The following is a 71,217-nucleotide window of genomic DNA, read 5'->3' as shown; positions in this document are numbered from 1 at the left end:
GCTACAGCACCCAACCAGCTGATTTTAATACCCAGCCTTCCCCAATGTCCAGGGTCATTTGATCTCTGCTACTATTTGGCAGAATGATTGAGAAGGAGAAAAAGGAAATTAACCTCAGCAATTCTTGAGACTGAGGTGAGGACAGAAGCAAAGCGTACTTCTGAATATTTGGGGAGTGCTTCTACATAGACTTTGCCCCTCCCCTGCCCCTCATTGCAGAGTTTCATAATGGGTGTGGCCTTAGAGTATGACCCTTGGGTCACATTTGCTCTGGGGTGGACACAGCTCAGACACCAGTCAGGGAACCAGTACCAGCAGTTGGTTGAATAAAGCAGGTGCTGGAGCAGCAGTCCCCAATGGAGCTGTATAGGTCACAGGACAGGTGGAAGAGGAGAGAGGTAAAGTCCTAACTAATGACTAGGATACCAAGAGAAGGTAAACTGGAAGCATAAATCCACTGCATACAGCCACAGGGGCCCCAGGGTCCACAATCCACAAGTCCACTGTTTTAACAGCAGTGTTAAGGCTGGTGGGGAAAGTGTGAGAGCCATTTTCTAGAGGTAATTCAAGCTCAAAGACAACAGGAATTAAAGAGAGAGAATGCACAATGAAAGCCAAGTAGGTACACAGTTGGTCCAAATGGATTCATTTAGATAAAACATGGGACTCTGGAGTAGCTCCAAGGTCATGATGCTCGGACATTGCTCTATAAATCTTAAAGAGGTAGCCTTCTAAGTTCAACATCTGATATCAACCAATAATATGTTCAAAAGCCTTAAGTCCTACTCTATTGGGGCCACATTTAGCCTGGTGTTGAAATAGTGTTTTTCAATGAATTGTTTATTAAACTTCTTTCTTGACTTACGACCAGTCAACAAAGTGGGTTGTTGCTCCTAAAATACGGATCCAGCTTTTCTAAGGCCCACACCTTGGCTGGGCACTCCTTTAGGAAAGGTTTCTCTTTTAATGGATATTTTTCTGCTGAAATAGATCTTCAGGTCTTTCAGTCTATGTTCTTGTCATGCCTGAAGTATTTATGCCTTACTTCAGCCTTTCATTATAATCAGCTGCCCTTAGTTTGCTATTCCCTGCATGGGCTCTGCCTCAATCACATATGCATTAGAACAATTGCCCTTTTAGCTGTGAATTAAGTTATCTTTGGGGTGCCCTGTGTAAATGAGAACACTTCAAAATGCTAATTTATAATGAGCCAAAAGTTGACTGACAGAGTAATACTACTACTACTATGAGTGGACTGTTGAGAAGGCCAAATGGATGACCAAGAAAGAACATAGCTGGGAAAAAGAAGTGAGCTGACCAGAAGCTTGGAGAGAAAAGAAAAGGAACAAAGAGAAACACAGGCAGGTAATGGCTGCCAATGGGGGCTGGAGGTGATATTAGGCTGGAAGTGAAAGGGAGAAAGGTTAATTATTTTGTTACTGTCATGACAGCTGCATAACAAAAAAAGAATGTAAGACTTGGAAGTCTCTAGGAGAAAAATAGTGAATTGGATAGAGTAACTGACAGGATTAAGCACTTGAAAAAATGGTGTATATGAGAAAGGCAAGTAGTACAAATACAAAGGGAAAAAAGTGGAGGGCGCCTGGGTGGCTCAGTTGGTTAAGCATCTGACTCTTGGTTTCAGCTCAGGTCATGATCTCAGGGTTGTGAGATTGAGCTCCAGGTCAGGCTCCCCGGAGTGAGGCTTCCCCATTGGGCTCCCTGCTCAGCGGGAGTCTGCTTTAGATTCCTTCCCTCCCCTTTGGCCCCTCCCCCTGCTCACACTCACTCTCTCTCTCTAAAATAAACAAATGTTTAAAAAAAAAAGGGCAATAAGAAAATTAAAAGAAATAAAATCAGAGCCTACCTTTTGGCTCTTTGGTGAACAATATTTGTTAGTGATAGAATTATAAACAGTGCTATCATTATACCAGAAGGATGAGAGATAGGGAGTACAAGAGAGCTAAATCCTCAACCATTATTTCAGGATGTCAATAGGTAATATCTAACGTTGATACATCAAGGAATAGGTAAAGGAGCTCATTACTTAGAAAATAGCTGAAAAAGTTAAAAATGGAACAGGAAAGGAGGGTGGAGCTGGAGACTGTTGCTTCTCATTACAAGCCCTTCAGTGCTATTTAATTATTTTTAGTTAGCACAAGACTTAGTGTCAGAAGTTTTCCTGAGCATGTGCTCCGTGTTAAGTATTTTACACACATTCAAACCTCATGCAAACCTCACAAGAACAAATACTTCTCTGGTGCTTACTCTATGCCAGGTATTAAGCACTTTACATTTATTAACGAATTCAGTCTTTGCAACAACTTTATGAAGTGGTTAATCTTATTTTCCTCCTTTAACAGAGGAGGAAACTGATGCACAGAGGGCAAGAAACTTGCCTGAGATCACACAGCTGAGAGTGGCGGTGCTGGGATCTGGGCCCAGGGAACCTAGCCCCTAACCTCTGCATCCTGCGTGCCTTCTCACAAAGCCAAGGCACAGATATCTCAACTTTGGAGATGAGGGAATGTGGGGAAGACAAAGCCACTTTTCTAAGATCACACAGACAGTATGATGTGGGACCTGGTTTGACCATGAGTTAGATTAACCTTAACACCTATGCTTGGTCTCTCTGTGGCATTGTGCAAACCTGTGTTTAAACAAATGCTATTGTTCACCACTGCTATTCGACATGGTGCTGGAAGTTGTAGCCAGTACGAGAAGGTAAGAAAAGAAAATTAAAAATATACTAATCAAACAAGAAATAAAATGGTCTATATTTGCAGATGACATGATGCTCTACACAGAAAATCCCAAGGAGTACACACACACACACACACACACACACACACACACACACACACACACACACACAAACCCAACAACTAGAACTAATAAATAAGTTCAGTAAGGTCAGAGGATACAAGACAAACATACAAAAATCAATTGTATTTCTAGGTACTCACAATGAACACACGGAAACCAAAATTTTTAAAAAATAGTATCATTTACAATTGCTCAAAAAATGAAATAGGTATAAATCTAAATCTAAAAATAGTATGTACAGAAATTATATGCTGAAAACCATGAAATCAAAGACCTAAGTAAACAGAGGGACACACCATGTACATGAATTAGAAGACTCAGTATAAAATAAAGATGTCAGTTCTTCCCAAAGTAATACACAAGTTTGACATAATTCCTGTTTGGTCTTTTGTGTTGTCTGTTTTGCTAAATCTGGCAACACTACCATGGTGCCTGCCCTCATGGAGTTTATAATCTAGTTGAAGGAGTAGACAAAAAGTCTTCAAGCAACAAAATAATAAATAAAGGAACAACGGTTCTATGATACAGAATATAGGAGACTGTAGACAAGGATAGTCAGAGAATGACTTTCTGCCACAGTGACATGCGGAGTCATGAAGCGTATGGAGTCTATAAAGTAAGGATGATCAAAGGAAAAGAACATACAGAGCAAGAGCTCTAATGTGGGGGATGAGTTTGGAGTGTTCCAAGAATTAAAAGAAGGGCAGTGCAGCCAGAAAAAGTGAGCAAGACAGAAGAATGACTGAAGGAAGAAGTCTGGAGGGAAAAGTAGGAGTCAAATCCCACAGGACCCTGAAGAGACACAATAAGGTACTTCACACTTGGAAAACAATTGAGGAGGAATAAAGTGATCTGATTCACATTTTTGAAAGATCACTCTGTGGAGAATGCTTTGGAGAGGAGCAAGGATGAAGGCAAACAAACAAACAACACAAAAAAACTGGGTTGAACACCACTGTAAGAAATAATACAGGGAAGAGAAAATGGTGGTGGCTTTGGCTAGGGTGGTGGTAATTAAAGAGAAAGGTATGGGTGGATTTTGGAAGTAGAGTCAACAGGGCCTACTAATGGACTGGGGAAAAAAAGAGGACAAGGGAAAGTGGGGGAATCAATCACTTGACCAGTTGGGAGAACAATGCTGCTGTTTGCTAAGATGTTAAGATCACAGGAGACATGGGTAAGCAGAGGAGAGAACGTGGGAAATCAAGCTTTCAGTGTTGGATATATTAAGACTGAAACTGCTGATGGACAACCAAGTAAAAATGCCAAGGAAGCTCTCTGTCCAAAGGAGAGGTGTGGGATAGAGGTTGAAAAAGTCATCTTTAGTATATACATCAGTGGCTCTTGACACTGGGTACTCAATAATTTGCCCATAGAGCTTTTTAAATGTACTGGGGCCCACACCCTACCACCAAATATATACATATAACTTTACACCCATCTGATTAGTTTTATACGTAAAAGTCAGAAAATTACAAGCACTGAAAAGACATAGGGAACACAACCCTCAGAAATCACTGGTGGGAGGTGAAGTTTCCTCAATGAATCCAGAAAGCAAGGCAATGGCATCTAGAAATCTTTAAAAAATGTTCATGTCCAGGAATTTCACTGCTAGGTATAGTCTGTAGAGAAACGTCTCTTGCTTGTGTACAAGGAGACATATACAAGGATTTCCCTTTGGTAATAGGAAAAAAAAGGGAGGGACTACTTAAATGTCTATTATCAGGGAATAGATAAATAAAAATGGTATAGTCATACTACAGAATACTGTCCAGCAGTTAAAATCAATAAACTAGATCAATGTATACTATCGTAAATAGATCTCAAATATACAGAGTCAACTGAAAAAAGTCAAATTTGCACAATGATACATAAAGTATGACGTCACTGACTGAGAGACATGATTTTTAGAAGTATGGGTTCTGGAACTAGCGCAGAAAGGAGAGGGGATATATTTGGGACCAGAGCAATCTTCCATCTTTTGTTCAAACTCAACATTTTGTTTAAACTCTCCCCACTTCTTTCTGATACCATTCTTACCACTGCCTTCCTATTTTCTCTCCCAATACCTTCTCTCTCTCTCTCTCTTCCTCCCTTTCTGTCCCTCCCTCCCTCTCTCCTAGAATCCTCTAATCTAGGGTCAATGAGTAGGTTTCAGAGAAACTATAAACCCCCTGACAGTCTAAGTAAAATTTTGCATTTATGAGTATTTTTCCTGGGGAATGGGTCCATAGCTTTCAACAGATGCTCAGAGAGGTCAGCATCTCATAAGAAGATGAAAATTCAAGAGAGAAAAATTTTCGTAGAATACATGTAGCTCCAATACAGTTTCCTTGGTCTATCTTGCTCTGCGAGTAAGAATTATTTCTCATCAGAAGAAAAAAAATAAAAGAGAGAAAATGTAAAGTGATTTGTTCTGACCCTTTTTCCACTAGCCCTGTGCCCTGGGAGAAAGTGCCCTGCCTTCGGAAACATAAACATCTCTATCCTTCCTGCATGCCAGGCCTCCCATCCATCATTCCAGTCAGTCTCTGGGCAGCAGAGGCCAGCTTCCTTTGCTGCCATTCATGACCCTCTCCATCAGATGTCAGGGTCTGGCTCTGGCCAGCTTGTTGACAACTGCAAAGATTTTTCTAACCCAAACAGCCACTGCACCATCGGAGCTTTCCAGAGCTGGAGAAACTACAAGAGACCAGGAAGGGACAACCATTTTTGTAGAGGATGCTCCCACATAGTGCCCAAACCCACAGGTCAAGGCACAGCTACAGGGGCTCCGCAAGGTCTGGAGACCCTGGGATGTAAGTGGGCTCCTCTGTAACCCAGCATTGTGGAGTCCCATAGTTCTATGCTCTAAACTCATAAAGCAACAGGGAAAACAAGTGAGATGGGAACAATTAACACACACACCTGGGGTCAGCAGAGGGGCAGCCAGGCAGTTCTGTGGATCTTGGCTTGGCTTGTTCACATGTCCGGGTGTCAGCTGGCTGTCAGCTGATCTGGACTGCCTCTGCCGGGTGAATGGGCTGATTCAGGTCTGCGCCAAGTGTCTCTCACTCTGAAGCACACTAGCCTAGGCATGGCAATCAGAAAGGTATGAGAGACAGCAAGCGCTGAGCCGATTTGAAGCCTTTGCTTACATCACATCTGCAAATACCCCATTGACTAAAGCAAGTCACAGGGCTGAGCCCAGAGTCAAGGGCAGCGCTGATCACCCTCCTCATAGTAGGGAGGCATTGCAAGCCAGGGAAGAGCCTGTATCTAGAGGTCAGGCTCTGCCTCTTACCAGGGATGTCTTTTAAATTCTCTGAGCAAATAATACACTACTTTCTCACCTATCTGGTTAATGAAATCTTTTTTCTTTTAATGTAATAATACAGTCCACAACAAGTTGGAGAAATAGGTACCTTAACATACTATTGGTGGGATGCTACCTTTTTAAAGGACAATTGTATCATATTTTTCATGGTAGATTGCAAAAAGGGCCTGAAATTCTTCTCCTCCCCTTTTTGATGTGATTTTGCAACTCCTCCCACCAAGAATGTGGGTTAGTCATATGACTTGCTTAGGCCAAAGGAATGATAGCAAATGTGACACACAGCAGTTTTAATAGCACTTGTACATTGGGAATTGCCAATTCCACTGTGCTTGGAAGCCACTATGCGATGAGCCCGAGCCAGCCTGCCTGCTATGGGATGAGAGGCCATGTGGAGGAAAATCAAGGTGCCTCAGTGGACTCATATGGACAGATACAAGTCCAGCCAAGATCAGCCATACCTGGCCTAGAACAGAAAAACCACCCAGCAGAGCCTAGCCCAAATGACCAAATCCCAGAATTCCAGAATGGGCAGATAAAAGATGCTAATTCATTTCATCACATTCTCCTAAGGGTGCCTTCTGGAAGTAGAGTCACCATGAAGCTTCATTCAACTTTCATTTCATTCAAGTGTAGGATTGTTCTAAGCACTGACGACATATCAATGAAAAGAAGATAAAAAATGTTCCTGTCCTCATGAAGCTTGCATTCCAGGGTTAATAATAATGAAGTACAATATGTTGTCTGAGCAAGAGTAATAAGCACTCTGGGGAGCAATAATAATAACATATGTCACCATGTTCCAGGCACCATTTAAATGAGGGGAGGGGGGACTGAGAGGGGATGGGCTATTACACGAGAAAGCCAGAGAAGGTGACGTTTGAATAACGATCTGAAGGAGGTGAGGGAATGAGCCTCCTTGATATCTACAGGAAAAGTCTTCTGGGGAGAGGGAACGGCAAGGGCAAATGTGGGCTTGCAAAAGTAGGCTAGAGTCAGGGCAGAGGGCAAGATTCGAGGTCAGAGATGTGAAAGGTGTGAGGCGGTGGCGGACTGTGTGGGCTTGATAGGTGCTATCAGGCGTCTTTTGTTAACTCCTGTACACTTATCAAGTTTTTAACCAAGTGTGTGTGTCTTCCTTTCAAAACAATAATTTTAAAGAAGTATATAGAGCAAAAACAAATAGTGATCCTGAGCTGCACTCCCAGATTCCAATATTAATGGACCCTACATGCATTTTATCATAATCCTTGGCCATGCATTCTTAGAACTCCAAGAAGTCTGCAGGAGTTCTGTCATTTTTGGGCACAGGCTGCCCTCTGCTGTTGGCTTTTGGACTGGCACCCACAAGAATCACCTCAAGGAGCAGGATCACTGTCCCAGTGGAAAAAAAACAACCCATTCACAGAAGCCCCCCAGCTTCCTTGCCAGTAAGCTTGATTATGTCAGGAAGCCTTTGAAAGACAGGCTAGGACTAAACAAGAAAAAAATGCAGCCAAGAATACTATATCCAGCGAGGCTCTCATTGAAAATTGAAGGAGAGATAAAAAGCTTCCAGGACAAACAAAAACTAAAGGAATTTTCAAACACGAAACCAGCCCTCCAAGAAATATTGAAAGGGGTCCTCTAAGCAAAGAGAGAGCCTAAAAACAGCACAGATCAGAAAGGAACAGAGAAAATATACAGTAAAAGTCACCTTACAGGCAATACAATGGCACTATATTCATATCTTTCAATAGTTACCCTGAATGTAAATGGGCTAAATGCCCCAATCAAAAGACACAGGCTATCAGATTGGATTAAAAAACAAGACCCATTGATATGCTGTTTGCAAGAGACTCATTTTAGACCCAAAGACACCCCCAGATTGAAAGTGAGGGGGTGGAAAACCACTTACCATGCTCATGGACACCAAAAGAAGGCTGGGCTGGCAATCCTTATATCAGACAAATTAGATTTTAAAACAAAGACTGTAATAAGAGATGAAGAAGGTCACTATATCCTACTTAAAGGGTCTATCCAACAAGAAGATCTAACAATTGTAAATATCTATGCCCCTAACATGGGAGCAGCCAATTATATAAGACAATAAATAACAAAAGCAAAGAAACACATTGACAACAATACAATAATAGTGGGGGACTTTAACACCCCCCTCACTGAAATGGACAGATCATCTAAGCAAAAGATCAACAAGGAAATAAAGACTTTAAATGACACACTGGACCAAATGGACTTCACAGATATATTCAAATATTCCATCCCAAAGCAACGGAATACACATTCTTCTCTAGTGCCCATGGAACAGTCTCCAGAATTGATCACATCCTAGGTCACAAATCAGGTCTCAACTGGTACCAAAATACTGGGATCATTCCCTGCTTTGTTCAGACCACAATGCTTTGAAACTTGAACTCAAACACAAGAGGAAAGTTGGAAAGAACTCAAATACATGGAGGCTAAAGAGCATCCTACTAAAGAATGAATGGGTCAACCAGGCAATTAAAGAAGAATTTAAAAAATTCATGGAAACCAATGAAAATGAAAACACAACTGTTTAAAATCTTTGGGATACAGCAAAGGCAGTCCTGAGAGGAAAGTATATAGCCAATACAAGCCTTTCTCAAGAAACAAGAAAGGTCTCAAATATACAACCTAACCCTACACTTAAAGGAGCTGGAGAAAGAACAGCAAATAAAGCCTAAACCCAGCAGGAGAAGAGAAATAATAAAGATTAGAGCAGAAATCAATGAAATAGAAACCAAAAGAATAGTAGAACAGATCAATGAAACTAGGAGCTGGTTCTTTGAAAGAATTAACAAGATTGATAAACCCCTGGCCAGACTTATCAAAAAGAAAAGAGAAATTACCCAAATCAACAAAATCATGAATGAAAGAGGAGAGATCACAACCAACACCAAAGAAATACAAACATTATAAGAACATATTATGAGCAACTCTATGCCAGCGAATTAGATAACCTGGGGAAATGGGTGCATTCCTAGAGATGTGTCAACTACCAAAATTGAACCAGGAAGAAATAGAAAACCTGAACAGACCTATAACCACTAAGGAAATTGAAGCAGTCATCAAAAATCTCGCAACAAACGCCCAGGGCCAGATGGCTTCCCAGGGGAATTCTATCAGACATTTAAAGAAGAATTAATACCTATTCTCCTGAAACTGTTCCAAAAAATAGAAATGGAAGGAAAACTTCCAAACTCATTTTATGAGGCCAGCATTACCTTGATCCCAAAACCAGACAAAGACCCCATCAAAAAGGAGAATTACAGACCAATATCCTTGATGAACATGGATGCAAAAATTCTCACCAAAATACTAGCCAATAGGATCCAAAAGTACATTAAAAGGATTATTCACCATGACCATGTGGGATTTATCCCTGGGCTGCAAGGCTGGTTCAACATCCGCAAATCAATCAACGTGATACAATACATTAACAAAAGAAAGAACAAGAATCATATGATCCTCTCAATAGGTGCAGAAAAAGCATCTGACAAAGTACAGCATCCTTTCTTGAACAAAACTCTTCAGAGTATAGGGGTAGAGGGTACATACCTCAACATCATAAAAGCCGTCTATGAAAAACCTACAGCGAATATCATTCTCCATGGGGAAAAGCTGAGCACTTTCCCCTTAAGGTCAGGAACGCGGCAGGGATGTCCTGCTATTCAACATAGTATTAGAAGTCCTAGCCACAACAATCAGACAACAAAAGAAATCAAAGGCATCCAAATCGGCAAAGAAGAAGTCAAACTCTCACTCTTTGCAGATGATAGGATACTGTATGTGGAAAACCCAAAAGACTCCACCCCAAAACTGCTAGAACTCATACAGGAATTCACTAAAGTGGCAGGATATAAAATCAATGCACAGAAATCAGGGCATTCCTATACACCAACAACAAGACAGAAGAGAGACAAATCAAGGAGTCAATCCCATTTACAATTGCACCCAAAGCCATAAGATACCTAGGAATAAATTTAACCAGAGAGCCAAAGGATCTGTACTCAGAAAATTATAAAATACTCATGAAAGAAATTGAAGAAGACACAAAGAAATGGAAAAACGTTCCATGCTCATGGATTGGAAGAACCAACATTGTGAAGATGTCAATGCTACCTAGAGCAATCTACACATTCAACGCAATCCCCATCAAAATACCATCCACTTTTTTCAAAGAAATGGAACAAATAATCCTAAAATTTGTATGGAACCAGAAGAGACCCCGAATAGCCAGAGGAATGTTGAAAAAGAAAAGCAAAGCTGGCGGCATCACAATTCCAGACTTCCAGCTCTATTACCAAGCTGTCATCATCAAGACAGTATGGTACTGGCACAAAAACAGACACATACATCACTGGAACAGAATCGAGAGCCCAGAAATGGACCCTCAACTCTATGGTCAACTCATCTTTGACAAAGCAGGAAAGAATGTCCAATGGCAAAAAGACAGTCTCTTCAACAAATGGTGCTGGGAAAATTGGACAGCCACATGCAGAAGAATGAAACTGGACCATTTCCTTACACCACACACAAAAATAGACTCCAAATGGTTGAAAGACCTAAATGGGATACAGGGGTCCATCAAAATCCTAAAGGAGAACACAGGTAGCAACCTCTTCGACCTCAGCTGCACCAACTTCTTCCTAGAAGCATCACCAAAGGCAAAGGAAGCAAGGGCAAAAATGAACTATTGGTATTTCATCAAGATAAAAAGCTTTTGCATAGCAAAAGAAACAGTCCACAAAACCAAAAGACAACTGACAGAATGGGAGACAATATTTGCAAATGACTTATCAGTTAAAGGGCTAGTATCCAAAATCTATAAAGAACTTATCAAACTCAACACCCAAAGAACAAATAATCCAATCAAGAAATGGGCAGAAGACATGAACAGACATTTTTCCAAAGACATCCAAATGGCCAACAGACACATGAAAAAGTGCTCCACAACGCTCAGCATCAGGGAAATCCAAATCAAAACCTCAATGAGATACCACCTCACACCAGTCAGAATGGCTAGAATTAACAAGTCAGGAAACGACAGATGTTGGTGGGGATGCGGAGAAAGGGGAACCCTCGTACACTCTTGATGGGAATGCAAGCTGGTGCAACCACTCTGGCAAACAGTATGGAGGTTCCTCAAACAGTTGAAATTAGAGCTACCATACGATCCAGCAATTGCACTACTGGGTATTTACCCCAAAGATACAAATGTAGTGATCCGAAGGGGTATGTGCACCCCAATGTTTATAGCAGCAATGTCCACAATAGCCAAACTGTGGAAAGAGCCAAGATGTCCATCGACAGATAAATGGATAGAGAAGATGTGGTATATATACACAATGGAATATTATGCAGCCTTCAAAAGGAATGAGATCTTGCCATTTGCAACAACGTGGATGGAACTGGAGGGTGTTATGCTGAGTGAAATAAGTCAATCAGAGAAAGACGTATCATATGACCTCACTAATATGAGGAATTCTTAATCTCGGGCAACAAACTGAGTGTTGTTGGAGTGGTGGGGGCTGGGAGGGATGGGGTGGCTGGGTGATAGACATTGGGGAGGGTATGTGCTATGATGAGCTCTGTGAATTGTGCAAGACTGTTGAATCACAGATCTGTACTTCTGAATCAAATAATGCAACATATGTTAAGAAAAAAGAAAAAGAAGAAGATAGCAGGAGGGGAAGAATGAAGGGGAGTAAATCAGAGGGGGAGACAAACCATGAGAGATGATGGACTCTGAAAAACAAACTGAGGGTTCTAGAGGGGAGGGGGTGGGGGGATGGGTTAGCCTGGTGACGGGTATTAAAGAGGGCACATTCTGTGTGGAGCACTGGGTGTTATGCACAAACAATGAATCATGGAACACTACATCAAAAACAAATGATGTAATGTATGGTGATTAACATAACAATAAAAAATTTAAAAAAAAAGAAAGGCTAGGAGAAGACATCTCCCAATCTTTACACATTCATTTTCCATCCATATATTTCACTTATTAAAGGATTCAAAATGTACCCACTTGTTCATTGAATCCTCTGTAAACCCCCATGGGGCAAGCTATGTTTTTGCAGGTGAGAGAATGGAGACTGGGGGGCTGTGACACATGCACTCCGACTCATTAGCCCATGCATGGTTAAAACCAGGTTGAAAGTCAGGGCCTCCCAAATGCTCTTCCAGTCTGGCTGAAATCCAACACAAGGTAGGTGGCTTGCTCAAAGTCACAAAGGTGAATCAGAGGGACACCTGGGTGGCTCTGTTGGTTTAGCGTCTGGCTCTTGATTTCAGCTCAGGTCATGAGGTCAGGGTCGTGAGATGGAGCCCCACATAGGGCTCCATGCTCAGCGGGGAAGTGTGCTTAAGATTCTCTCTCGCTCTCCCTCTGCCCCGCCCCCTCACTCATGCACGCTTTCTCTCTCAAATAAGTAAATAAATCTTTGAAAGAAAAACAAACAAATGTGAAGCAGCAAATCCAGGATAAAAAGCTGTGAGTTGTTATCACCACAACCAAGACTCCCCCTTATGGTCCCTCCTGCCCTGCTCTACGTCCCCATCTAATTCTCTCCCCTCCCAACCTCCACTCAGGAAGGATCTATGGATAGCTGAGGGATGGATGGTGGACTCGAGGCCAAGGATGACACAAAGGAAACGGGGAATAGATAAACATGAGCCATTCTCATGGATACCAGATGGGACAGATGAGAGTGGGTGGGTTCATCAATGCTGAGGAACTGTGTTAAGCCCCCATCAAACACAGACACCAGTGGGAGAAAGAAAATGAGGAACTGACTGAGAGTAATTGGAACTGACTGAGAAAAGCTAGAATTAAAAGAATTTAGTTCAAATTGACTAAGATTACTTTCTCACCTTCCACACAGTGGGACTCAGAATAGAAACCAAGCTGGGGTATCAAAATCAAAGGAGGTGACGTGTTTGCACACTGGAGGGTTGTAGCCTGAGAAATGTGTGCCCACTAAAGATAAGAGAAACAGCACTGAAGTTGAACTCAGAAGACCTACATTCCAGTCCTGCCACTGAGATGGGGGTGGTTTAAGACAAATCCCTTAACCTTGTAGTTTTGGCTTCTTTGACATTCAAGATAGCTCTCGAGGGGCTCTACTGAGGATCCAGGAAGGGCTCTGCTGAGGATCCATGAAGCAGGGAATGTAACCCTGCCTGGAAACACGATACATTGTGACAAGCCACCAAATGGCAAATACAACCCCTCTCAAAAAAGAAAAAAAAAATCACATGACACCACTCTAAAGTAGGTGGTAACCAAAGGACTTTTTTGTTTACTAAAAGCAAGCTATTTGTATCCTTCTAAACTGGTCTCTGGCAAATGTGAAAGCAGTAGTGATAAATGGCTGTGGTTTACAAGTTTGGATACAAAAGCTAGGAGGGATCTAACTTGTCAGATCTGAGATAGAGGAAGAGGACAATTCTCAAGGAAGGTGAAGGAGGGGGTGGCTGAAGCCTGATGCTCTTGCAGCTGAGGCCAAAGAGAAATAACTTGGAGACACGCTGCGGAAAGCATCTTTTGAAGTTGTGTGTGTATGCAAAACTCTCTGTTGCTTCCCTACGAAATCTTCAGTAAGATCTGCATTGCTTACTAATGCTTAGGGAAGTGCAATTTCTCTTTCAGGGGATGTAAAGAAACCTCAAGTCCTGCTTTAACTGTATCACAAGGTGAAAACTGAAGTGATCCATAAGAAGAAGCCAATATATAGACTGTGGGGACATCCTTGGCCTCAGGAAGTTCCAAAACTACAGAGAAAGGTACATCTTTATTGCAGAAATCATTAAAATTTAATCTAATAAATATGCTAAAGGCTATTCTAGAAATACACACAAAGTATTATATTACACACTGGAGGGATTAACTAGCTCTACCTGAGAAATCGAGGAACATTTCACAAGGTAAAATGTTAGTTGGACAGATGGAGAAGCAAAGAGGAAACCATCCTGTTAGAGCTAAGAGAATCTGCCTCGAAATGGTCATGTCTCTCTTGACTGCTCTGGATAACACAGAAAAAGAGGGCAGAATCTTAGGAAAGTGTATTGACTGAAATGAATGAATAGGCAATAAATTAGAGCACTAAAAAAGAAAATACAGATGAAAAAAGAAATCATGATCCGCATCATAACTGTAAGACTAGATTAACAACATGAAGAAAATTTTAACACGAAAAGGTTTATGTTGATAATAACAAAGTTACAACCCACATGAAGATTTAAACATCATAAATGTTTATTTACCAGGGGCACCTGGGTGGCACAGTTGGTTGAGCGTCCGAATCTTGATTTCGGCTCAGGTCATAATCTCAGGGTCGTGAGATTAAGCCCTGTCAGGCTCTGCACTCAGCGGGGCGTCTGCCTGAGATTCTCTCTCTCCCTCTCTCTGCCCTTCTCCCCCCAAATAAATTAATTTTTAAAAAACAAGCTTTGATTCTTTTGATTGGGAGAATGGTATTTAGACACCATGATATAGGCACTAGGTATGTTCATTGTTAGTTACTGGGGTGTCATTACTTCAGAGATAGAGACAGACAAACAGACATATACACAATACATCTATTTCTAGCATTTATCTACCAATATTTAAAACCATGACTTCACACTGATAGATCCAATCCCAATCCAACACCACTGGGTTTATTCTAGCCTTTCCTTCTTCCACATTTTCCCCCTTTTCTAGCAGTGAGAAACTTCTCTCTCATTATCTCTGGATCCATTTCTTTATTAAGATACACATAAAATAGTTTCAGAACTGTTAATATTTTAAAAACCAGAGATTCTGGGGTACGTGGGTGGCTCAGTCGGTTAAGTATCTGACTCTTGATTTCGGCTGAGGTCATGATCTCAGGGTCATGGGATAGAGCCCCACATGGGGCTACGTGCTGGGTGTGGAGCCTGCTTAAGATTCTTTCTCTCCCTCTTCTTCTGCCCCTCCCCCCCAGCTCATGTGCTCGTTCATGCTCTCTCTCAAAAATAAGTAAATAAATAATTTTTTAAAAACATATTTTGAGGAGTTCTGTTTCTGAAACATAAAAAGATTGTTTTTTTTTATTTAATAAAAAGAGAGGAAAAGGAGAGCCCAAAATACACACTGAAGAAAGGTCCCACAGGTATAAAAACAGATTTTTCCAGCAGACTGACAAGAAACCCCAAGTTCACAGATGAGAACTCTCATCCCTGTTCAAGCCGAAAGAGAATCTCACATTCAAATGCTGGTTTAGCAGATCCTAAAATTTTCAGTTCAAAATTATTTTGCCTCACGAATTTGAAACTACTGATCACATTGGGTCTTCCAGGGGTTTCCAGATTTATCTTCCTACCTCCTAACTTTTCTCTCATAATATCTTTTCTTTCCTTTTTGTTGTCTTTTTATGCAGCATGCTGGGACAAACCATCACAAATGTTATGTTCAATGGTGTCTTTTCAATGATTTAATGTATCTTGAATTTTTTATAGCAGTGTGCTCTTTTTAAGATCTTTAATGGTTGCTTCTCATGTCAGCCTGTAAAATGTTTTTTGAATGTTATTTCTTGTCTAATGACTATTAAAATATAAGTTTTGCTTATCTTAAGGTCTTTCTTTTCCATATTTCTTATTTTCCCATTTCCTTGTGTCTTGATTTTTCAGTTTACTCAAATTGCTCCCAACCTCTTAATAATGTTATTTCCCAAATATCTGGTGATTCCAAAGGTGTGTTTATCTTTCAGCTGACACAAAGAATAACCTAAAGCTCCAAGAAATTCTAAGAAATAAAAAATGTAAAACCAGTTACCCATAGAAGAAAAAAATATTCCTATCATCAGACTTTTTAACATTGAATATCAGAAGGCAGAAAAGCAATGTCTGTGAACTTCCAAAAGAAAATTATTTGGAATCTAGACTTCAAGCTCTAGTCCAGCCTAAGAAGAAAACCAGTGCCATGAAAGAAATAGCACCAATTTCATGAAAGACGAAAAAAAAAACCTAAAAAAAATTAGTTGAAGAAGCAAAAGAAAACATTAAAATCATTTAATTGATAGTTTCAGAAATATTCTATAAGAGTGGTGCCTGGGTGGCTCAGTCAGTTAAGTGACCGACTCTTGATTTTGGCTCAGGGGGTAATCTCAGCATAGTGAGAGGGAGCCCAGAGTCCAAGTCCAGCTCTATGCTCAACAGGGAGTCTGCAGTGCCCCTCTGCCATTCCCCCACACTCTCTCTCTCTCTCAAATAATAAATAAATCTTTAAAAAATATATACTCAACAAGAAATCACTTACGTTAAAAAGTCACGTTAAAAAAAATTAGTAATTTAGGGGCGCCTGGGTGGCTCAGTCGTTAAGTATCTCCCTTCGGCTCAGGTCGTGGTCCCAGGGTCCTGGGATCGAGCCCTGCATCGGGCTCCCTGCTCAGCAGGAAGCCTGCTTCTCCCTCTCCCTCTCCCCCTGCTTGTGTTCCCTCTCTTGCTGTGTCTCTCTCTGTCAAATAAATAAAATCTTTTTAAAAAATTAGTAATTTAATTACTTAGAAATTTTAAAAGACAGGACACCTGGGTGTCTCAGTCAGTTAAGCATCTGCCTTCGGCTCAGGTCATGATCCCAGGGCCCTGGGATCAAGTCCGATGTTGGGCTCCCTGCTCAGCAGGGAGCCTGCTTATCCCTCTGCCTGCAGCTTCCCCTGTTTATGCTCTTTCTCTCTCTCTCTCTGACAAATAAATAAACTTAAAAAAAAAAAAGAAAATTTAAAAACGGGGGCACCTGGCTGGCTCATTCAGAAGAGCATGGAGCTCTTGATGTCAGGGCCATGAGTTCAAAGCCCCACACATAGAGAGGACTTAAAAATAAATTAATTAACTTTAAAAAAAAAGATTTTAAAAACCATGCTTGCTATCATTTAGGATACCTCAATATAAGGACAGCATAACATCACGGAGTGAAGTCTGAATTTATGATCTCAGAGATCAAGCTGAGAGACTCCCAGAATGAATCACAAAAGGACCAAACAATTGAAAGTCTGAGGTAAACCCAGTTCAGAGAAATAGAGAATAAATATAGAGATTCCACCATTGGTCTATCAGTAGCTCGAGAAGGAAGGAACAGAGAGAACAGAGGGGATAAAATAAGAAAGGAAATAATGTGAGAAAATGTTCTGCCAGGTGGAAAAATATAAATCTATGAATAGCCAAACTATGCACAAAATGTGACAAAGTTATTTTTTCAGACATTTAAGAATTCAGAAAACTGACCTCTTATAAAGCGGGGTGGGGGGGAGGGTAGCAGTGGGGAGGGGCAGAAGGAAAGAGAGAAAGAATCTGAAACCGACTCCATGCTGAGCATGGAGGCCAATGTGGGGCTCAATCTCACAACCCTGAGATCACAACCTGAGCCAAAATCAAGAGTCAGACGCTTAACCGACTGAGCACCCAGGTGCCCCTCTCATACCCTCATTCTTAAAAAACAATAAATGGGCTCTAAGATAGAATGGATCTAACCTAAGAGTACAAGAAGGAGAAACTCCTGGCCATCTGTGCAGCACCTAGTTTATACCCAAGCTGGGCGTCCTAAGGGTTCTGGGGCAGATGTCTTTACATATAAAGAAAGCGGAGTTAGGAATCTGTCAGAAATACGATCAATCTTAGAGAAGTCACAAAGACATGCTTCTTGGGCTGTGGGCAGGGGAGGAGGTGGGGAAGGAAATTAGAAATTCCAGGACCAAAAAAAAAGCCATATAAGAAAGTCAGGATCAAATTTGAAGCCAACTAAAGTGTGAAGCAATTCTGAGCAACTGATTCTATGGATTCGAAGCGTCGGTTGCACCCTGATACCCTGGAACACTAAGCTTCGGGCCTGCGGTTTCACAACATAAGATCGTGTTTTCTCTTCTATTTGTCCTATCATACTACTTGGCTCTGCAATGAAAGATATTTATATTATAATATTATAAGTGGTGTTTAGTCATTTTCAATTTCTGTGCTAAACCTATTGGCAAAATGTAAATGTTATCAACATTGTGATGCACAGAATTTGGGAGGCAGACGAAGTAAAAAAATGTAAGAGCACTACATTTGCACAGCTTTGATCGTACCAAGAGATACTGTCTAAAGATAACAGAAGAAGAAATTAAATTTTAAAGATCATATTTATAGGAATGATCGCTACAAGAACTACAAATAAAAAGGTAGCTAGTTAGATTTGGGGGTGGGATTTTAAATAAGATCATTCCTTAACTTTCAAAATCGAGTATCAATAAATACTGCCTGTGTATGATAAATAAAAAAGTAAAAGTATAAAATTATTAAGTTAAGAAAGCAACAACCAGAATACTTAAAAAGGGAAATGGTTAAAAAATAGATTATTCTGGGAAGTGGAATGAGAGGTGGAAGTGAAAGACTTTCGCTTTTCATGTTATGCCTTTCTGTATTGCTCAGCTTTTTTTCTCATATTTGTGTTCTAATTTAGTAATGATTTTTTAATGTGTTAAAATATTAGGGCAACCACTGAAAAACAGAGTAAGATCTATAATTTCCAAACCCAATATGGAAAAAATGAACCAAAGAAACTCAATCAATGTAACAATATGCAGGAGAATTGGCTGGGGGTGGGGGGGCGGCAGGCAAAGCACAAGGAATTACAATAAACAGAAAATATAAAACCGGGGGACACCTGGGTGGCTCAGTTGGTTAAGCGACTGCCTTCAGCTCAGGTCATGATCCTGGAGTCCCGGGATCGAGTCCCGCATCGGGCTCCCTGCGAGTCTGCTTCTCCCTCTGACCCTCCCCTCTCGTGTGTGCTCTCTCTCACTCATTCTCTCTCCCTCAAATAAATAAATAAATAAATAATCTTAAAAAAAAAAAAGAAAATATAAAACCGGATGGAAAAAATGGAAGCAAAACTCTTAAAAGGTAAATTGATCAAAAGGTAAATCTATTGCACTAAAGGAGAGAAATATATTAATTTAAGAAATAAATTTACAAAGCATTTGGATATATTATGTATGCCATGTTAATAGCAATAAAAATTGGGAATTCAGGGAGGCCCTTAGGAGAAGAGGGAACAGGGGGTTGTATATTCTTGGGGCCACAGGAGTGAGGTGAGCAGAAATAACTGAGTCCAGCCAAGTAGACCAGGGAGTCTCCCTTGACTGAACGGGGCCAGCCCATGTCTGACCACTCCATTAGAGAGTGTTACAGGCTGAATTGTGTCCTCTCCCAAACCACATGTTCAAGCTCTAGCCCCCAGAACCTCAGTATTTGGCTGTAGTTGGAGATGGGGGCCTTTAAAGGGGTAAATAAGTTAAAATGAGGTCATTAAGGTAACCCTAATCCAATATGGCTGGTGTCCTTGTAAGAAAAGGAAGACCATGTGAAGATGCAGGGAGACAGGACTCTCAGAAGAACCACCTCTGCCAGCACCTTGATCTCACACTCCAGAACCGTGAAAACATAAATATCTGTTGTTTAAGCCCCTCAGTCTATGGTAGTTTGTTAGGCAGCCCTAGCAAACTGATACAGAGGGCCTCCTCTTCTTGTTAATGATACTACCATTACAGAAGTCACATGCCAATGAAGTGGAGAGATTAAACAGTGATTATAGGCAGAACTGTATATGGGTCTAGCAGATTCCACTTCAGCAGAGGGTCTGGGGCATAGTTTGAGAGGTTTTTGTGCTGTTAGCAAAGGATAGGAGTGGGAGATGGGCTTGGAATTGGGCTGAGGTTGTAGCCCTGTTTATCTTTCACTGACATGGTCATAACTTAGGTAGAAAATGTTGGTAAAGCCGAGTTGCCTAATTCTGTTACCTGATGGCCACTGATCAGTGGCAGGCAACACCAGCACAAGTAAAAATCTGGGCTCAGTCTCCTGATGTGTTTGTGAATTGGCTTTCTAGCAGTCAGACAGTTCTCTTATTTGCTTTTCTTATCCCTTGCTGTCACCAGGAAAGACTGGGCCTGATTTTAAAATTCGGACAATGGAAGGGAGTCAACAAACTACATCAGTAATCTCCAATTAAAAGACAAAGACTCAAAGTAAGGAAAGGCTAATCAATGGACCAGAATAGAGTCCAGCAAGACTTACACATATTCAATTCACTCATTTTCAACAAAGGTGCCAAGTCAATGCAAAAGAAAGAGAATTTTTAACAAATGATGCTGGAACAAATGAATAGCCATACAGGAAAAAAATATAAAAGAATCTCCACCTCTGCCTCACTGCATATGCAAAAATGAATTTGAAATGGACCATATGCCAAAATGCAAAAGACACAAAGCCCCACCTTTTTTTTTTTTTAAAGACTTTATTTATTTATTTGACAGAGAAAGACACAGCAAGAGAGGGAACACAAGCAGGGGGAGTGGGAGAAGGAGAAGCAGGCTTCCCACAGAGCGGGGAGCCCGATGTGGGGCTCAATCCCAGGACCCTGGGATCATGACCTGAGCCGAAGGCAGATGCTTAACTACTGAGCCACCCAGGCACCCCAAACCCCCAACTTTTTAAAGGGTGAAATACTTGAACAGAAACTTCACATGCCAATATGCACGTGAAAAGTGCCCACTGTCATTAGGGAAAAGGAAAAGACAGAGGCTCTTTAAGTCCTGCTACCCAGCTATGGGCTGTCCATTCCTAAAACAAAAATATCTCCCTTAAAAAACTGGGGAAAATAAAAGAGATGGAAAGCAAGCACGCTCATTCATCACTAAGAATGCTAACTGGCACAGTTTTTTGGAGAGCAATTAGGCAGAATTTAACATCATTTTTACCTACAAAGTAAAATGCATGCTTTGACCCAGTGCTATAGATTGTAGGGATAATCTAAAGAAAACTCCTCCAACACCCCACACACAAAGGCACATTTACAAAAGTGTTTGCTGCAGATTTTTATGGAAGAGTGAAAATTTGGAAACTCCCTAAAATGCCCACTAGTATGGGGAGCGGTTGAGTAATTCACAGTGCCTCCACTGTTCATATGATGGATGCAATCATTAAAATAACAAGGTAGACCTGTATTTACTGACATGGAGAGATCTCTGAGATATATAGACCTACTGCTAAGTGAAAAAAAAGAAGTCACCAAACAATGTAAATGGTTCTATTTACATCATTAGAGACTTACACAAAGGTGAATGTTTTTGTAAGTAAAGGCAAAGGTAAATTTTGGGAAGGATATACATGGGAACCTAAGAGTGTTTGCCTCTGTGCACATAAGGTGTAGGGATACTCGCCATCACTTTTTACTTGGTATGAATTGTTTATAACTGGGATGAGTTTACCTGTTCTCCATGTAATTAAAAAAAATAATAAAAGCTGCTTTTTAAAGTACTGAATATTAATTATCAATGAAACTAACATGTATAGTGTTTTGCCCCAAATTCTGCTAAAAACCTTACATACATTATCTACTAATCCTGCAAAATGGGCACTTGTGCTCATTACATAAAGAAGTGGAAACTTAGAAGGTTTTAAGGGCACTCAGTGGTACCTTAAAATCATCTGAGGAGCATTTCTGTTTTGTTTTGTTTTTAATTCTGGTGGTTGGACCTCATCTCGGATCCACAGGACCAGAATCTCTGTAGGAGGGGCCCAAGCATCTGCAGTTTGCAAAAGCTCCAAGAGGTGATTCTAATGTGCAGCCAGTGTGGAGAGCCAATGGTTGACATCATTCTCACTGCTGGGTCACATTGCTAGCAAATGATACAGCATGGTAACACTGCCCCTTCCAACACAGAAAATTGTAGGTATAGATAGAGGTAGACGTAGGCAGTATAGGCATAGCTACACCATAGGCGCAGGTCTAGGTGTAGGTGTAGATGATGAGATGTAGGCATACATATACGTATTGAATATATCTATTTTTTCAATTATGGATGAAGAGCACCTCGAGTATAAAATGGACTGTGCATTGTCCTCTGTTCCTGCTTCTTCCGGTTCGCCCATCCTCTGTGTCTGCCTTCTGCAGTGGTCACCAAAACTCCTGAGGGGTGATACATGAAATATTTAACAATCAGACAGCACAGGCACTGACCCATCAGAATGGACCTTGGACTTAAAACTAGAGCAGGATTCAGGCTTTCACCGTTCGGTCACTGGCTCCTGAAGAGGTGAAAGTTTTCCCCAGGGAAAGCAGCTGTGGAATGCCACTCGGCAGGCTCAAAACAGTAGCTGTTTACGAACCGGTACAGAAATAGTTCCCCATTTTAACAACCACTCCAGTAGTGCCAGCATCTAGCTGTGCACAGAACGAGGTCTGAATGGTGGTGGTGGTGCTGGTGGTGGTGGTGAGTGTTTTTCAAAGGTTGTTCTGAGACGGTCTGCCTGCCAGGCAACTATTTCAACTACTTCCACCCAAAGACTTGCTTCTTGAGCATTGGAAAGAAAAGAATGAGGCTGGCAAGCAGTCTGTGATCCACACCGGGCTGCCCCCACCAGCTGTTGTGTGCCTGGCAGCCCCCTGCTCCCAGCCCCTCTCATTCCCAGCTCCAAGGGGGTCTGTCACTTTGCTGATTATTGCCATGTTTCCCTCCTGAAGTGGCAGCTCCAGTTGTGTTTCCCAGATAATTTCCAAGATGCTAATTACCACCTGCTGATTTCCTGTAAACACTGTACTTTACACATGTGATTAATCAGAAAGCTGTGGACTGTTCTGAAGGAGCGTGTGTGCCTGCGTGTGTGTGCGCACCCGTTTCATTACTGTGGTGAATTTAAATCACAGGCGATGTTTGCTCACAAAGCCGTATTAGCAAAACGGCAGGGAAAACAAAATTACAAAACACCATAAACTGCAAGTTCACAGACTGTGTAAACAACAATTCGAGTCAGTCCGACAACTCGCTGAGTCAGTTCTGGAATGGAGCAGCAGGCACGGAGCATCTCCAAAGGAGATTTGGAATCATAGGTGCTTGTGTTTCTCGGGGAAACCAAAACTGAAAACATTTTCAAATCCTCGGTCTTCCACTGACTACTCATAAGATCTGTACAAAGTACCTGAACCTTCAAGCTGCCCTTCCCTCATCTGTCAATCAAATGGAGGTAACTTCTAAGTCATCCGAGATAACACAGAAAATACTTATTTTGCATATTAGTCAGAATTGTTTGGGTTGTTAGTGACAGAAATTAAATTCAAAGTGGCTTAAGCAAAGCAAGACATGGAGTGGCTCAAAAAATAAAGACCAGGGGCTCTGACTTCAGGTGCTGTTGGATCTAGATGCTCAAATAATGACTTCGGAACTCTATGACACCCTCCCCATTTGGGGCCCTGCTTTCCTCTGTGTGGGCCTCTTTCTCAAGCAGACTCTATTTATGGCAAGCTGCTACACTAACCAACAGCTCCACACATATATCTTATCTTCCCAACAACCACAGAGAACTGGTATGGACAGCACCTCCCTTGGAAAATGACCCAATAGCCCATTCTCAGATCACACAGTTTGGGTGTGGTCAAGTGCGTACTTAATTAGACCCTACTCAAACTCCAGAGACAGGCACAGAACCAGACACATACATGAAGACACAGCTGGACCTCTGGCCTCAAAACCAAACAAGACAGCTTGAAGGACAGCCAGTCCCACTTGACAGTATTTGTAAAGGGAAAAATCAGGGGTTCCAACATCAGGATCTGAGTTCCAGGATTGATACTCAGTCTTCCATCTCCTGGAAGGCTGTCATTCAGAATAGGATAGAGAGTCTCCAAGATAAACAAAAACTAAAGGAATTCGTGAACACTAAACCAGCCCTTCAAGAAATATTAAAGGGGACCCTTTGAGCAGAGCGAGACACCAAAAGTAACAAATACCAGAAAGGAACGGAGACAATCTACAGGAAGAGCGATTTTACAGGTAATACAATGGCACTAATTTCAAATCTTTCTATAATTACTCTGAATATAAATGGAGTAAATGCTCCACTCAAAAGACATAGGGTATCAGAATGGATAAAAAACAAGACCCATCAATATGCTGCTTACAAGAGACTCATTTTAGACCCAAAGACAACTCCAGATTGAAAGTGAAGGGGTGGAGAACCATTTATCACACTAATAAACATTAAAAGAAAGCTGGAGTAGCCATCCTTGTATCAGACAAACTAGATTTTCTTTTTATTCTATTTTTTTAGAGATTTTATTTATTTGAGAGAGAGATAATAGGGGGAGGGGCAGAGGGATAAGCAGACTCCCCACTGAGCAGGGAGCCCGATGTGGGGCTTGATCCCACAACCCTGGGCTCATGACCTGAGCTGAAGGCAGACACTTAACCAACTGAGCCACCGAGGCACCCCAAACTAGATTTTAAACTAAAGGAAGAGATGAAGGACACTATATCCAATATATGACAATTCTATGACTGATTTTTCCCATTTTATTCTTAATATTTTGAGTAAAAGGATTATGTCTTATACTTATCCCACTAGTGCCTAGCATGGTGCCTCATAGATATACAGAAAAAAATTGTTGACTACTAAATATTCATATATAGTTGAAATTTTTTCATTATTGTATTTCTCAGTGGAGTGAAAGGAACTGGGACATTTTAACAGTTGTTATTCTGTCAGCTATCTGACCATCATTAATTAACCAGTGGGAGAGGTGATTTTTAATTTGTGAAAAGGAAAACTATTTCACCTAGTTATGGCTTGGTTAATAAATCACATTTGAAAATACTGTGTCCACAATAGGCACACCAATATACTCAACCTTTTCATCTCCACTTTTCAATTTTTAAAGAAATGGATAAAATTTTCAGGGCATTAAAGAAATGAGAAATAACTGGCATTACTAGGAAATTCTCTAGCTCGGATTTTTTTTTAACTTAGCATAGGCACAGATAGCACTTCCTGGATCTAGTTAATGTATAGTTAATGTTTACTTTTGTAGTAACCTTACTTTTGGCCAGTGGGATTTAAAGCAAGCTATAACCCCTGTGGTTGCTGGCCAAAGGGCTTGTGGATCAGCACCATGGACAGAGGAATGGCGTGGAAAAGGTCACTCTAAGGCAGGTTGTACAACGATCAGATATTTCAGATATACTACCAAGGAAAGGCTGTGTGAATATTCCTCTGGGGATCATTTGAAGACAGTGGGTCTGGATTTGTGTCAACTCAGAGGACAGAGTCTTAAGGAAATAACCACGCCTCCAAGACGTCTCCAAGTAGTATGATCTGCTTCATACTTTGGATTTATTGACTTTATTGATTCACTATTTTTTCCACAATCTGATCTTCTTTTCTCAAGTCACCAACATTTTCACCCAAAAATAAATGTAAACACCTAATTAGAAAACGTGAAGGACATCTGTTCTTTTTACTATCCAGCATCTATGACCCTTTCTTCTTTGCAAACCACCTTTCAAAAAAATAACTGTTTTTAAAAGATGGTATTAAGGAATTCTTGATGCTAACAGGAAGCGTTTGATGGTCTTGAAGTTATGTTTAAAACAAGAGTCCCTGTCTTTTAGCAATACATTCTGATGGTTACAGATGAATAATGTGATGTCTGGGATTTGCTTCAAAATATCCAGCATTGGGGAGTGGGTAGAGATACAGGGAGGATAAAATTGGCCCTGAGTTGCTAATTGTTAAAACTGGAAGATGAGAACATGAGAGTTAATTCTACTTCTTTGTATTTGATGGGGCACCTGGGTGGCTCAGTCGGTTAAGCCTCGGACTCTTGATCTCAGCTCAGATCTTCATCTCACGGTGGTGAATTCAAGCCTCACATTGGGCTCCACACCGACAATAGAGCCTACTTAAAAAAAAAAAAAAAATACTGGTGTGTGTTACTGAGAGGCCACCAAACAAAAACAAAACAAAACACAACAAACTACTCCTAAAGATCTTATGATCCTACATCTGAGAGATAATGAACATGTCCCAGTACCCTCTGCTCCAAGAGGAACTTGAGGAGGTTAGGCTATAACTTTCCCATGCAGGTGAGATTTTGTCTTTTGGAAGTCCATGTGATGGAATAGGAAGTTCAGATGTCTACGGATGATCACTTTCTTGAGAAGCAAGATGTTTCAGGAAAGCAGTTTCTAAGAAATGAAACTTTTCATGCACCACCTGACAAGAAGTGGCTGGGGCAACCTAGAATTGCAGGAACTGAGGCTGAGTGTGGGAGGTGCTTGTGATGGTGGGCCCAAAGTCAATAGACTAAAGCTCTTAATCAGAACAAAAACAAAACAAAAAGACACTGTTTAAATATAAATGAGCTAGATAAGTAGAGGAAACCAAGATATAATGCCAAGCACATTAGGATGGAGAGGAGCTAAAATATGAAGAGGGTGGAGAGGTACAAAAGAAAGACACACCTAAATATTTGGGGGGGGGGGGCATTAAGAACTTTTCATTGCAACAGCCATGTCAGAAGCAAATAAGGAGCCAAAAGAGAGACTGAGGGATAAAATGAGAAAAGGAATGTAAAAGTGCTTCAAAATCTGTGAAACTGTGCACACATGGCAAGAACTGCTCAGAAGCCATGGGCAGCAGATGGGGTTGAGTGCCTACTCTGTGAAGTACGGCTCTAAGCACACGGCACATGTGGCTTAAAAAAAAAAAAAAAAAGAAAGTCCTGCTTCATTTAGCTAGTATTCTGGTGGGGGAAACAAATAAATGTATTTGCCAAGTGTGTGAATTCCACCTGGCTGTTTAATTTAGGCAGAAAATGTGGCCTCCAGCTTGCTGCAGTCCCCACCATTCCCTACTGTCTCATACTCTGCCTACTTCACTCATTTATGTTACCTGCCTGAGCTCTGCAGGCTTGTGAGTTTGTGACCTGTACTCTCCAATGTCCCTGAGCTGCTTGTGACACCTGCCTCTCCTAAAACCACCAAATGGCCCAATGAGCACATAAAAGACCCTTTTCTTATCTGAATCTGAATCCTGAGTTGCCATTAACCTGAGGTTACCCTGGGTGGTTACATCACCTCACTGAGATCTCAATGTTCTCAACTGTAAAGTGGAGGCAACCATATTTGCTTTATAGGACTTCTGTGAGGACTAGACATTGCCTAACCAGCTCTTACTCCTCCTTGGGATCTCATCCTTAGCAATACTTCTTAAAGAAACCTACCCAGACCTCCTGACTAGGTCAAATCCCTCTAATATAGGTAGATCCTCCCACCACGTTCCTCTTCTGGGGAGTACCTGTGGCAGTTACAATTGTACCTTAGCTTATTTGATTATTTGATTAATGCCTACCCCTCCCAGCAGACTTGGAAGTGCAACAGTGGCATGGATCCCGCTTTTGCTCACCACCTATCATCATGCCTGGCACAAAATAGATGCTCCAAAAATACTAAAGAGAAAGAAAAGTAAACGGTGCAAAGACAACCCCTGGCATACACTGGGTGCCCCATAGATTCTCTCTGACCCTCCCTCACCTAATGCCTGTCACATAAATGATACTCCTAGCTTCTGGGCTGCTAGAATTTGTAGATTGAGTTTTAACTAAGACTTCTGCTGAGAAAAAAAAAAGTCACTAAGCTTTCTTTTCTAATAGGCCACCTACTCCTAGAACGGGGATTTTGTTTTGCCCACTGATGTATGCTAAGTGCCTAAAACACTGCCTGGCACCTCATCAATAAAGGGATGGGTGGGCGGGCAAGCATCGCTCTGAGTTTCACAGAAGTTGGGAGGCAAGGACAGCTCCTCCAAGCAACCACAGTGGCGGGTGGGGAGGGAGGAGCGGGGACTCTGGGCCCAGACCCCCTTGGCTCACGTTCAGCCACATCAACTTCCCCAGAGCTAGGGCTGTAGGACCCCCCAGACGACGGGGCGTCCCCTTGCCCGCCCTGGGGTACGGGATGGAGCCAAACACAAGTGCTCCCACGGAGGAGGGTAGGGAACAGCTGGGACGCCCTCGCGCCGCCTCTGGGGACCTGGACCGGGCTGCCCCAGGTGCTCCCACATCGGGGGTCAGACGAGGCGCCCCCGCGCCGCCCCTGGGGGACGGAACGGGGCCACCCAGATGGAACGGGGCCACCCAGATGCCCCCGCGCCACCCTTGGGGGCCAAGGTGGGACCGCCCCAGGTGCTCCCCCGCAGGGGGAACCGACAGGGCACACCCGCGCCGCCCCAGGTGCTCTCACCTGAGGGACGGATGGGGCGGCCCCGCGCCCTCCTAGGGGACAGGACGGGGTCGCCCAGGTGCTCCCGCAGGAGAACAGCGGGGCCCGAGCCCCTCAGCGAGGGCAGCAATCCGCAACAGTCGCCACCGTCAGAGGATGCCCCGGAGATTTCCGTACCCTCTGCGACAGACCCCTCCGCCAGGCAAAGGAGTCCCCGCTCCCTCTCCCTTTTCCGCTGCAGAAAGGCCTTTGCGCCGCCTCCCCAGTAGTGTCCTTCACCTCAGAGACGTCTCCCCGCCTCCCAGACTCCACGGCTGAGGGAAGCCTCCCACTCTCCTTTTCCACACTGTTCCATCTTCTCCCTCAAAATGTCTGCTCGGCCTCCGACTGTGTCCCTCCGCCCCGCGAAGTTCTCCGCGCCCCACCTCACTCCTAAAGTCCCTCAGCGGCGAGTCGCTGCGCTGCGCGTCTCGCGAGAGTCCACCACGCAGCCCTCTTCCCCAGTCCCTCGCCCGCGAGGAAGCCTCCGCGGACCTCGCGGCGCGCAGTCGCGGGCGGCGCATGCGTGGCCGAGGCTCCCAGCGCCCCCCGCGCAGTCCGCGGACGGAGCGGAACAGGCCGCGCGCGCAGGGCCAACAGCCGCCTTGTGTGAGGTCCCGCTGGGTCCCCGCGGCTTCTCTCGTCTCAGGGGCGGAACCGCCTCGCGGCCTTTCCTCGGCGTGCGGAGGTTTCCTGAGGACGGCCGGGACCGCTTTGGGCCCAGAAGAGCCCGGCGCTGGCCTCGGACACCGCCGGCCCCACAGGCCACTCGCAGCGGCCTGGGCGCGCCGCCCAGGCCGAGCCTTGCACCCCGAACCCCGAATCCCCGGCCGGGCGGGGCCTGCACATCCGGCCCCACCCACCCGGGGCCTCGCCTCCCCGGAGCCCAGCCCCCTCCCGGCCCGCCGTCCGCCCCCGCCCACCCCTCCTTCCGTGCCCCGTGATTTTCTCCCGGTCCCCTCTTGCTCTTTCGGACATTGCACTAAAAGAGCTGCACCCTGAAAAACCACATCTTGTTTGGAGAAAAGGCCGGTTTGGAACCTTAGGGTACAAATTCTCCTTTTCAAGCGCCTAGGATAGATTCGATTAATGAGCCCGGAGTACCCTGTTCCTGCTGACACTGCCGTTTTTCACTTCCCTGCCTTCCCACACTTCCAAAATCATTAAGCAGGGAGCTCTCGGAGGTTTATGAGTCTACTTTGAGCTAGAGGTGAGTTTGACGCCGGGGTTGGAGCATGGCTGTATCCCTGGACCCTCTGATCGACGCGCCGCTGGAGCGGGAGGAATGCTTAATAATGAAGATGGAAAAGGACCCCGAGTGGGCAGCGGAACCCACTCTGGAAGGATCGGAGAGCTCTGAGTCCGAGACCTTTCGCAAATGCTTCAGGCATTTCTGTTACGAGGATGTGACTGGACCCCATGAAGCTTTCAGTAAACTCTGGGAACTTTGCTGCCGGTGGCTGAAGCCAGAAATGCGTTCCAAGGAGCAGATCCTTGAACTGCTGGTGATTGAACAGTTTCTCACCATTTTACCGAAGAAGATTCAGGCGTGGGCACGGAAGCAGTGTCCGGAAAGTGGAGAGGAGGCGGTGGCCCTGGTAATACATTTGGAGAAAGAGACTGGACGACTAAGACAGCAGGTGAGAGAGGATTTTCCAAATTGTTGTATTTAGAAAGAAGGAGATGGGTAAGGCGGGGGGGGGGGGGGGGGGGAAGCGGGGGGCATGCCTTGCACATAGGGCTTATTATGGAGGGAGAAATGGTACTAACGAGAGACCTTTAAAGTGAATCAACTTAAAAGAGGATCGGAATTTAATATTAAATAGGAAAAAAAACTTGCTTGAAATAGTATTTTGCAAATGAAGTTAAACATTATGCATCCAGGTATTTGTTCACATCTTTGGCATAATGCTTCCCAAAAATTATATGAGAGAACAATGCATTATGCTTTGCAGGGTTGGACTCTTGCAGCCTGATTCTAAAGAGGGCTATTTTTGCAAAGAAAGAAAGCACAAACTTCATCAGTTATCCCAGGGCCCTCTCTAGTCCTTTAGTATTTGAATGTGTGTCTTCTGAGGTGCCCTCGATGCCATCATCCTTGTCACTCTTCTCTAGTTTAACCACCAAATCTTCGTCCATCGGTGGCATTTCGTGGTCTTCTAGTTGTTTTCAACAGCCCTTTCATTAACCTTATGAAATCCTGCAAGATTTGCAAGATGTGCAGTTTCACCTTGCACGGGATTTGTATTCATATAAAGACCTGACTATCAGTAGGCTGCTGTGTTGGTCAGGGATAGACACTACATGTGGAAATTAATTTTATGTTTTCAGCTCACTAGTGAATTAATTTTGCTGCTTTCTGAACCTAATAGATGTGAGGACTCAGCATCTATTCTAATACTAAGGAGGCTGTGTATTTTACTCCTGATAGATTTTCTCCCCTCTGTGTACTAATAAAGAGCACTCTCCTGTTCCCTTATCCCTAGACTTCTGGACAATACTGTTCACCCAGTGCCCTTGGAGACTCCACTGGGCATGGAGTGAAATTTTCATTCCTTCTCACATCTCCTATCCTTCTTTGATATCTTTCTGGGGGAAGTTTGGTCTTCATCGGGCCCTGTTTTCCTCCCTCTTTCCATTATGGCATTGGCTTTATTTCCCAGGTTAGCAGTCCTGTGCACTCAGAGAAGCAGGTCCCACTGGGAGCAGCATGGGAGGTAACGGACTTTCAGCCAGAGCAGGTGGAGACTCAACCCAGGGTGGTGTCTTTGGAGGAAGCTGGAAGCCTCCACTCAGGACGTGAGGAGCAGCTGAACGGAAAGAGAGAGCATCGGCCCTTACCCAAGATTGGTAAGAAGAACTCAGAGCATTCCCAGTGCAGAGACCATTGCACATGTATTTTGTAACCCTAACTCCATGACTTGCTCACAGTAATATCCCCTCAATACGTATTTGAAAATAAATGGAATATTGGGGGAGCAAGGGTTCATTTGCTTCAAGAGTTGTGAGTATGTGCAGCATAAGTAAAAGGCATCTGGGAACATGGACTCTGGGAAAACTTAGTTTGCCCAGACTGGCCTCAAGGTCATGCCGTGAAATTTAAGAATCTCCCATTCCATAACCAGCTTGTGTTTTTTCAGTCCTGCCGTGTGTGTATGTGTCTGTTCTTGGCTGACTATAAACAACTTTAAAAACGGTTTGGAAAGAGAAACAAGATATTTACTTTATTTTTTTTAAGATTTTATTTATTGAGAGAAAGAGAGAGAAAACACGGAGAGTGAGAGGGAGAAGCAAACTCCTCGTTAAGCAGGGAGCCCAATGCGGGGCTCCATCCCAGGACCCTGGGATCATGACCTGAGCCAAAGGCAGACGCTCAACCAACTGAGCCACCCAGGCACCCCAAGATATTTACTTTATTTATTTTTTTAAAGATTTTATTTATTTATTTATTTATTTATTTGACAGAGAGAGACACAGCGAGAGAGGGAACACAAGCAGGGGGAGCGAGAGAGGGAGAAGCAGGCTTCCCGCTGAGCAGGGAGCCCGATGTGGGGCTCAATCCCAGGACCCTGGGGTCATGACCTGAGCCAAAGGCAGACACTTAATGACTGAGCCACCCAGGTGCCCCAAGATATTTACTTTTAAAAATTGGCTCACAAGTGAGCCATCACAGAAGTAGCATATGAAATTGGTAAACAATAAGATTTCATAGAGGAGGGAGCACAGGCTTCCTAGCTGCCCTGGACATTAGTAAGTCACGTAAGAGGAAGTCGAACACCCTGTCTTTCCCCGTCCACTGTGATCTCTGCATCCCCGCAGTCTGGTGTCAGGCTGAGAGAGAGGGATGGGATGATCACTGGACCTACAGCAGAAGGCTTGCGTTTACATCTACCTGTCTCTGTACCTCTGTCTGTCTGTCCTTAGGCAAATAATATGAAAAGGAGCATTAACGCACAGAGGTTAAGCGATTAGGCCTTAGAGGCAGACAACCCGTAGACAAAACCTAGCTCTGCCATCCATTATCTATGTGGCCTTGGTTAGGTTACTTCTCAAACTTTCCATTCTGTCATTTGTAAAAGGAAAATAATAAGGTTGTTAGTGTTGGTTAAAGGAGGCAGCGTAAAGGGACCAGCACATACGGTGGTCAATAAATGTTAGTTCCCTTTCTCCCATAATGGCACAATTATTTTTAAACTTCAAATCTCAGACAGATTTTACACAACCCCTCACCAAGTGGCAGGATTCACTACTATGTACCCAACCTCCTTATCTTTCCTGAAATTCATATTGTGATAGAATTCATTGCAAATATTAATGTTTTCTGGACTTCAAAGTTCCCCTGGATCATATGCTCTCAGTTACTTTGGCTAATAAGCTTAGTCCAATAAATGTATGGTGTTTCTGGATTTTGCCATCCAGGGTGACAAGGAATTCACAACGTGGAAAAGTGTGTTCTGTTGAGGTGCTCAGCAGGACAGCGCCACTGTGGTGTGCCTTTCCCCCTGCTTAGGGGCACACTGCTTCCATAACAGCTCGCTGAGAAACAGACACTGAACAGTATCTGTGCTTTTCACCATTTTTTGTAAACGTGAAAATCCTTTTTTTGGATTTCTTTTAGTTAGCAAAAATAGGTACTAATGTATGCCTTTTGTAAAAACAAAGTGGCGTAACAGGAACTTTCGAAAAGCAGGGGATATCTGTAGTATGTTGTCACGGAAGTGATTCAGGTTGCTTCTTTAGAAAGTAGTGGAACAACCTCTTGAATTCTTGATCACAGTAATATTCATTCTGGAAGTTTTCCCTAGATGGCAAGTTCCAGAGTAGAAGTTAAACCACAGACTGTGCCTTATATACATGGATATATCTTCCTCCTACCTTTTGAGGTAGTGTACTGTGTATTTGCCTTTCATGTCCAGGACTATGTATCTACATGTGCTAACTTTTTTAGCATGTTAAAGCGCTGATGAACTCATACTAGGGATTGCAAACTGATAACTTACATGCCAAGTCAGACTTGTGTCTTACCTACAAAGGGTTTTTGGTTTGGGAGTTTTATTCATTTGTTCGTTTTTAGTTCTCAAGGTTTAAGATTTTTGAGATTTTATGCAAAAGTCCAGATTTCTGGCTTCTCCTGAAAATATCAGAAGCTCTAATGATAGTAGGCCCATTGTCTCCCAATGAAGCATTAAGTGGAAGTGGGCATTGGCAATATACCCTTTCAGTGGTGTATGTGCTCTCCAGTTCCCCCATTCCTTACCTGGCCCCCTTCATGATGCACTTTGCCTGCTAACTCCCTGCAAGCATTCATGTTTGTGAGCCCTGCATCAAGGTACCATGGTTTCAGGCATTGTTCTGAAATCATTGATGAAATGATCAATTTATATTTGCTGGTTTTTTTTTAATACATGCTCATTTCTTAAAAGGAGAAGGTGCATGAATTAAAGAGCCAGAGCCCAGAACCCTGATTGTTTCTTTCTCTTCTTACAGCTCGGCCTTCTCCCTGGGTTCCTGCCCCTGCTAATGAATGGAACAGCGTGAATCAGGAAATAACCACCACACGACTACCTATTGTGTCTCAGGTACATTGTAAATCTTCTCTCTGCCTTCCTAGGGTATTCAGTCCCAAGGATTTCCTGTGCCTTCACTGTCCTCAAACTTTTATACTCCCTCCAAGAGACTGTTCCCCGCTGACTCCTTTTGCAGGGAAGACTGGACCCAGCCGTCTGACTAATGAGACTCCTTGCTGAATCACCTCTCTTATGATTCTTTATAATATCTTCCTCATTTGGCACATCATACACACTTGGCTCCCTAATTTTAATTCTTCTTTGGGGCCCTTCTGTGTTTCCTCCATGATCATTCATCCTTTGAAGACCCATGTGGTTATCTTGGTAGTCATTGCTGTTAGTGTTGTTACAGGGACCAGTGAAAGATGTCCACATGGCGAGAGGTTTTTCCTACAAAAAGAGCGTACATCAGATTCCCGCTCACAGAGACCTGTACCGGGATATTAGGAAAGAGAGTGTTGGGAACATGGTCTCCCTGGGTAAGGATTCTTTCCCTTTTCACATAAAAGATTTGGGGATTTTTGATATCTTTATTTCTACTGATGATACACTAGTTCTAAGTGTCAACACCTAAAGGACCTCGTGGGTTGTCTAGTCGTTTCTGTGGCCAGCTCACCAGACCTAGTAATCACTTGTCCATGCTCTCTTCCTCACTCCTTCGTCTCTTCCAGTTTAAAATATATATGTGTTCTTCTAACTTACGGATGAAAACATTGGTGAGGTGTTATATACGACTGTCATGGTCATACCACTTAAATATAAGCTTACACGTATGTACCTACTAGACTAAAAGCTCCATGAAGTCACAAGGTCTTTGTATGATTTGTTCTTATTTAACTGCAGTAACCCAACACTTTGCACACAGCTGGACCCATGGGTGGGTGGCCAGCAAATAATTGTTGGATGGATGGAAATCCTACAGATGGAAGGAAAAAGGTAATTTCAATACAATAACCTTGGTAGTGTGTTGTGAATGACTTAAATAGCAGAGATTCACGGGCACACATAACCACTGATGTATCACTTTACAAGCAAACTTCTGAAAGATTTGTCACCTACATTAGTAGTGGGCATAAGCACGGTTCATTCATACATAAGTTAAAAGTCGAAGACTAATTTTTAATAAAATTACAGGCCTAAAATGTGTACAAACCCACACTAGATAGGCTATAAACATGTGGTAATAGGGTAGCCACTAGTCACACAGGGCAATTTAAATTTATACAATTAAATAAAGTTAAAAATTCAGTTCCAGGCGCCTGGGTGGCTCAGTCATTAAGCATCTGCCTTCGGCTCAGGTCATGATCCCAGGCTCCTGGGATCAAGCCCCGCATCGGGCTCCCTGCTCAGTGGGAAGCCTGCGTCTCCCGCTCCCCCTGCTTGTGTTCCCTCTCTCGCTTTGTCTCTCTCTGTCAAGTAAACAAACAAAATCTTAAAAAAAAAAAAATTCAGTTCCTCGGTGACTGTAGCCACCATCAGGATATTTGATAGCTATATTGGACAGCACAATTATAGAACATTGCTGTCATCCCAGAAAGTTCTGTTGGACAACACTACATATAGATAGTAAAGTATAGAGATTATAAAATGGGCCATGCCAGACTCAGCGAATGAAGATACACCAACAATTATTTATAATTAGAAAGCAGTTAAAGCAACTGAAATCAGTGACCAATGTAGAGTGGCACTGATGACACGATGGTAGCAAGGCGGTCGTCCCAGAGCAGTGGGCATCCCAGCCATCTGCCTAGGTTTGCACATGCAGGTGCTTCCTAGTGCGACCTCAGCTCACATGGCGTCCGGACCCAAGAGTGTGCTGCATGAGAGTCCTGAGTCAAGTGTGCCACTAGTAGGATGGGGATCATCCCTGGAAAATTCAGATTTAGCCCAGCACCTTCATACGTACAGTCAACCCTTGAACAAGACGGTTTGAACTGCATAGGTCCACTTCTACATGGATTTTTTTTCAGTAAATACATACAGAAATGTGAATATATTTTCTCTTCCTTATGATTTTCTTACTTTTCTTTTCTCTAACTTATTTTATTATGGGCATACAGTATGTGATATATATAACACACAAAATACATGTTAATCGACTATGTTGTTGGTAAGGCTTCCGGTCAACAGTAGGCTATTAGTAGTTAAGTTTTGAGAGAGTCAGAAGTTATACACGGATCTTCAACTGTGCAGGGTTGGTTCCCCTGAGCCCCGCTTCATTCAAGAGTCGACTGTGATGACATGTAGAAAGACCCAGGTCCAGAGACACCTGCCCCAATCCTTTATCATAGGTTGTAAACTAATGGCTTATGGGCTGAATCTAGCCTATACACATACATTGGCCTTGCACAGCATTTTAATTTACTATTAGTTTGTAAATCTGGATATCCTGTATCTCTTGAAAAATCAAATGTCAGACACCATGGGCCCACCTCCTCACATAGCAGTGATTGGCTAGAGCTGAACGCAGGAGCTCATGCTGAACTGCCGTGTTTCTCACTCATTTGCACTGCCTGCCTGGTCCTTATAGGTATTCAAGCTTTCATTAACCCTACACTTACCTCTCTCATGTAAAAATAAAGAGCAAATCTCTATCCCCAGTGTTCTTTCAGAAAGGTTTTGATGTGATGTTCCTTCTCTCAACAATTCTGTGAAGTTTCTATGTATGTGTTATCTAGAGAAGAAAACTAAATTTTATTACATACCTGTTGGGCATTGGATACTTTACAGACAATCATTTATTTAATATTCCTGGCATTTCTGTGAATGGAGGCCAGCATTCCTTAGGCAACCAAAGCTCAGAGATTAAGAAACTTCCCCCTGGTCCAAAAGTAAAGCAGGGTTTAGTGGGTCAGAGTTCCCATGTAAGACATGTTGATCTCCACAGCGCTGTGAGGCAACAGACTCCGTGTGCTTCCCTGTCCTTCCATCTCTTTCCTATTAACCTTGCCACATGTATCCCCAAATTCTTGACGTATCTCTCCTAGCCCCAGTGTGCATGCGCATATGTGTTGGGGTGGGGGTGGGAATATGCGGGGAGCAAATACAAGCACACTTGGTTCTATAAGTAACAAATACTGGTTACAGCAGGTGCTGAACCCAATACAACATTAGACACTTGAGAGGGAATCAAAGGTAATAGAATGTATCTTACCCTTAAAGGTCTTCCCTTTAGAACTAGCCAGAGAAAGAAATGGTATATACCGGAGAACTAACATAACGTAAGTTTAGTAGATGATGGTGCCAAAGACGAGAGGTGTAAGGATAACTGTAACTATACCATAGGTAGTAAGAATGCCCGTGCTGTGCTCTGTCATGGTTGAGGAAGGCTCTAGAAGAGGGGGGGATTGGACAAGACCTTTCAAGGATAGGTGTGAACAAGTGTCTGGGAGGGCAGCAGATGAGGGCATGCAGCTCTGACCTCTGGTTTTGCATGAAATGTGTTTCTCTTCCCGTAGGAAGTACCGTGTCTGTGTCTAACAAGATTGCCCGGTTGGAGCAAAGAAAGGAGCCATGGACCTTAGGTTTACACTCTTCTAACAAAAGGAATATTATTCTACGAAGCAACCACGTCAAGGAGAAGCCGGTTGGTGCCACTCAGATCCCGGCGCGCAGTGTGGGGAGAATGTGGGGTGAGCAGCAGCACTGGGGTTTAGAAGATGAAAAGATAGCAGGCGTGCATTGGAGCTATGAGGAAACGAAGACTTTCCTCGCCATTCTCAAGGAGTCTCGCTTTTATGAGACGCTGCAGGCTTGTCCCCGAAACAGCCAGGTGTACGGGGCTGTGGCCGAGTGGCTGCGCGAGTGTGGCTTCCTCCGAACGCCAGAACAGTGTCGGACCAAGTTCAAAAGCCTCCAGAAGAGCTATCGGAAGGTGAGAAATGGCCACGTGCTGGAACCCTGTGCCTTCTTTGAGGACATGGACGCTCTGTTGAACCCTGCAGCCCATGCTTCATCTGCTGATAAGCCAAAGGAAATTCTCTCTCTCCCCAGACTAAAGAGAGTTGATATCAGTGCTAAAGAACAGATCAGTTTGGTGGAGGAAGAAGACGCCGCAGAAGAATCTGATGGTGATGAAATGGGCATTGAATTTATCCAGAAGTCTGAGATTCGTGGTGCCCCTGTCTTGTTTCAGAACCTGAGTGGTAAGAATTGTGCTCTTTTCTTCGGATATGAAAATGGATGATATGGGCTTGTGGTAAAAGGACTGAGTAGACCAGAGGCCGCCAAACCTTGGGAGTGCTGTCGTGAGCGCCTTGCCACTAACCACTGAACGTACTCTCGGGTGTTTGCTGCTGCCCCTGGTGCAGTCTGAGTAATGGCCGTGAAGGTTCTTTCTCAGGCTAGAGCACAGCATGGATTTGAATATTTGCAGCCTGTGGAAGGAAGGTAAATAGAGTCAGAGGACTCTGGAGAGCCCATATCTGAGGATTGGTATAAAGCAGCCCGTTGTGTCGGATTGTAATAAGGCAAAGATACATTGTTATACTATCTAGGATAACTAGTAAAAGAATATATAACTTACGAAAGTAAAATATCGTAGGGGCACCTGGGTGGCTCGGATCATTAAGCGTCCGCCTTCGACTCAGGTCACCATCTCCAGGTCCTGGGATGGAGTCCCACATTGGACTCCCAGCTCAGCAGGGAGTCTGCTTCTTCTCCCTCTGTCTCTCCCCCTGCTTGTACTCTGTCTCTTTCTCTCTTAAACAAATAAATCTTTTTTAAAAAATTGTAATTGTATAAGAAGACAAGAAAGGAGAGAAAAAGGAACACAAAGTAGATGAGTCCAATGGAAAACACACTAAGATGGTAGACATACGTCCAAATATGTCATTAGTTACAAACTTAAAAGACTAAGATTATCAGTCATTTAAAAAAACAAATGTTGCTTACAAGAGATGCATGTTTAAGTACATGACACAGAGACCTTGAAATTAAAAGGTAGAAAAAGATACAGTGCATACGATATAAACGAAAGCTTGTGTTGAAATTAGGGATGTGCAGAACTAACCTGGCAGTTAACAACTGGGTGACAATAGACACATCCTGTAAGTACTTTGAGCTTCATTTTTCTCATCAGTAAAATGTGACTGAGGATTCCAGGATCATTAGTGTTAAATGAGGTAATAGATAAAAATTGGGGAAGGCATTCTGCAGATGTTAAACAAACATCTCAGTTCTTCATAATATGCATGTAAAAGATAGGCCAGGCAAAATGAGAGACTATTCTGGTGAAATGCAGTGAGACATTGCCAGGTGTTACTAGGAAAGTTTCTCCACGCCACCTTATGAAAAGATGGCAAGTTCTAGGGGCTCCTGGGTGGCTCCATCAGTTAGTGTCTGCCTTTGGCTCAGGTCATGATCTCAGGGTCCTGGGATTGATCCCCACATTGGGCTCCTTGCTCAGTGGGGAGCCTGCTTCTCCCTCTACCTCTGCCCCCTACTTGTGCTTCCTCCCTTTCTCTCTCAAAAAAAAAAAAAAAAATCTTTTTTAAAAAAGATGGTAAGTTCTTAGAGTGGAGAAATAAATCAGGCTAGGAGAGCTGGGGTGCACTCATGACTACATCTATTCAAAAGAGACAGCTCAGGAAAACACGGGGAAGATGCATCATGCATGTACAGGTGTTGGAAATCCATAGACAGGAGGGCAGTCCCAAGTGTGCGAATGCAGGGCTAGCCCTGGAGGAGAGCACGGGGTAAGACTGAGCATAGAAGTGACTTCTTCCTACTTACAAAACACACAAAAAGCATAGTTTAACAAACTGTATGCAGACATGTCCTGAAAAGTTTGATTCTGCCATAGAAGCAGAACATCTGTTCATCTTGCAAGTCATTTCATCTTTCACAGTAGAGGACTCAGTGACCTCAAAAATGACTCTGGTTGTAGTTCTGCTCTTTAAGGAAGACTGGTTAAAAAAAGTGTCCTAGTCTGTTTTAACCATTTTGGGTTTTTTGTTTTTGTTTTTTTTAAAGATTTTATTAATTTATTTGACACAGAGCACAAGTAGGCAGAGCAGCAGGGAGAGGGAGAAGCAGGCTCTCCACTGAGCAGGGAACCTAATGCGGGGCTCAATCCCAGGACCCTGAGATCATGACCTGAGCCAAAGGCAGATAACTTTAACCGACTGAGGCACCCAGGTGTCCCTAGTTTTAACCATTTTTAAAAGACCGCCGAATCCTTGGTTAATCGCCAAAGCAATGGCAGATCTGAGGGACTACATTCTTACTCTACCAAATAAACTGTGAGATCAGTTTAACAATTTCAGTTTAAAAATCCTATCAGGATGTTAACTTAAATTCATTTGAGAGTTCATATCCGTACAACTTGAATTTTTCTATCCAGAAACATAGTGTCTCTCCATTTCTTCTAGTTTATTTATGTCTTTCAGTAAATTATAGATTTTTTTATATAGACCCTCTCATTTTTTGCACATCTTCTCCCCTGGCATGTCATAGTTCCTGTTGCCACAATGAAGGGGATCTGTTTTCTTTTACCCCTTATGTTTCGAGGCTGCAGACGTTTTTTCTTATGTCTTTGTATTTTTTCCTTCCGTGGCAGGTGTGCACTGGGGGTACGAGGAAACCAAGACTTTTCTTGATATCCTCCGTGAGACTCGGTTTTATGAAGCTCTCCAAGCCTGTCATCGGAAGAGCAAGCTGTATGGGGCCGTGGCGGAACAACTTCGGGAGTGTGGCTTCCTACGGACACCGGAACAGTGCCGGACCAAGTTCAAAAGCCTCCAGAAGAGCTACCGCAAAGTGAAAAACGGTCACGTGCTGGAATCGTGCGCGTTCTACAAGGAGATGGATGCCCTGATAAACGCTCGGGCCTCCACTCCTTCCACCAACACTCCAGAAGTCCCATCACCTTCAGGGCAAGAAGGAGAGGATGTTGAGATTGAACCCCAGGAACCGACAGGCTGGGAACCTGAGGAGGCCTCACAAGAGGCGATGATAGAAGATTCTGGCAGCGAGAGAATGAGTGAGGAGGAAATTGTGCAAGAGTCGGGATTCCAGGGGCCTCAGGGTCTACTGCAAAGCGGTAAGTGGTAAGAACCATTGAGGGGGAAGTGTGATTTACTGAAGAATCAGTAACTCTGGGCATATTGCTCATGAGTCTGTTCATTAAACAGGCATTTGAGGGGCCTGTGCCGTGTGAGGAACGGGGGATCTAGCAATGAGTAAATCAAAGCATCTTTCTTGTGCACTTTATTCAAGGAGGGACCTGGCATTCTAGTGATGCAGTCTTTGAGACCTCAGCCTCGGATTTTGTCTGTATGGGTCAGTGTTTCATAGCACCTGCAAATTCCGTGGGGAAGAAGAACTTGCAATTATACATGCGAAAAAAGTCAGAGGAAGGAGGTGTGTCCATAGGCTCAAGACACAAACATCTCAGTCCTTCATGATGTGCATGAGGAAAAGGACAGGCAGGGGCAAAATGAGAGAGAGACTTGCCTCTGGTTCTCTGCCCCACCTGCTCGTTTCCCACGGACTGCCGGCACCCTTGTGGGCATCTGTCCGCATGGCAGCCCAGACTTAAAATTTTTAAAACTAAAATCACTGTCTTCTTTCCCGCACCTTGGCTCTTCCCTGTGTCCTCCCACATCCAGACTTAAAACTTCAGAGGCACTTTTGATGCTTTCTCTCTCATTATTTACATCCAAGCAGAGAACGCTTTTTTCCCAACTGTTGTAGAACTTCCATCTGTCCCCTTTTTAGTTACCACAGCCGCTACCTGTGGTGAGAACAGTTCAGCCTTTCTCTGTCTCTTACCTAGACTTTTGTAAAAGTCTCCAAACCAGGTTTCCCCATCAGTCTTGTATTACGGCTCCACAGCCGCCCTCGGTCTGAGCTCATCTTATCTTCCTGTCCTTACCTCTTACTGTTTTCCTTCCAGCACTCTGCTCACTCAAAATAAAACACTAGAGAAGGGGTGTACATATGCTTCCTGCTAGTGTTTATATGGGAAATTAGTTTGAAGTCTGAAATCATTAAGTCCTCTATAACCCACGTTTTGATTCCAGGAAACAAAATCTTTTGGTGCCATCCCTTGTGAACCTCATTTTTTAAGTTGAGCTGCAGACCTGACACTAAATTGTCAGACTCTATCTGAGCCAACCACGAGGCTGTGATTTCCTACAAATCCCAGGATGATGTTGGACCTAATAAGAACGCTTCAGAAGAACTCCTAAATGAAATATGGCATTGTTGGGGCTTTCACTTAACTTAATGGACTGATTGACGGCTGCTGTCCTCTCCCAACCGATGCCAAGCCGCCGCACTTGGGATTGGAGGGCGGAGGGATATCAGCAATTTCAACTCAGTGTATGCAAGGACAGGGATGTGGAAACTGGCAAGTAGAAACAAGGCAGCATAGCAAAATGCTTAAGAACAAGGGTTTGGAGACCAAACAAACCTGGATGAAATAATACAATGTCGAGAATTGGATTCAAAATAATCTGGGTAGAGGGAGCAGAAAGTGGGTAGGAATAGAGGTGAAACTAGATTGGCCACGAGGAGATCATCACTAATGCGGGCTGAGTGGTTCGTGGAAATTCATTTTATATACTGTTGTAGTCTCTGCTTTTCTGTATGTTTGAATTTTCCATAATAAAAAGTTCACATAAAACCATGCAGTTAATAAGTGACCAGGATGGAATCAGAACCAGAGCTCTGTGATTCCAAAGCCTGTCGGTCCAAAAGACCTCCTGGAAAAGCTGGTATCCAGGATGCCTCTTGCAGTGGGCATGGGACATAGATGAGAGAGTGAGGGAAAGGTAATTCCAGTGTGGGGAGTGGTGAGAGTTAAGTTGAATCCAGGTATGTGTGTGAGACAGCTGGAAAAAACAGGGCCAAGGACATTTGAGGAGAAGAAATAGCCTTGGGTAGGATATAATCAGATATTGATGAACATGGAAGTCCATTGAGGAATTGGAACCTGATCACTAGAATCTGCTCTGAACATTGGTATGGTGTGTTTAAGCGCAGATGTGAAATTTTGAAAGCAGGGTGAGTGGGAATAGAACTTCAGGGAGAAAGCTAAGTTCGTCCCCCATTACTCAGGATCTGTATGGGGAATGACGGCTTGGATTTCAGTGCCATTCAGAAAACATTCTGAAGGCCTACTTTGTACTAGGTATTACTGGCTGTTCATAGAGCTGAATGAAAATAAGGCATAATGAATCAGAGATGGGTAACAGGACCTGAGAGGTCAGAGAAGTACGCAGGCATCCTAACACAGATGAGTCGGCTGTGTTGTTTATGTTAATACATAATACAGGACTGGTTTGGAATTTTTATCATCTGTTTTTTTCCTTTCAGATTTTGAAATTGGAGGTAGTATCAAGGAGGATACAACACAGGTAATATATAAGGACTTGGAGCAGCATAGGGCATTAATAGAAAAGTCTAAAAGGGTCATTTCCCAGAACGCTGATCCAGGTAAATACCATAAAAGGGAATGCATCTCAGGAAGACAATGGGAAACCCTTCAAGGCTTCAGACAGGGAAAGTTGATGTCTCAGCCGAGAGATTTAGGGAAAGCTGTAGTGCATCCGAGGCCTTTCATGGGGAAGAGACCCTACCGACTGCTCAAATACGGAGAAAGCTTTGGAAGGAATGCTCGTCTTATGTGCCGGATGACCCACCAGAAGGAAAATCCTTATAAATGCAGTGTCTGTGGGAAGTGCTTTGGTAGAAGCAGGAGCCTAATCAGACATCAAAGAATCCACACCGGAGAAAAACCTTTTAAATGTCTTGACTGTGGGAAAAGCTTTAATGACTCCTCCAACTTTGGTGCCCACCAGAGAATCCACACCGGGGAGAAACCCTACAGGTGTGGGGAATGTGGAAAATGCTTTAGTCAGAGCTCGAGTCTTATCATACATCAGAGAACCCACACTGGAGAGAAGCCCTATCAGTGTGGGGAGTGCGGGAAGAGCTTTACCAACAGCTCCCATTTCAGCGCCCACCGCAGGGTGCACACTGGCGAGAACCCCTACAAATGTGTGGACTGTGAAAAGAGTTTCAGTAACTGTACAAGATTCCGAGAGCATCGGAGGATACATACTGGAGAGAAGCCCTATGGCTGTGCCCAGTGTGGCAAACGTTTCAGTAAGAGTTCTGTCCTCACCAAACATCGGGAAGTTCATTCGAGAGAAAAGCTTCTGCCACATCCACCCTCCATGTATTCCCCGGAGAACCCACCTAAGGGAAAGACTGATGAATTCAGGAAAACTTTTTGACGTTGACCTCTTCTCCTCCTATGTGCCCCATTAGCCATTTTTTCCCCACCGTCACCCTTGGAAGCGGTCTTTTCTTAGCTATGAAGTGTTAATTCCCAAGACAAGCTTGAGAATATAAATCAGCTAAGAGTCCACCTCGTGTTCTCACCTCCGCCTCTAACTTTACCAGTCTGTTCCTCTCAACTTCTCCCTTAGCAAAGTGGAGAAGACTGTCTTGTCTGGGTTCCTTCAGTATGTCGAGGCCTCTGCTGTGGGACTGCCAAGTCCAGCAACGTTCAAGGTCCCTCCATGTAGCTGAGAGTTGTTTTCAAGCAGACCTGACATGCTGAAAGTTTCCTCTTGTCCACCACGTGGGAGCCCGGATGCAACTTGATCCCAGATTTCTTGTTGGAGTAGAACTTTCAGGAGTCTGATCAGGATCAGGACAACACCACGTGCATCTTGGTTTTGAAGTTACCTGGGAGATTGAGATTCTACAGCTTCCTTTAGAAGTCTGTTGCACTATACGCTTTTGTGTCACATCAATCCCCACAACTAGGGTGAGTCCCCGTATTGTCCCTGAAGCCACATTACTAACGCCTCGCCCTCCATAGAGATGAGAAGAAAATGACCGTGACCATGCCAACCTTTTCTGGACCTGAAGACAACCCCCTTGTCTGCTGCTTCTCCAGCCCCTGAGTAATCCAGTTCCTCTTACCATTTCTTGAAAGTCCTACACTTACCTCTTAGGTGTTCTGGGTGCTCTCGTCTGACTCTCCTGAGCTACCAGGCCCTCCCCAGATTAAATAGGATGCATGCCCGTGGTGTGTCTCATTAAAAGAAAGTAGAATCTTAGACATGTTCTACCCTACCACTGCTCTAGTTCTTACCTAGAATATGACTGGCATGTTGGCGTATTTTATGCCTCCCAACCCCACACTTCAGTATAATGTTATATATTAATAGTTTTCTCAAACTTTAAGGGGGTAGGGAAGAAGTGTGGTAGAAACCGGAAACCTTCACTATTTCTAAGACCAGTCGGACTCCTTAGGCCTGCTCTAGATCAGATAGCTGCTCATTCAGACCACCACCTCCAGGGCTGTTTGTTAAATACAATCAGCCTTTTCTGAGGCTTCTAGTCCCTGTTGATAGGATTACCCACCTAACTGTAGAGCCCAGAGTAATTTATAGAACTCTATAGCTTACTGAGTGAAAGTGGAAAGATTTACAGAAATTACAGAAACTTCCAATCTAGAACACTATTGTCGTTTTCCTCATTTACGTATTTGTCCGAAAAACCTCTTTGATAATCCCCTAGCACTAACCCAACAGGTATTGAAGGAAGAGTCAAAATGGGGAGGGGAGAGGCAGGGAGGTAGTTAATTCATTCCTGGAAGTTACAGATGAAACCACAGAATCTGGTCTTCCAAGGCTGGTTGCTCCAGGATGAGGCCAGTGACATTTATGCCTTTACTATGTAAGTAATCGGGGGCGGCTTTGCTTTGGGGAGGGGAAGTCCCAAGTTTGGTGGAAGGACAGCCAGAGTCAGGGATGTGCAGAGATTCTTTTGATCTGATCTCTCCTCTCCTTTGTCAGATGTTACCGTATTTGAAGACATCTGGAGATCATATTTTTCCTTTGAGGATGTTTGAATCTTTCGAAGCCGGTTCAGCAGAGTTCCGAGGAGGGCAGGCAGTGTAGAAAGAAATCCCAAAATAGGGTGTGGCCTGTTGGAAGGCAGGTGACTCAGGTACACATTGATACATGTTTCCGATTTACATTGGTTGGAGATGTTACAACTGTTCCCACCTCAGTAGGTTGATTTCCTACGTGTGCTCTGAATCCTAGGCTTCTAATGGTTAAGTGCAGTGTCATGTCGTTTGTGTGCCTAGCACAGTGAGATGCGTGCAGTGCCTGTGGGCGTGTGCTTGTATCGTGTCGATGTTCTGGAATTCCAGCCCTAGAGAAGATGCCCATGAATAGAAATCACCACTTAGTAAGACATACACAGGATTGATAATTATATGGAAGCATGATTCAGGAAAGTAGATTTATTCATAAGTATGTATTAAGTACTGTTCCGTGTAAGACCGTGCTCCAGGCACATTGAGGGCGTGCGAAGACAGACTCGGTGGCCTGGCTCGGGGAACTGGCGGTGTGACAGAGGAGGCACTGCAGCAAAGGTAATTAATGCTAGTTCCCTTCTCGGCACTTGCAAAAGGTCAGTGACTCCACCATGAGAAAATCACGTTCTTCTGAATTGCCTCAAACTGTGTACCTCTGCTCTCCGACGTCCCCAGTGGCAGGAAAAGTACAGGACCCATTCCATCTCAGGTGGAACAGACTGAGTCTGTGTGAGTTTCATTCGTCTGGAGCCGCACAAAGGTGGAGCCCGGGTTCCCCTGCCTGCGTTCCTAGTGGTAAACAGGCTGTCTGGACGTGGGCTAAGTTGCCTTCATGAACTCTGTCTCTGTGCTGAAGAAATAGAAGGTCCTGCCCACCATCTTAGACCAAGATGACTTGCATCTTGTCTTTTCTCAACTGGAGCATGAAAGTCAGAATGAATAATGTGTCTTTTATATCACATAGCATTGCCTTTATGAAGATCCATAGGAAAAGGTTTTTCTCTGGGTCTCAGTACCAGGGAAAGCTCTGATCCTAAATAGGAAAAAAAAAAAGGATTACAAACACTGTGATTTTTATAACATTGCTTTTCTGTCTTTGTTCTGGCTGCTGGAAAGCTCAACAAAACATACCAAGCCACCTCAACCAACTACCTAAAACCTCTATTTGTTTAATCCTATCTGATTTCTTTGAAATTTACCCCAAATCCTATTTTTTAAAAGCAGTGTAAATAACCGGACATTTTATTCTCTGACATCTTACCCAGGGCACTTTGGAAACTGGCTTGTATTCCCTGCCTACACTTGCTTTGTTACCCCACAAATACCTCCAGTTTCTACCGGTGATTTTATTACACATACAACCTGACTTGTTCATAAATCTTTAAAGAAGGAAACTTCACACATTCGCTTAAACCGCTCAGGGCGGCCTGCCCTGGGGGAGCAAGCATTAGACCAGAAGCCAAAAGGGACACATTTCAGTCTTGTCGCTATCACTTACTGAGTGTTGTTTGACAAACCTCAGCCTCTCTGGGCTGGTGTTCCTTATCCGGAGAGACGTTGAACTTGATTGCTGAGAACGCTCTTGCTCTAATGTTTAGTGAGACTGCGGCGGGGTGTAGGTCAGGAAGATGATGCATATGTATGCATCTATAATGCATGTAAGACTAGGTAGCCAGCCTGGCTTGCCCCGGCAGGTGGCATCCAGGCCACACTGAACCTACTTCATACTTTAGGAAGAGGGAGGCCGTGAGCAGCCCGGGAGCTTGTGCAGTGATGAGAAAAGACACACGTTCGCCAGCAGGCAGCCCCTGGGGCTCCTTGGTAGCCGACGGCAGGTAGCTGCAGTGAAGAAAGCCTGGATGTGAGGTCTGATGCCCGGTGATGAACGGGACTCCGCTAGGAAGGAGCTGGGGAAGCCCCAGACTCAAGGCGTGTGTGAGCAGCTTGTGTGGCTGTTAGCTTTGGCCTCTGAGTTCATTCCAGGTATAAATGTATGTCTCTTCATTGTTTTGTATTCACGTTCACTTAGATGTCTTCTTGAAAACTTGTCTGTGAAATAAATATCAAAAATAAATGACTCCTGTGGTTTTTGCCATAATTTGAAGGTGTTCCATTAAAGAAAAAGAGAACTTATGCAAGAGGTCATAAAAGCAGATCCCAGTAGCTCTGTAAAGAGAGTCTCAGTATGATCTCAGCTCCCTGCTCTCCCCACACCTCCCAGGAGCCTTCGTGCGTCCCCAGCTGTCTGCCTGTAGCCCTTGGAGAGCTGTTTCTGCCACCGTGCCCAGCAAGGTCTCTGACTCTAGGGTGGAGTTCACCCTGGATGCACGGAGCTCATGTGTTCTGGGTGAGGCCCCTACCTATAGCCTTTCCTTGTGGTTTGAACCAGTCTCAACAATGTCCCCAAAGAGACAGTGTGGCTTTGGATTTACTGTTTTAGTTCAGAGCCCCATTTCACCCTTGTTCCCCTAACAGTGTCAACTCCACGGGTCAGAGAGTCAGTGGAGGTTTGGGCCACTTGGCAAGGATGTATTTCCAGCTAAACTGGCAGGCGCCGTAGGAAGACCTACTGGGTGGGTTCAGAGAGCTGCCCACCTGAAGGTGGGAGAGACTGCACATCTCTCTCACCCAGGCTTTACAGGCCTCTGCTCTGTGCAACTGGCTGCAGTGGTACCCAGCGTCCTCAAGAATCACAACTGCCCAGAGTCCGTGTCGGAGAGCCGCCGGAAATGTTCCAGGTTTTTTGTGAGTTTTAAATGGCCACAGCCTTTGGGGAAGAAGTGCGACGTTCTATCAGTGTTGTCCCAGATTACCTGGCCTCCATTCCCTCACCGACATTTCAGTCTGTGAACTGACTCATGTCTGGGAATTGGATGAGAGACTTTAAACCTCTAAGGGAAAAACAAATGTTTAAGGGCTACAAATTTTCAATTCCTATAAGCCAGTTACATCGATTAGACTTTAAGGGAGGAGAAAGAATGTTTTCGTGTTTAAGAACTAAAAGGAATGCAGCTGGGGGACAGGAAACATTTCTTGGATCCTCCATCTGTTCCTCTGAAAGATTAGAAGGGTCAAAGTGCCTGTCTGTATTACTTTCCTGGGGCTGCTATACAAATTACCCCAAACTGGGTGACTTAACAGAAATTTATTCCCCCACTGTTCTGAGGCCACCAGTTAGGGTTGGAAATTAGGGTGTCAGCAAGACCACACTCCCTCCAAGGCTGTAGGGGAAAACCCTTTCTAGCTCCTAGCTCTTGGGGACTCTTGGTCCCGGCACGTGGCTCCGTGACTCCAGTCTGCCCCACCCTTCTCCACAGGCCGCCTTTTCTGCGTTTCTTTTTGTCCTTCTCTGTCTCTTCTAAGGACTCCCATTGGATTTCGGGCCCACCCTAACCCAGCATGATCTCACCTTGATTGCTCCTTACCTTAAGTACATTGCCAAGACCTTATTTCCACCTATGGTCACATTCTGAGGTTCCGGGTGGACATGGATGTGGGAGGACACTATTCAACCCACTGTGCTGCTTCAGAGGGTCATTGTGGGGAGTAAACGAGACTATGCAGTCTGCATAGTGCCGAGCACATAACATAGTCCGCATTAGCTGTGCACGCATGTGTATATAACTATTTTGTTATTTACTAGATTTACCAAAACCTTATTTCATTACTTATTTAGCCAAATGAAACAGTAACCTTTAACACTTTTCACTCTTTGTAAGTGTTCTAATTTGCATGGTTTTTTTTCATATTTCCTCCCTTTGTATTTTTCCTCTTTTTTTTTAGGTTTATTACTGTTATTATTATTTATTTCCTTTCCTCCAAAAATTGCTCTGGCTGTTTGGGCATGTCACATGTCCGCTTTCTCACCAGGCAGCCTTGAAACATACTGGTGATTTTCTCTAGTGAGCATTTTCCTCTTTAAGGAAGGACTGAAAAATCCTTCCTTATTTGTGATATTTGTATCTTGCATCCAAAGACCACTGTCTCTCCAGACCCATGTTATGCCATGTTATCAATTTCCTCGGGAGATCCTTGCCCCTCTGGCCTGCCCCCATCCCCACCCTCACCCCAAGCGGAGTGCCCTGAGTGGGCTGGTCCATATCCTAGGTAGTACTGGGCACTACCCCAAACCCTGGACTCTTGCATTGGGCTTTTCAGCAGGACCATGCAGACTGTGATCTGAGCTCCCGGCAGAGGTCCAAGATGGGTCTGGCTGAGTGGGAGATGGGCTCTGGGGTGGCCTGCATCCTAAGTACCTACCTTAGCACTGGACTCTAGGCCAGGGCCCAGCTAACTAGACTCTGGGACGTTAAGGCCCAACCTGGACTTTTGCTTCCTCCCCAGCAGTGCTCATTTCTGAAGCAAAAAGCAAGTCCACGCCAAAGGAAACACTGGACTATTTATTGCAAGGCTAGATTGGCAGCTCAGGAAGCAAGGAAACAGCCCAGCAGGCCCTTCTGTAACAGAAGAGTCCGGGGCCAGGAGAAGAAGAAAGGGGGTGGAGGAAATGAACTCATATGTAAACAGCCACCTCTTCCAACTGCTCTTTTGCTCCTGGGAGCTTCCTGGTCAAGAAAAACCCCTCTGTTGTGTGGTGCCGGGCCGGGCAGGGCTGGCAACGCGCTCCCCAGGCTGAGGTCTCTGATGAGCATGAAGGAATTCGGAGAACCTAGAGCATCCTCAAAACTTGGCAGCGGTGTGTCATCTGGGAGGCCAGGCAACCGGGGGGAGGAGGGGTGGGAAGCAGGTGGGCGGCTGCTCTGGGCCTCTGCCCCAGCAGGAAATGCAGGAGGTGGCCTGTCTGTAACCTGGGTGGGTCCTCAGAAGCCACCTGGGCCGCAGGAAAGCCTCCAGCTCGGTGTCACTGTCCCTTTAGTATTAGGCGGGTTTTCCCATCTCCAATGAAGAGCCTACAGAAAAGATGGCCCTGTGAGATCTCCGAGCCTCTGAGGGGAGAGACCCAGCCCTTCACCGAAGGTCTCCAGGCCCAGAATTCTCCAGAGAGACGCTTTCCTGAGCCTTTCCAGCCTCAATAGTCAAATCCCCTTGGGGAAAGGGAGAAACTCCTTCCTGCTTGTGTTCCAACTCTTTCCCTGAAGATGCTCATCTCTGCCATTCCCAAAGCAACAGACAGAGAATTATCAGGCTAAGCCAGGACTGTGGATGAGCAATGATGGCAGACACTTCACACCAAGCCAACCCAGCGACGGTGCTCTCCCAGACTGTGGGAGGAAGGTCCAACTTGTACCAGATCCAGGCCCTAATCCCCATATGACCAGAAGCAGAAAAGACAGGACCCTACAGACCTTGGAGGTTCAGAAGACGAGAGTTCAGGAAGATGCAGTCACGTAGATATGCTCCTTCTGCTAATACCGCACAATGCCAGGGAGCACTGGTTACACTGTAGTTCATGTGAATGGCACGTGCTAGCAGGCATGCTCTCGGGGGCACCATGTACATGGTTTTCTCTGTGGATGGGGCCCCCTGGAGTTGTACAACACCCCTGTGAGGAACCACTCCTCCCCCACCCTTGGTACACATGGTTGTGCAGGGAAGGCTGACCTTGCCCCGACTCCAGACACAGCCAATAAGCATGCCTGACCCCCATGGCTCCAGTGATAGATTCAGAGAAGGACATGACCCAACCTGGGCCAATCCAAACCAGTGAACATCAGACCCTGGACTTTTGCTAGAGCCCTTGTTCTAGTTCCTCTGGAGTTTTTAAGCTGCTGGGATATAAGCCTAGAGTTCCTGGTGAGCATCTTGCCCTCTCCTGGAGAGCCTTTCAGAACATGAGGCCTGCTCAGAGGAGAGCAGAACCCATGGGAAACACCAAGGCCTAAAGACATTGCTTGAGCACCCACCTAAAGCCAGTGCTACCCATGAACTTTTCACTTAATGTGAGCCAGTAAATTCCCCCTTGTGACATAAACTGTGTTGAGATGGATTTCTGTCCCTTACAACCAAAGGTCCCAGAGACATAATCTTTGCCTCTGAAGAAGCCTCCCTCTTCCCTTCTTCAACCCAAGTGAGATGTTAGCCTTGGGCACTCTGGGAACCATCACCAGGGGCCGATCAGAGGGGCCAGTGACCCGGGGTCACACTCCTACCTGATGAGCACTCCCACAAGCAGGCTGGCCAGGAGCGGGCCCAGCCAGTAGATCCAGTGGAAGTCCCAGTGATTGGCCACCACGGCAGGTCCAAACGCCCGGGCGGGATTCATGCAAGCTCCAGACACGGCACCCCTGAGAACACCCAGCCACGTGGTCACCAGGATCCCAGCCAGACCCCCATTCACGTCAAGATCATTTCCCCAACTAGGCCACCACCCAGAAGCCCTCTTGAAGCCAGCATATCATGGGGCTCTAGGGGGATCCCAAAGAAGGCACAGGGGAAGAGGCTTATTAGCACCAGGAGGTGAAAGCTTGTCTGTCACCCCCTCCACACCCTTCTAGAAGAATGGCCAGCAGAAAGTGTTCAGTGATCACAGGCAGAGAAGATGGATCTAGGTTCTTGCAACATTGAAAACTCAGTCATCAGCTACGTGAATTTTGGAGTCAAGATGACCTGGATTCAAAACCCAGCCTGGCTATTTCTAAATGTGTGGCCTTTATTGAACCCCTCCGTGTTTTGGTTGAGGTCAAAGGACCCACCTCATAGGCTGTCATCAGGAGTGAATGAGATCATGCAGTTAGGACCCGTGGCTCACGTGTAATTCATGACAAGTGTTTCACCTAGCTAACCCAGTTGAGGCCATTGTTGTGCCACAAGCTTGGGGCCCAGAGTCTCCTACAGAGGGGGGAGGCTGTTCTCCAGGAGCACCTCTCTACTTCTGGTGTCTGTATCCTTGCCCCATTCCCACAAGCTGGGGTCCTGCAGGTCTCGCCAGATCCCACGCCCAGCAGCCAAAGTCTAAAGGTCAAGTCAATTGGCTTGCAAGTGAACTAATAGCCGCTAGGGAGCAGCAAAACACCGCCGCAGCTTTACACGCATTGCCCCCAACTCCCCAGACTCTGCCTCCCAACAGAAGGATGGCGGAGGGGTGCGTGGCCGAGCCAGCAAAGGCTAGACTCTGTTCTGTGTCCAGGAGGAAGGAAGGAGGTGGACATTAGGAAGAGGCTCCCTTGTCCCCTTTACCGGGAGATTTGAGCTCTTGTCCCACATTTGTCCCTTAATTTGCCACTGTCCACTGTGTCCTCTCTGAGCTCAGTTTCCTCATATATAAAATGGGAGAAGTAATCCCTGACCCAACCTTGTCTCCTTAACCACTTCCCGAGCCCCCTGACGGGCTCAGCCTAGATGAATCGGTGGGTATGGAAGCTCCGTGTGAGTCTGAGGAGAAAGCCTGGCTGCCCACTGGCTGAACAAACAAGCCGACAGAAATGTTTTATTGACGCTACAGAAAATGGAAAACCTCGCATGAGAAGGTAGGTTTCTGACTTCCCTGGAGTGACATTGGAAGGGTCACCAGAGGCCCACATTCCCTCACAGCAACAGCTTCCTGCCTCCTCAAACACCCCAGTCCCCACCACTCCCTGTTGTCTGCGAATGTCTGCCCACTTCCTCTGTTTGAATCACCTCCGTGGCCCTTGTTAGCAACCAAGTCTGTGACCCTCAAGGAAGCTCTGCAGACCTGACCTCCTCCAGGGCCAAAGGTTGGTCCACGACTCACCCCGCCAGGATGTCCACGGTGACGGCAAAGCCAATGGAGAATGGAGCCAGAGGGCCCTGCGTCCTCTCGTTGATGGCGCCCATGCATACGGCCAGTGCCAGCAGTGTCGTCAGGATGAGCTCCGCCATCACTGCCCCCGCCACCTGCCCCGGCTCCTGGACTGTCACAAAGGCCGCCCCCGACGCGTTCCAGAACTTGTCTTCGGGACTCACTGCCTGTGGAGAGGAGCTGGGCACCTCTGACTCCCTGCTACCCTCACCACACTTCACCAGCCCAGCCCCCATGGGGATTACCCACCTTGGCCAAGGCGGCCCCGATCAGCCCCCCGCACAGCTGGGAGATCCAGTAGGGAAGGAGCAGCACCAGGTTGAGGCCTCCGATCAGCATGGCTGCCAGGGACACCGCAGGGTTGAAGTGTCCACCACTGTCACCGCAAAAGCAGAAGGAAGCCTTGAGACCAAGGTCTGGGCCGGCCCCCGAGAGAATATGCCAGTCGGCCCGCAAGCCTGGCCTTGCAGCACCAGAGTGAGTCCAGGACCTTGCCAGAGTAGAAAACAGGCACCAGATCTCACCCATTTTCCCTGAGGCGCCAGGTGGTGGGGTGAGGGATGTGGGGAAGAGCCAAGGAGGAGAGGGCAGCCCTCTTCCTGCCCTACACCCTGACCCCACTGTGCCCAGAGAAAGAACATGGTGGGTGACCATCCCTCAGCTCCTTCCAGACTCACTCAGAGCTCCAGCCCTTGAAAGATGCAGCCACCAGTCAGAATGAGACCCCCAACTCCAGATTAGTAGACAGAGAGAGGTATCCTGGCCTCCCCTTAAAAAGAGCTCCCGAAAGCTGAACTCCGCTTTTCCCCAGACTGGAGTAAAACCCCCTCCCAATGTCACCCTCACAGTGACCAAGCGCTTGGTATGGGCTAAGCTCTCTCCATCACGTAGTTCCTACGCTGCCTGCCTGGGGCTTGCCTCCTGGCTCTGCCACTTACTGATCATGCAACCTTGGACAAGTCATGTGGCCTTTCGCGGTTACACCGGGAAAATGGGGATAATAATAGCAACTACCCCCAAGGGGTTGTTGTGAGGATTCACTGAGTTCCTATGTAGAAAGTGCTTAGAACAATGCCTGGCACTTGGCTAGCATTGAATATGTGTGGGCTTGAGAAAAAAATACTATTAAAAAAAAACCTCTCTTCTTCCCCTGTTATTTGGGGTTTGGAGAGGGACTTACCCAAAGCCACAGAGCCCATAAGCTACAGAGGCAGGATTCGAACTTGGGCAGTCTGACTCCCTAGCGCACACTCCTATCTACAGTGCTCTTTGGAAGCCCGAGTAGGCGCCCAGGGTTCCCGCCGATAGCCTTGCTCCCCGTCCCCAGCTGCCCAAGTTAGCCCAGACTGATGGCTGGGAGCTGGTCTCACCTGATATTCCCCAGTGTGGCAATGATGAGGCCCAGGGCCAGTCCGTGCGCCAAGGCCGGCTGCAGCAGCCCTGTGTCCGTCCCACTCTCGATGACCGACAGGCAGCCGATGAAGATGAAGAGGGCAGAGCCCAGCAGTTCCACCAGACAGGGCTGCAGGAACCGCTCATACCAGGACCCACGACACCTGCCCCCCATGCTTGGCGCCTTCGCCTTGCCACTGCCAAATTCAGGGTCACACATAGACACAGCTGCCTGTGGTAGGAAAAAGGGAGAGTGGGCACGGGTGGGAGGAGAGCCCAGAAAGAAGCCCCCAGCGCCGCAGTCTTGAATCGATTCTCAGCAGCCCCTTGCACGGCCAGGTGACAGAGGCAGCAGTGGGCTCACCTCTGCAGACATCAGGGCCAAAGTGACCTGGAGCCTGCTCGTGCCTGAGCTGGCTGGGAAACCCGCACCTGTGCTACTGGACCCTCTTATCTCCGGGACCCGGGCTGCTGATCCTGCTTCAGGCTCTGGCTCTTTTAAAGGGCTACAGAGGCTCCCCGAGGGTGCCAAGAAAGCAATAAAGCGGAGGTGGGAGGTGGCCCTGGGGCCCAGAAGAGGAAACATATTTTTTTATCTTAACTGGGCAGGGCAGGGGACGGTCAAGGATTGCTGAGCTTTCTGCCAATGAGCAAAAGGCACAGGCTTAGCCGCATCACCTAGAGAGCGCTCCAAGCCTTCCCCAGCAGGGCCCAGCACCCCCAGCCTCCTGCAGTCACCATCAGGGTCCACCAGCATGTGGGCAGGAGGAGGGCCCCAGTGGGTTGGGACCGCGTGCGTGGGGAATAATGGCAAGCTCATCTTCAGTGATTTTTTCCATGGATTCCCTCAGACATCTCCTCCTATCTCAACAACTGCACTCACTCACCCTCAAAGCCTGATCCAGGACTGAGTGTGGATGGATGACCGTCCCCTGACGGTCAGAGGCAGCCGAGGCGACACCATGCGCCATGGGATAGCCTGTGGGCTTTGGAAACAGGCTGCCTGGATCTCAGTCCCAATTCTGCCATCAGCTGGTTGTGGAACCTTTCTACTGTGGATGGTATAACAGTACCAGCGACGTGGGGTCGTTGTGTGGTTTGAATGAGTTAATATAACAAAGAGCTTACGACAGTGCCCGGCACGCGATCAACACAACACCAGCATCTACTAATTAAGAATATAGATTTATGTTTATATATTTATATTTATTGAGCAATTTCTACATGCCTTCTACCTGCCAGGCGCTGGGCTAAGTCCCTTCTATGTAGTATCTCATTTAAACATCACAGCAACCCTGTGAGGTGGGTACTATTATTATAGCATATTATACATGGGGAAGTGGAAATTCAGGAAAGTTATGTTTCCCAGGGTCACTTCGGTTTTGTGATTGCAAAACTGGTGGGCTAAGTCACAAAGGACAAATACTGCATGATTGCACTTACACGAGGTCCCTGGAGCAGTAAGATTCATAGAGATAGAAAGTAGATGGTGGTTGACAGGGGTGGGGGGGGCAGAGGGGAATGGGGAGTTGTTTTTTAATGGATGCAGATTTTCAGTTTGGGAAGATGAAAAAATTCCAAATGGATGGTTGCACAACAGTATGAATGTACTTAATGACACTGAACAATATACTTAAAAGTGGTTGAAATGGTAAATTTTATGTTGTGTGTATTTAACCACAATTGGGAGAAAATAAAACAACTTGTGGGTTAAGCCACTGCAGTCTACCACCTTTCTAAGATGAATGGATGCATGGATGGATGGATGGACGGATGGATGGATGGATGGATGGATGGATGGATGGATGGGTGAATGGGTGGATGGGTGGATGGATGGGTGGATGGATGGATGGATGGATGGGTGAATGGGTGGATGGGTGGGTGGATGGGTGGATGGGTGGATGGATGAGTGGATGGTGGATGGGTGGATGATGGATGGAAAGAAAGAGGGAAGGAAGCAAGGAGGGAGAGAAGGAGAAAAGGAAGGGAAGGACCAAGGGAAGGATGGGGGAGGGTTGGAGGAAGGAAAGAAGAGGAGAAAGATGGGTTTCTTTATTCGTCCATTCAACAAATATTTAAATACCTACCATGAACTAGTTCTAAGAGCTAACTGGAAATGTAGCAATGAATAATAAGACAGGCAAAGATTCTTTCAGTGCTCATAACTATTATCTGAGTGTTTTTCTGTACAGATAGAGATGCATAGAGAAATAGGTCAGCGATAAAAGAATTTAATGAAAATGCCTACATATCCAACACTGTGCTAAGCTCCCCGCATCTATTCACAACAACCCTATGATTTCTTCTCCCTATCTTCAGATGATAAAATCAAGGCACAGAGAAGTTGAAGAAATTGCCCAAGGTTGTATAGATAAAAAGTATTTGTTTCATGACAGAGAAGATGCATCAAGGGTATGACAGTTTGCTGAAAGCTCTTTTTAGCTGGAGGCTCCAGAATGCAGCCCCTCTTTTGAATATCTGCACATTTCGGAAAGTTTAGGGTTGATTGTCTTAAGACCTGTACCCTCCCTCCTCTGTACCCGCTGCACACTGTACATGATGTCTCTTACACCCTTCCTCCCGTGTCCCTGCAAATGGCAACACGAGACAACTGTCCGATCTTCTGCTTCCCCCATCTTCTTCACGCTTTGCCCCAGTCCTGCCAAAAGCTGCTTCCAGAACATTTCTCTCCTGGTTTCACCCAGGCCTCCATCAGTTCTTGCTTAGTCTCTTGAAAAAAAAAAAATCAAATTGTCATGATACACCGGCCAGGGGCTAGGCCCCGCACTGGACACCTCACGTGTACTCCGTCGATTAACATTTACAATCATCTAGTATCTTCCCCATTTCACAGGAGGCAGGAACTCCTCCTCATCACCTAGCTCCTCATCACCCTAGCTTCACCCAATTTTAATCTGTTCCTCCCATACTGGGGACCAGGAGGGCACAGTTGGGCACTTTGGTCCAGGTGGGCGGGTCAGGCTTCTCTCCCTTCGCCTGCTGGCTTTTCTCTCAGCCTCAGTGTTTTCTTCTGGAAAAGTGAGCTAATATGAGACAGTGCACTGAGCACAGGGCCCAATTCAGAGCAGGTGCCCATCAATAATCCCTATTATTATGGTCAGAGTACCTATTCGTCAGAGTAGGCTAACCCATGCAACAAAGAACCCAACGTTTTGATGGCTTCACATAATACAAATTGTTTCATTGCTGACATAATAGTTCGTAGCAGGACCTTTATGACATGGTGATTCGGGGTTTCAGGCCACTGTCACCTTGGGGACTCACCATCTAGGCCACCAGCCAGCAGATGGGGAAAGAGAGGACATGGGGGGTTGTTCGGGATGCTTTTATGAGCTAGGCCTAAAGTGGCAAATAGCACTTTCATCCATATTTGATTGACTAGAACTCAGTCCTGTGGCTTCCCCCGACCACAAAGGAGTCTGGGAGGGGCGTCGGGGTGGCTCAGTCGGTTAAGGATCTGCCTTCGGCTCAGGTCATGGTCCTAGGGTCCTGGAATCAAGCCCCGCAATGGACTCCCTGCTCAGCAAGAAGACTGCTTCTCCCTCTCCCACTCCCCCTGCTTGTGTTCCCTCTGTCGCTGTATCTCTCTCTGTCAAATAAATAAATAAAACCTAAAAAAAAAAAGAAAAAGAAAAGGAGTCTGGGAAACGTAGTCTAACTGTGTGCCCAGGAGGCAAAAGAAAGGCGTTTCATGAGCACTGGAAATTTCTGCCACAAGGCAGTTGTTGTTGCTCCCCAGACTGTCCACCTAATCACGTCCCTCCCTTCATCAAACCCGTCAGCCCTTCCTGTGGGTTTCAGGGCAAAACCAAACTCCCAGAGCCAGCCACAGAAGCTGTGAGTCCTGATGTGGGAAACAAAGGCAGAAGAGAAATTATTAAATTTCCTGACTATCTACAGCCCACTGACAAGTCCTTAAAACAGGCAGAGTGACATTCCTCTAGGAACTCCCTCGATGTTGATACTTTGCTCAGGGCAAAAGGCAATCCTAGCCTGACCCCCAGGACTCTGTAAGCCTACTTTAACACACAAAAATTCCTTTGGAAACTTCCTTTATCTCTACCCCCAAGATACATGTTGGCAATCATCCCCCAAGCATATGACCCACCGATATACATCTGAAGGGTCTCATGACTCGAGTTTTTACCAAACACTAATAAATGACATTTTCCCAACAATAGCTAACCCCCTCAAGATCCTGGAAACCTTGTTTCCAAAATACCTGGGAGGCTTGCACTATCCCTAACCCCCTCCCAACTTGAAAGTATATAATGGGCTACTCCTCATGACCCCGGTGTAGCTCTTTCTGCCCACGGGTCCTGTCCCCTGCTTTAATAAAACCACCTTTTTGCACCAAAGATGTCTCAGGAATTCTTTCCTGGCCGTTGGCTTCGGACCCTATCTTTCCTACAACAAGTCCAACCCCTGACTCATCTCCTGCCACATGAATCCTAAACAGTGTGTCAGATGAGCCAGGTGCCGGCACCCCTCCCTGCGCATGCTGTTCCCCATATTCGGAGTCCTGTTTTGCCCCCTGGGCCAGCTTCTACTCTGCACTCAAATCTCAGGCATCCACCCTCCCTGACCCCTGGGCCAACCAGATGTCAGTCCCTGAGACATGCCCTCCCTCGCCAGAGCCAGGCCTGGTCTCAGTAGCTCCAAAACCAGTGGCTCTCCAGGGGAAAACTGAATGTCATTCGGCAAAACAATATGTTTCTACAACTCAAGATTTCTTGCCTGGCCTGATGTCTCCATACACAATGCCCTGGTCTCCCCAAACCATTAAAATAACTGGTGGGCTAGGAAGATAGTGTCTTCTTAAGAACTTGTTTGGCTTGGCCAACTTTTCAGTCTTCCAATCCCGGGTCTGGTTGACATGACCGAGGTCTCTAATTTTTATCCCTGTTTAGATCCCTGTTTAGTTCAAGATGTCTCTGCAACTGTAGGTACCTGTCTGCCATCCACCACCAGGTCCAGATTGAGTATAAAAGCAGGTCTATTTTATCCCGTCACACTGCCCTTCCTTCCTTTCTCACTTTGATAGCTGCATTGTGGTACAAGAATATGATGCTGGCTCCATGGCAGCTATCTTAAGACCATGAGGTACAACTTGCCAGAAGGGTGCATCTTTGATGATATCACCAAGCCCCCAGAGTAAGTCCAAAATCAACTACTTCATTCAGGCTTTCTTGTTAAATAAACCTGCACTTCCCAGATTGTGTGGCAGGGCACCCCGGAGAGTGGCACTGAACTCACAGAGGGACTACAGGGTATTATAAAATTTCAAGGGAAATATAGTGATGCTCAATATCTGTCAGACACCATGTGAATGACTAGCTCAAGGTTGTTCAAAGTTGTAGTATTAAATAGCCCTACATTCCTTCCAATAACCTCATGTCTTTGCAAAGCTGGTTTTATGGGGGCTGCCATTGTAAAAAGTAAGTACCACATAAAAATCAATGTGGAAGAGGAAAGGTAGGTGGTAGTGTCCAATCCAATTTCAAGGTCTGGGAAATTGTGCGGTGCCCAGAGCTACACACATCCCACCTGTAGCATTTAAGAATGGAAGTTATTTAAGTACTCAATTCAACTGAGTTATTTATAGTCATTTGAGAATGAAATAAAAAATAGAAGTAAAATGGTTTTCCTTTCAATATATGTGTATTATTTTTTTTCAAATGGCTACTAAGTTGTTTGGACATAAATACGATGTTTTTTGGACCTATTTATTTAATAAATAGGACTATTAGGTCTTCCTTTTGGCCCAGGAACGGGTGTGAACCAAAAAAATTTAGGAGCCTCTGAAATAAACAATGTATGTCCTGTTTCAGGAACTGGGAGTCGAGTTTCATATCACTTGTAGCAGAGAATATTTCCAGCTGATACACTCCCTCCCAAAATCCTGACCAAACTAGGCTTTCAACTTAATAATTTCTTCCTGAAACTGACCACTATTTGTAATGCAGATGTTTCATAATTCAGGCTGATCCTGAGATGGACAGTCACAGAAACTTAGAGCAGAACCTCTCAGCCTCTTCTGAAGCAGTGACTTTCTTTCTCTCAAAATCACTGCGCTGCTATTTGCAGCATATGGTTACTTGGAGCTCAGGGCAACTTACTTGTTGCAAAGGAGTCTAGTCTGCTCCCCTTTCTCTCTGCTGAGCGGTGGGTTTCATTGGAACCTGAGCCTGTTCTTTCCCCATAGCAGCCACCAGAACCCTATTTTCTCCCCTGCAGCATCAACTTCAAATATTGATGTCTTTTTTAAAGATTTTATTTATTTATTTGCGAGAGAGAGCAAACAGGGAGACAGAGAGGGAGAAGGAGACATCCCGCTGAGCAGGGAACCCAACTTGGGGCTCAATCCCATGACCTGGAGATTATGACCTGAGCTGAAACCAAGAGTTGAGTCTTAACTGACTGAGCCACCCAGATGCCCCCAGATGTTGATGTCTTTTGAATCACTGGTAACCAGACATGGACATGTCGGTTACTTAAAACCCTTTATAACCAGGAGGGCATTGGACTAAGCAGCCTACTAAGTCTCATCGGTAAGCATTCATTTGTCACCATCCGTTTATGTCAAACAACAATTTAAATGGTAGAATAACGGCCACCATTTACTAAGGACCTCCTGTGACCTGGCACCGAGAGCTTAATCCACACGCACGATCTCATCTTTTTTTGCTTCCACTGTTATCCTTCTGTCTGCTATCCAAATTAAATAACTCTACAGGAGAGGAAAGCCAAATGGCTAGCAAACATGAAAAGACAATCACTCTAATAGCCAAAAAGAAAAAAAAAACACAATTCAACTGAAAATAATAAGAACAATAAAAAGAACAGGAATTTTTAAAAACTGATTAACAACGAAAGCTGACCGGGCCGGGGTGGGGGAGGGGATAGACCAGCTCTCGCATTGCTGGTAGAAATGTGAATGGCTACAGTATTTTGTAACACAGTCTTGCAATATTTACCAAATATTTAAATTCACAGACCCAGCAAGCCTCATATTTGAAAATCGATCCTATAAAAGAAAAGCTTCAATAAGTAGGAGTATATGTACAGGGATATTGATTTCACCCTTGTTTATTGTAGAAAACTCTGGGAACTCCCTGAAAGATCATAATTATGAAAACTGTTGAACTAAGTAGGAAATATCTTCCCCACAACACATGTCTCTTTTCAGTGTCTGGAACATTCCATAGTCCTACATACCCTCAAGCCTTTGGATGGTCTGTTTCCTTTACCCACAACTGCTTCCTAAATCTGGCAAAATCTTACTCATCCTTCAAGTCTGAAAAAAGAGATGATAATGTTTGTAAAGGGAGTAAGAAAGTCTCATGGAAAATGTAAATCATGTAGGCTGGCTAACAATTAGATGAATGTCACGAAGTGGAAGAAACCAAAGACAAAAGAGCACACGTCATACAGTGTGAAGTTCAAAAGTAAGCAAAGGACGGGGCACATGGAGATTTCCAGGGTGCTGCGCATCTTCTGTCTCTTGATCTGGATGCTCCCAACAGGGTGAGTTCACCTTAGGCAATTCACTGAGCTGTCACAGTGTGTGTGCTTTTCTGCATGTATATTACACTTCAATAAAAAGCTACAAATAAACCAGTCTGTGTTTAGGAAGTTACCTTCTGGACAAAACCAGGAGGAAATCTGCAGGTCAATCTGCGGTCTCTAGAAGAGAGCACCGAATTCAGTCTCTAGGTCGTAGGCTGCCACATTTTATGCCTATAAAATATAAGAATATGCCCATTTAGAAATCGTCTTTTTTAAAAAATCAGAAGGCTCCACTACGCCCTTTATTATTCCAGTAATTGAAATTATGGTCAATAACAACAAAGGTTAGGGGTCAACGAGCCCTATCCCAGACGTCATAGGGAGCATTTAGCAAACATGACCCTGCTGACTCCTCACTCTTCATGGCAATCTTGTGAGGCTGGTCCTGTCCTCATTTGGTGGACGAGGAAATCAAAGTTTAAAGACCTGGCAACTCACTGAAGGTCTTAAGTAACTGGGCTCAGAATCAGTTTGCTAACTGGAGCGCCTATGCTTTTCATCTCAGGACACCTGGGTGGCTCAGTCGTTAAATGTCTGCCTTCGGCTCAGGTCATGATCCCAGGGCCCTGGGATGGAGCCCCGCATCGGGCTCCCTGCTCGGCGGGGAGCCTGCTTCTCCCTCTCCCTCTGCTCCCCACACTTGCTTTCTCTCTCGCTCACTCTCTCTCTTGCTCTATCTCAAATAAATAAATAAATATTTTTTTAAAAGAGAAACCAGAAGTATCTTTTGGATTTTTAAAAATTATTCCTTCAACAGCTTTACTGAGGTATAGCTGATGGACAATAAATTACACATATTTAAAGTAGTATACAGTTGATGTTTTGATGTATGTATCTACCCATGAGACCATCATCACAATGAACATATGTATTATCCCTCAAAGTTCCCTTGTGACCCTGTTCTTGTCTCTAGGCAATCACAAATCTGTTTTCTGCCACTATAAATAAGTATGGGTTTTCCAGAATTTTCCACAGGTGTAATCAACCAGTATATGCTCTTTTTCATCTGGCTTCTTTCCCTGGCTGTATTTATTTTAGATTCATTCACATTCTAGCATGTACGAAGTCCTCTTCCTCTGGTTGCTGTGGAATGTTCCATTGTACAGTTATACCACAACGTCCTTACCCACTCACCTGCGGATGGACGTGGTCCAGTTTTGGGATGCTGCCAATAAAGCTGCTACGAACATTTTTGTAACAAGTCTTTCAGTGACGTGTGCTTTCATTTCTCTTGAGTGAATTCCTAAGAGAGGAATAGTGGGTGTGAGTTTAACTTTTAAGAAACTGCCAAGCTGTTTTCTGGAATGGATGTACATTCCCACCTACAGCATATGAGCCTTCCAGTGCCTCCTTATTCTCACCTTATTCTCACTCATTTGTTGAACATTTTTTTATGTGCCTATTTGCCACCAACATGTCTTTGTTGAAATGTCAGTTCGAATCCTGAAAGCCCATATTTTAAAATTTTGGTTCTTTTATTGTTATTTAGTTTTGGGAATACTCTGGATACAAATCCTCTTTCTACTTTACATACAGCAATATTTTCTCCTGGTCTGAGGCTTGTTTTAAGCATTAAAAATTTACCGTTTTAACCATTTGTAAGTGTACATTTCAGTGGTATTAAGTGCATTCACATTATTGTGCAGCCATCATGACTAGCCATCTATAGAATTTTTTCATCTTCTCAGACCAAAACTCTTTACCCAATAAACAATAACGCCATGCTCCCTGCTCCCCCAGCCCCTGAAAAGAAGCATTCCACCTTCTGTCTCTATGAATGTGACTACCCCAGGTACCTTATATAAGTGGAATCATATAGTATCTGCCTTTTCATGTCTGACTTATCTCACTTAGCATGATGTCCTCAAGGTGCATCTATGTTTTAGCAGGTGTTAGAACCTCCTTCTTTTTAAAGACTGTATAATACTCCATTGTATGGATAGACCACATTTTGTTTATCCTAATTCATCCGTGGGTGGGTGTTTGGGTTGTTTCCACCTTATGGTTATTGTGAATAATGCTACTATGAATATGGATATATTAATGCTTTCTTGATTGCTAACCAAAAAAAAAAAAAAAAAAAGAAGAAGAACATTTTTCCTTAAAATTACAGAAGTTGCCTTTTTCCTCTGTATCAGTATTTGGCTTCCCTAACATCTCCCTCTCTCTCTCTCTCTTGCTCTTTCACCTGTTCTGCCCCTGTAATGGATATCTGGCATTAGCATCTGCTTAAGAGCTAATTCCTCTTTCTTTAGGTGACAGCCTCTTGATTTTCCTGGGAGAAACCACAGGTCTTCCATTGGCTCTCAGTTTACATGATTTTGGCAGAGCTGGTAGCCTCCCTCCACCATTCTGCTCCCCAACCTGTCCTCCCCACCCCTCCAAGGGCTGGACATCCACCTGGGTCCAGCCAAGCAGACACTCCAAGCCCCAGGTCATCCTGACTGGCTCAGGGATGACTTTATGGTCCACATGACCATGAACGTGCAATTCTGGGCATTTTTTTCTGGGGCTTTTTGGGAATGAGACGTGCTCTTTCTCCGGAGTTGCTGGGGGCAGGGATGGGGGCAAGACACCAGGAGCCACCAGCATCCATCTTTGCCACTGTGAGGGATGAACCTGAAGAGAACGGAAAGCACACAGAGGCAGAGAACGAACTGGGAGAACAAGGTGGGTGACATCTTTTTATGCCCACCCACATCCCCACCCAATCCCCGAATCAGCCATGCTGGACTTTCCCTGGCCTTTTCAGGTCTTTTTCCTTCCTCAGCCAGTTGGAGCTGGGTTTCTTTCCCTTACACAAAAGAAAGAAAGAAACAAAGAATCCACTAAACACACTCTCTTTTCTTCCACAGCTTTCATTTCAGAATCCTGAAATCTGAGCAAGCAAAACTGTCCTTGGTGTTTCAGGACCACAGACAATTGCTGGTAGGTGAGGGGCAGCGCAACTCCTTAGTTCTGGGTGGTCACCTTTCCACCCAGAATATAGGTGATTAAGAGATAATCTCTCATGGACTTTACAGCTAAATCAGGGATATGTGTCAGACACATAAATAACTGTTACATAAGGCAAAATGTGAGAGCAAAAGTCACCTTCAGATGAACTACCATGGCAAATGTTTATGGCTGCCACCATGATGACCGGCCCCCAGACCGTCAGACACCTTGTGCCCTCTGTCACAATGCCAGAAATTCTGACAGTAAGAGCAAACATTTGCGTTCCCAATCATCCTCTCTGGGAGTGCAAATACCTCGGTGAGAGTTAAGTATTCTCAAGGGGAAGGGAAGAGTGGTGGGACCAAGTGGGACCCTAGCTAGCAGCCCAATGGAGAGGGCTCAAAAGACATGGCAACCTCTGGTTGGAGCTACAGGGTCGCGCCCATGGCTGGGCCAGGACTTTCTGGGCTGGGACAGGAATGGAAGTCAAGTGGTGCTGGACCGTAACGGGCACAGGACCCCGGGAGCAGTGGGCTAGGGGTGGACAGGAACAAAGCCAAGGTCAAGGACTCAGCTAAGTGTACTCTGCAGTCAGGCACTGGCTTGTTCAATAAAAAACCAGAAACTGGAGGTGTCAGCGTGAGATGGGGAAGGAGTTTAAGTTAAGACCACAGGTGTGAAGGCCCTTGGATAGCAATGGCTAACCCCAGGCACAGTGGATTCCTGCCTTCTTCTTCAAGTCACACCAACAACAGTGTGAGTCAGGTGTTCTAATTATTAGCCCATTTTACAGAAGAGAGAGCTGAGGCCCATGGAGGGGAAGGGCCGTGCTCAGGCCTGCACACCTGTGAACTCTGGAGCTAGAATTCAGCCAAGACTGCATCCAAATTGGTGCCTTTTTTTTTTTTTATTCTTTAAACTTGGTAAAATGTCATCCTATGATTTTTTCTTTTTTTTTACTCTTTAGGTTTGACTACTCATTGTGCAAATTATTTTATGTCTGTAATGGTGGTCACACATATATGCAGATAAAGTACAAAGGCACAGCACTGGTATAGTTATATTTCTCAGTTCTATTAACTGTCCTTCTGCTCAGGGGAACACAAACAGTCCTGTCAACCCGAATAATAACAATTTTATCTTTGATATACAGATTGTTATCAGGTAAAAAATTTCCAGTTAAAGATAAAGCATACCTTGTTTTTCAAGGAATTCTTCACTTAAGGCCAGGAGTGAATAAATTGCTAGAATCAAAATACTCAGTTCCTTGATACCTTGTGAGTTGTTTATTTTTTTTAATGAGTCCCTTTAGGCTCAATTTATGCATGGAAATTTATATTGGGGTTCAAAATCATGGATTAAAATGTCTAAATAGGGGCACCTGGGTGGCTTAGTTGGTTAAGCAACTGTCTTCACCTCAGATCATGATCCCAGGGTCCTGGGATCAAGCCCCGCATTGGGCTCCCTGCTCCATGGGGATCCTGCTTCTCCCTCTGCCTCTGCCTGCCACTCCCCCTGCTTGTGCTCTCTCTGTCAAATAAATAAATAAAATCTTAAAAAAAAAAAGATGTCTGGGGCACTTGGGTGGCTCAATCATTAAGTGTCTGCCTTCGGCTCAGGTCATGATCCCAGGGTCCTGGGATCGAGCCCCACATCGGGCTCCCTGCTCTGTGGGAAGCTTGCTTCTCCCTCTCCCACTCCCCCTGCTTGTGTTCCCTCTCTCACTGTGTGTCTCTCTGTCAAATAAATAAATAAAATCTTAAAAAAAAAAAGATGTCTAAATAGTGTTAGGAAAACTGGCTATCCTTATTCAAAAAATAAATAAATAAAGGTGAATCTCTGCTTCATTTTGAACCTGAAAATAAATTCTAAATAAACTTAAGGTTAAAATGTAAAAGAAAGACCATAAAAAGGCACTAAAATAAAACACAGGCAAATGCTTTCATAATCATAAAAGGGGAGAGTCATGGCATGCATACTAGACACATTTTACTATATAGTAAAATGGTTTATCAACCTAACTAGATAAAATGTAGGACTTCTAAAACAGAAAGGAAAAATGATTACCAGAAACAAGAAAAATGAAAAACTGGGGGGAAAAATATTGCACATAATTATAAAGTGTTCCTCTCCCTACATGTAAAGAGTTCCTACAAATCAATGTGAAAAAAGCACAGAGAAAAATGGGCAAAAAGCACAAACAGGGAATTTGTAAATAATAAATTCACAATAATATGTGAAAAGACAGTCATAGTAAGTGTAAGAACATCAGTGAGATACCATTTTTTTCCACTTACTGGACTGACAAATTAGAAGTTTGATAATATCCAGTGTTGATGAGTACATGGTAAAACAGGCTCTCTTGTACATAATTGATGAGAATGTAAATATAAATGAGAATATTTTGACACTACGTATCACAGAGTAAAATATCATATGCTCCAACCTATCAATTCTATTTCTAGGAATTTACTCTTTGGGGTAAATAGATAAATATGAAAGGATTTACACACATTGTTGACTGCCACAGTATTTATCATAGCAAATTAATATGGAAGCCATATAAATGTGCATTAACAGAAGACTACTTAAGTGAGTAGTTATTTTAAATGATGATGTGTCCTTGAGGCCAGCAACCTATGGCCTATGGCCCAGCTCTGGCTGGTTGCCTGTTATTTTACTGACTAAAAGCTAAGAAGGTTTTTACATTTTAAATGGTTATTAAGGACCTCCGTAATATCCTCTTGACCCACAAAGTTAAAAATATTAATTATCTGGCCCTTTAAAAAAAATTGTCAGCTTCTAAGCTGGTGCAGCCACTCTGGAAAACAGTATGGAGGTTCCTCAAAAAGATGAAAGTAGAGCTACCATATGATCCAGCAATTGCACTACTGGGTATTTACCCCAAAGATACAAATGTAGGGATCCGAAGGGGTACGTGCACCCCAATGTTTATAGCAGCAATGTCCACAATAGCCAAACTGTGGAAACAGCCCAGATGTCTATCCACAGATGAATGGATAAAGAAGATGTGGTGTATATATACAATGGAATATTACTCAGTCATCAAAAAAATGAAATCTTGCCATTTCCAATGACCTGGATGGAACTAGAGGGTATCATGCTAAACAAAATAAGTCAATCAGAGAAAGACAATTATCATATGATCTCACTGATACGAGGAATTTGAGAAACAAGACAAAGGATCATAGGGGAAGGGAGGGAAAAATGAAACAAAATGAAACCAAAGAGGAAGACAAACCCTAAGAGACTCAATCTCCGGAAACAAACTGAGGGTTGCTGGAGTGGAGGGGGGTGGGAGGGATGGGGTGGCTGAGTGATGGACACTGGGGAGGGTATGTGCTATGGTGAGCACTGAATTGTGTAAGACTGATGAATCACAGACCTGTACCCCTGAAACAATATATGTTAATTTAAAAAATTGTCAGCTTCTGTATGTAGATCTCTATGTAGTGTTATAGAAATTTTGGAATAAAAATGTAGTTTCTAGAGGCACCTGGGTGGCTCAGTCGGTTGGGTGGTCGATTTTTGAGTCTCATGTCATGAGATTGAGCCCCACTTCCAGCTCTGTGCTCAGTGCAGGGTCTGCTTGGGACTCTCCCTCTGGCCCTCCCCCTGCCCACGCACACACACTCTCTCTCTCAAATAAATAAAATCTTTTCAAAAATGTAGTTTCTGGGGCACCTGGGTGGCTCAGTCGTTAAGCATCTGCCTTCAGCTCAGGTCATGGTCCCAGGGTCCTGGGATCGAGCCCCACATCGGGCTCCCTACTCAGCGGGAAGCCTGCTTCTCCCTCTCCCACTGCCCCCTGCTTGCATTCCCTCTCTCGCTGTGTCTCTCTCTGTCAAATAAACAAATAAAATCTTTTAAAAAATGTAGTTTCTAAAACAGCATGTGTCATATGATTCCATTCAGGTAAAATTAAATACATATACCATGTGTGAGTGCACGCTCAGATTCCTGATATAAGGTCACCTGTGCATTAATTGTCACTATCTTTGGATGGTATAAAAGATCTGTTTTAAATTCTACTGGTGGTCATAAAAGAGGGCCTAATGATATAGGAAGATGTCGTGTTCCATATTGTAATGATATTAGTTCTCTTTGAGTTATGAATTTAATGCCCCCTAAGAAAGACAACAGGAGTTTGGGACAACTCGTACGGTGATAATAAATGTGTTCCAATAACACACAAACCTTTCATTTCGGTGGCTAAACGCATTACATGTGTGGTGGGTTTTGTTGCTGTTGTTTTTTATCACCCCTGAGTGTTCAGCAGGGGGCTGTCTCTGCAGTGATTCACAGACCAGCTGCTTCCATCCTGTGTCCCCACGATTATAAATTTTTGGCTTCCAAGGTGGTCAGAAAAGGAGAACTGGAAAGATAGACAAGGAGACCCACTTCTTACCCACATCAAGGGCAACGTGACCCGTATCATTTCCCTCACATCCCATTGGTGAGAACTAGTCACATGGCCACATCTCAGAGGGAAGGGGGGCTGGGAAGTGTAGTCTGAGGCTGGCCAGCAGCTTCCCCACCCCCATCTTCCTAACACTGTAGGAGGAGGAAATGAATATTTGGGGGATAGCTAACGAAACTTGCCAGTGAATTTCCTAAAGAAAAGTCCTATGAGAATATCCAGGAGAGAAATAGGAGAAGTAGAGGGAACTGACTCTACCAAATAACAATATTTAAATAACAATAATTAAAATAGATTCAACAGTTTCGAAGTAGAGAAGAAACAGAGAAGCCACTGGAACTGAATGAAGAGCCTAGGAATAGCCACAAATATTTTTAGGAATTTCGTTTATGATAAAAGTGAAGTTTCAAAATTGGTGGGAGTACAAGGAGAGTGGGGACAACGTGTAACCTTTGGGGAAATAAAAGAAAACTAGATCATTATCTCTTTCCTACCAAAAAAAAATAATAACTTTCAGAAAGAGCAAAAATTTAGATGTAAAAAATATAAGAGAATGTGGATTAATTAATTTTTACTATTGAGAAGGGGATGACCTTTCTGAGCAGGACACAAAACATACCATTTACTGAAACTGACTGACAGTTGGACAAAGTTGCACAAGCAATCCAAAGGAAAAAGCTTTTCCAACAAATTATGGTGAAGTAATTGGACATCCACAGGCAAAATAAATAAATAAGTAATAAATAAATACATACATAAATAAATAAATTTTTTTAAAAAAAGAACCTCAACCAAAGTCTTGCATCTCATAAACAAGGAATTCAAAATGGATCACAGAATTACATGTAAATTTTTTTTAAAGATTTTATTTATTTATCTGACAGAGAGAGAGACACAGTGAGAGAGGGAACACAAGCAAAGGGAGTGGGAGAGGGAGAAGCAGGCTTCCCGCGGAGCAGGGAGCCCGATGCGGGGCTCGATCCCAGGACCCTGGGGTCATGACCTGAGCTGACGGCAGACGCTTAATGACTGAGCCACCCAGGCGCCCCACATGTAAATTCTAAAACTATAAAACTTTTAGGAAAAAAAATAGGAGAATATCTTCTGGACCTAGGGCTAGGCAGGACAAAGAGTTCTTAGATTTGATAGCAATAGTATAATCCATAAAACTAAAAATTAATAAACTGGACTTGATCCAAAAAATTTTTTTTCCTCTTCAAAGGATTCTGTTAAGAGGATGACATGACCAGCTTTAGCCTGAGAGAAAATATTTTCAAACCACAAATCTGACAAAAGACCAATGTCTATACTACATAAAAAAACTCTCAAAACTGAATAGTAAAAAAAAAGAAAACCCCTCCAAACCAAAAGCCAAAACAACAACACAAAATCCAGTTAGAAAATGGGCAAGAGACACGAAAGAAACAATTCACCCAAGAGGATACCCAAATGGCAAATAAGCCCATGA

General features: G+C 44.4%; 3 protein-coding genes across 5 annotated transcripts; 1 reads left to right on the top strand and 2 right to left on the bottom strand.

Annotated features, from left to right (window-relative positions):
- Positions 1–20,575: 20,575 nt before the first annotated feature.
- LOC118356022 lies at positions 20,576–29,491 on the bottom strand. The gene is made up of 3 exons (XM_035722228.1): positions 29,476–29,491; positions 28,495–29,374; positions 20,576–22,130 (listed from the first exon to the last, which is right to left on the bottom strand). Exons 1-3 carry the CDS (start codon positions 29,489–29,491, stop codon positions 21,932–21,934), a joined length of 1,095 nt encoding a protein of 364 aa, XP_035578121.1. The 3' UTR covers positions 20,576–21,931.
- Positions 28,805–47,746, top strand: ZKSCAN2 (zinc finger with KRAB and SCAN domains 2). The gene is made up of 7 exons (XM_027611601.2): positions 28,805–29,894; positions 30,918–31,104; positions 33,742–33,833; positions 34,174–34,300; positions 37,280–37,966; positions 40,381–40,863; positions 43,143–47,746. Exons 1-7 carry the CDS (start codon positions 29,490–29,492, stop codon positions 44,063–44,065), a joined length of 2,904 nt encoding a protein of 967 aa, XP_027467402.1. The 5' UTR covers positions 28,805–29,489; the 3' UTR covers positions 44,066–47,746.
- A 2,469-nt stretch (positions 47,747–50,215) lies between these two features.
- On the bottom strand, positions 50,216–62,496 carry AQP8 (aquaporin 8). Of its 3 annotated transcripts, none has more exons than XM_027613199.1 (6): positions 62,443–62,496; positions 54,760–55,013; positions 53,639–53,765; positions 53,342–53,556; positions 51,780–51,914; positions 50,216–50,579 (listed from the first exon to the last, which is right to left on the bottom strand). In XM_027613199.1, the coding sequence occupies exons 2-6, from the start codon at positions 54,999–55,001 to the stop codon at positions 50,531–50,533; spliced, it is 768 nt and encodes a 255-aa protein (XP_027469000.1). In that variant the 5' UTR covers positions 55,002–55,013; positions 62,443–62,496; the 3' UTR covers positions 50,216–50,530. The 3 variants fall into 3 exon arrangements, with proteins under 3 accessions (XP_027469000.1, XP_027469001.1, XP_027468999.1); XM_027613200.1 differs by lacking the exon at positions 62,443–62,496 and adding an exon at positions 55,214–55,275; XM_027613198.1 differs by lacking the exon at positions 62,443–62,496 and adding an exon at positions 55,146–55,262.
- Positions 62,497–71,217: the final 8,721 nt, after the last annotated feature.

Source organism: Zalophus californianus, chromosome 10 (assembly GCF_009762305.2).
Source record: "Zalophus californianus isolate mZalCal1 chromosome 10, mZalCal1.pri.v2, whole genome shotgun sequence".
NCBI classification, from domain to species: Eukaryota; Metazoa; Chordata; class Mammalia; order Carnivora; family Otariidae; genus Zalophus; species Zalophus californianus.
Note: the sequence above shows the minus strand (reverse complement) of the source record. Positions and strands in the feature narration are given on the sequence as shown.

Bases quoted from the DNA above. Each gene is read 5' to 3' on its own strand.
- ZKSCAN2 (XM_027611601.2), top strand. From the start codon at position 29,490: ATGGCTGTATCCCTGGACCCTCTGATCGACGCGCCGCTGGAGCGGGAG. The intron at 33,834-34,173 runs GTACATTGTAAA...GTGTTGTTACAG, and splicing joins GACTACCTATTGTGTCTCAG to GGACCAGTGAAAGATGTCCA. The intron at 34,301-37,279 runs GTAAGGATTCTT...CTCTTCCCGTAG, and splicing joins TGGGAACATGGTCTCCCTGG to GAAGTACCGTGTCTGTGTCT.
- LOC118356022 (XM_035722228.1), bottom strand. The intron at 22,131-28,494 runs GTGAAGGACACT...ATCACCCCTCAG, and splicing joins GGCGGGGAGACGTCTCTGAG to GAGTTTTGGTGACCACTGCA.
- AQP8 (XM_027613198.1), bottom strand. The intron at 53,557-53,638 runs GTGGGTAATCCC...TCCTCTCCACAG, and splicing joins TCGGGGCCGCCTTGGCCAAG to GCAGTGAGTCCCGAAGACAA. The intron at 51,915-53,341 runs GTGAGTCGTGGA...GGGTGTTCTCAG, and splicing joins ACCGTGGACATCCTGGCGGG to GGGTGCCGTGTCTGGAGCTT.